Source organism: Notechis scutatus, chromosome 2, assembly GCF_049901735.1.
Source record: "Notechis scutatus isolate UNSWTSFEM ecotype Mainland chromosome 2, rNotScu1.2, whole genome shotgun sequence".
Lineage (NCBI taxonomy): Eukaryota > Metazoa > Chordata > Lepidosauria > Squamata > Elapidae > Notechis > Notechis scutatus.
Window position 1 is genome coordinate 82,499,780 of NC_142010.1, and position 72,089 is coordinate 82,571,868.

The 72,089-nt window shown below is 37.6% G+C and overlaps 2 protein-coding genes across 3 annotated transcripts in view; both read left to right on the top strand.

The window, feature by feature from the left end:
* The first annotated feature begins 30,721 nt into the window (after positions 1-30,721).
* On the top strand, positions 30,722-58,752 carry VDAC1 (voltage dependent anion channel 1). Of its 2 annotated transcripts, XM_087955291.1 has the most exons (10): positions 30,722-30,966; positions 42,313-42,382; positions 46,958-47,007; positions 47,424-47,576; positions 47,673-47,725; positions 50,099-50,218; positions 52,646-52,807; positions 55,370-55,520; positions 57,352-57,409; positions 57,829-58,752. In XM_087955291.1, the coding sequence occupies exons 1-10, from the start codon at positions 30,844-30,846 to the stop codon at positions 57,918-57,920; spliced, it is 1,032 nt and encodes a 343-aa protein (XP_087811417.1). In that variant the 5' UTR covers positions 30,722-30,843; the 3' UTR covers positions 57,921-58,752. The 2 variants fall into 2 exon arrangements, with proteins under 2 accessions (XP_087811417.1, XP_087811416.1); XM_087955290.1 differs by lacking the exon at positions 52,646-52,807 and having other exon boundaries at positions 50,099-50,326.
* A 1,444-nt stretch (positions 58,753-60,196) lies between these two features.
* The window catches only part of C2H5orf15 (chromosome 2 C5orf15 homolog), a 13,221-nt gene continuing 1,328 nt past the window's right edge, over positions 60,197-72,089 (top strand). The window contains exons 1-3 of the mRNA XM_026687347.2: positions 60,197-60,520; positions 66,698-67,272; positions 70,803-72,089. The exon at positions 70,803-72,089 is cut by the window's right edge and continues 1,328 nt beyond it. Coding sequence (XP_026543132.2) covers positions 60,376-60,520; positions 66,698-67,272; positions 70,803-70,934 — 852 coding nt within the window. The 5' untranslated portion in view covers positions 60,197-60,375 and the 3' untranslated portion in view covers positions 70,935-72,089. The remainder of the gene's footprint in view (positions 60,521-66,697; positions 67,273-70,802) is intronic.

The window sequence follows — 72,089 nt, forward strand, 5'->3', positions numbered from 1 at the left end:
TCTCTCACTCTAACCTACTTAATTTGAATGTAGGTAGAAAACTATAAACCAAGAAGGAAACTGAACATGCTTTTCAAAGTCTAATAAAAGTGTGCCATAACATATTGCGTTCCCCAGTTTCTCCTCAATATGGGTAATTTCACATCAATATTTTTGTAACAATTTAGAACCAGGTATGGATGTGGTTGTTTTGAAAGAACTACAGTATATTCTTTTGTAGATGATTTGATTCATTTTTGACTCTAGCTTAGCTTATCAAAATTGAAATAAGGCTGGTATTTTCCTTGGAATTACTGTGACTCTGCAGACCTCATGGGTGGCCCGTTTTCCTATTGATGGGAAATCTTGTCACAGCCCTCATCTGGATATTTGGCTTCAAGTCAAATGTTGTCTTTATCTCTGAATTTCACTGCCTGTTAAAAGAGCTTGCCTTTCCCTATATGTCTGTTGTTTAGAATTTATTACCTGTTCTTTCAATCCCCGCCTCATAACAGCATGCAATCTTGATTACAGCCATTGGGAAATGCATCTAGATATAACATTTCTGATATACTATAATTGCACAACTCATGGGAACTTCTAAATTCAATAGAAAAATGGTTGCAGGGCAGCCAGGAATTATTTGGAGGTTATATATGTACTGAAAAATGATGGGTAAGTGGGATACCAGCTGATTATTTTATCTATCTGTTTGTTGTATGGAAAAGATTCGTGCTTTGCTGCACCATGAAGAGTAGTATTGCAAGGAAAATAATTTTAATTAGTTGACATTTTTTACAGGTAGACCTTGACTTATGACAACCAGAATTTCTGATTGTTAAGCAAGTTGGTTAAGTAAAGCACATGGTTGTTAAATCTGGCTTCCCCCATTGACTTTCCTTGTCGGAATTCAACTGGGAAGGTTGCAAATGGTAATTGAATAGAATATAATAGAATAATTTATTGGCCAAGTGTGGTTGAACACACAAGGAATTTGTCTTGGTGCAAATACTCTCAGTAAACATAAAAGAAAAGATACATTCATCAAGAATCATAAGGTACAACACTTAGTGATAGTCATAGGGTACAATAAGCAATCAAATCATACTAGGAAACAGTCAATATAAATCATAAGGATGCAAGCGACAAAGTTACAGTCATACAGTCACAAGTGGGAGGGGATGGGTCATGATGAGAAGATTAACAGTAATAGTAGTGCAGACTTTGTAAAAGTTGAACAGTGTTGAGGGAATTATTTGTTTAGCAGAGTGATGGCTTTCGGGGGAAAAACTGTTTTTGTGTATAGTTGTTCTGGTGTGCAGTGCTCTATAGCGTCATTTTGAGGGAAGGAGTTGAAACAGTTTATGTCTGGGAAGTGAGGGGGTCTGTAAATATTTTCACAGCCCTCTTTTTGACTCATGCAGTATACAGGTCCTCGATGGAAGGCAGGTTAGTACCAATTGTTTTTTCTGCAGTCCTAATTATCCTCTGAAGTCTGTGTCTGTCCTGTTGGGTTGCAGAACTAAACCAGACAGTGATAGAGGTGTAGATGATAGACTCAATAATTCCTCTGTAGAACTGTATCAGCAGCTCCTTGGGCAGTTTGAGCTTTCTGAGTTGTCACAGAAAGAACATTCTTTGTTATGCTTTTTTAATGACGTTTTTGATGTTAGATGTCCATTTTAGGTCATGTGATATAACAGAACCTAGAAATTTGAAGGTGCCTACTGTTGATACTGTGTTGTCTAGTATTGTAAGAGGTGGTATGACCCTGAAACACTGCAACCATCTTAAATACATGCTAATTGACAAGCATCCAAATTGATCATGTTACTATGGAGATGTTGCAAGGGTTGTAAATACGAGGATTGGTCATAAGAGAACTGAAGAAGTTTCTTGGATGAGAAGCAAAATGCCTTCCAAGAAAAACAAGAAAGTCCAATTGCCACTTGAAAAAGGGTCTTTTGGACAACCATGATGACTGGGAATGTCCATAGATTGGTCATAAGTAACTTTTTTCAGTACCATGGTGACTTTGTATGGTCACTAAATGAATGATTATAAATAAAGGGCTGTACAGTCTCCTATTAATTTACTTGAGGGAAAGAAGGTAACCATTGATTGCTCATGATGATCTCTGTGTTTTTTGATTGGCAAAAGTGAAGGTAACCACAGGCCTGTTTCAAAATGCTCTGTGACAGATGGGGGTTTGTTTAAACACTAGCAGTGAGGAAGTTCCCTTTTGTAGCTTTTCAGTGACGCTTTTACTTTCTTTTCTGTTTCACCAAAATACATCTGTTGTCAACCATCACTTTCCCACATCCTGCCAAACTCTTATGGGAATAAAGCTGAAAAACCCTAACCCTAAACCTAATCAAACAGCTTTCTCTTACAGGACAAAATAATAATAATGATGATAAGAATTACAACAACAATAACAATAACAACAGCAATAATAGTAAAACTTGTCTCTTCGTGGAGCAGGTTTTTGGACAGGAAGGAATTTATTGAATCTTGAGGTTTAAGAGAACCTCTGAAACGATCTACCAGATCTTAGGAGGATGCTTACTTATTTATTTAAACATCTTCCATACAGCTTCCCATGAACAGGAGTGTCCAAAAATGCTTACAATGACAAAATGCAATTAAAAACATAAGGCTAAAATGATACAATGCAAAATAAGACATTTTAAAAAATACAATAAAAGTGCAAAATCAAAACAAGATTTACACAGTAGCTGCAAATAAAAGCCTGAATAAAGAGCTGCAAATCACAGCAACAGTAACATTGTCAAAGAAGCCTTGGAAAATATAAGTGGCACCACAAAGGGTAGTGTCACCATGCCTCACTGGGAAAAACATTCCAAAGTGGAGAGGCTGCCAACAAAGCAAGGTTGTCAAACTCAAGGCCTGCAGGCTGGAACTGGCCCATGGGATGCTTAGATTGGGCTGCCCTAGAAACAGCGAAGGTCTGACTTGTGGTGCCTCTGCCAGCAAAAACAGAGCTTGTGGAGGCGGCATGTGGCCTGCCTGGGCTCTGTTTTCGGCCACGACGGCCTCTTGCTGCCTCCTGAGTGTGGCCTCCCGAGCTCCATTTTCGCTGGAAGAGGGCTGCAGGAGGCCGTTGTGGCCAGAAACGGAACTCAAGTGTGCTGTGTGTGGCCTCTACGAGCTCTGTTTTCACTGGCAGAGGGCTGCAGGAGGCCATCACAGCCAAATAAGAAGCCTCAGTGAGTGATGTTGAGCTGGCCATGCCCCCTGACCATGCCCCACATATCTCCATGAAGTCAAACATAACCCTGATATGGCCCTCAATGAAATCGAGTTTAAACAATACAGCCAAAAGATGAACAGAGGTAGATGCAAGCATTTCGTATTGACTCATCATTACCTACATTACAATAACATGATTAAAATCAACCTCAATTATAAGATCTAGCAAGAGCTTTAATTAATGAAGCCTATAATGTATGCAAGAAAGCAACCAATGGCAAGCTTTACGCCCACGAGAGGCATAGATTGACATAAAGCCATTTCTGCACACACAAGGGGGGCTCCAAATGGTTAATGGCAACTGCCTCAGTAAATTGCAGGAAGCAAGAGTTCCGGTAGCATAGTAGAACTTTAAATGCAGAGTTCTGATCCACTTGGTGACCCATAGATAGTAAATGTCTCACAATGGCCGAAGAAGACATTTTATGACCATGATTTGCTGTTGTTGGATTACTCAAAGCTGTTTGGAGCCATTTCGAAAGATACTCCTTTATTCTGAAAGCCAAACACCTATCTGTTCTGCTGATGTAATTGCCTCCGCAATTACAAACAAATTGGTAAACACAATGAAATTGATTTGACACCCCTGCTTTAAAGAGCCTACTTACTTATAGCCTCTTTTCACAACCCATCATAGGAAAGATACCAGAGCAAGCTCCTGAAGATGACCTTGGGGGGTCATCTTACACAATACTTGCACAACTTAATTTGCTGCTTCTCCTTACTTTTAGGTGCCAGCCTCCCTTAGCTTGTTGATCTCCCCATATGTTGGAACTTACAACTCCCAGAATCCTGTCATGTCTGAAAAGTCCCTGTCAGGTCCATTTCTTTAGCGGCCCTGGGGAATGTAATAGAGACTCCTAAGCAGGGAAGACATTACAAAGTAAATGAGTACTGGAACTGATCAAAAGATAAGGTGATGTGGAAGCTGTGTGTTATGGCAGAAGTTTCAGGAATTTAGAGAAGAGATTCTAATACAATAGAGGACCAGCAAACCCTCTCTGCAGTTGCCACAGAGCCACATTGATGATGTCACAATCCCATGAGCTCTTCGTAAAGTTTCAGAGTCAAGAATTTAAGGAAAAGTATATTAACTTAAGACTCAGTCTTATAATTGAAATCCATGGTTGTCTGTTAATAACTAAACCATAGTGTTCTCTGATTGTAACTTTCTGGTGGGATTTTAGATTACTGGAAGATATTAAATTAATTTTTTAAAAAACCCATCATGTACTTTAAAAATAATAACATCAAGTTTCAGAATGAAACCCTTGCAGTTTCTCATTCAGCCCAATTAGTTTGATGACTGTAGGAAATGAAGAGCTACCTCATCATTGAGAAATGCCTTTGCTGTTTGGGAAATCAATTCCTGATGTAAAATTTGTTCCATGCTAGTGGGGATGATTTAAATAAACATAGAGCTAATATCAGATTAATCTCGTGCCTGAAAGACAGAGACTTATGTCTGCAGAGAATTTGCTAGTCACAGATTCATTATTTGAAGTGCTTACAAAATAATAAAAGATCTGACAGCCTCCTCTTGTCCAGTTAGCTTGCAGAAAAATTCAATGATAGTGGTAGCTTCTGTGATATGAACTCCATTTGAAATTTTTAATAATTTCTGAATTTTTTAATATATATGAGTTGATCAGGTAAGCTAATCACACATTGAGATGATTTGTTTTTATTTATTTATTTATTTTTATTTGTCAATTGCTTACAAGATAATAGGTATAAGTAAAAAAATAGTTATGAATACATGGATACATATAAGAAAAATTTAAAAAATATAAAAGAAACAATAGGACAGGGACGGTAGGCACGTTGGTGTGCTTATGCACGCCCACTACAGACCTCTTAGGAAAGGGGTGAGGTCAATAGTAGACAGTCTAAGATTAAAGTTTTTGGGGTTTGGGGAAGAAACTACAGAGTCAGGTAGAGTATTCCAGACATTGACCACTCTGTTGCTGAAGTCGTATTTCCTGCAATCAAGTTTGGTGCGATTAACCTTGAGTTTGTATCTATTGTGTGCTCTTGTGTTGTTATGGTTGAAGCTGAAGTATTCATTGACAGGTAGGACATTGTAATATAAAATTTTATATACTATAATTAGATCAAACCGAAGGCGGCATAGTTCTAGGTTGTCTAGGTCTAAAATTTCAAGTCTGGTGGCATAAGGTATTCTGCTACGAGTAGAGGAATGGAGGATTCTTCTCGTAAAATATTTCTGGACTTTCTCAATTGTATTAATATCAGATACATAATGTAGGTATGTCCCTTGCTCCCTCTTTCTCTCTTTTCTTCATTGGAATTGCCAAGAATTTAAGGTGAAATATTTAATGCAATATATACACAACATAGTCTGTATAATAGCTGCAAAATCCAAAGACAAATAAGCTTTATTCTCCGTTTCAACAAGAAACAACACATCAACTCTCACACAGACTACAGATGATTGCTAAAATTGTTCCTGGACTATGCTATTGTTAACTAATTTTTATTTTTTTTAAATTTTATATGTACAATAGGAGCATAATAGACAAAAGGTTCAGATTCTTCAGCAATGTATACATGTGACATACATATGACATTCCACCTAGCATGGTGTGGTATCATATAGGAAAGTTTTGCTAATTGTAGAAACCATATTTCCATTTTGCGCAAATCAAACCAGGCCAATAGTTTTCTCAATCGTTCTCATGACTTTTAAAACCAAATCCTATGATTCTGGATGGTTTCAATATCTATACAAAAAAATTACCAGAAACTGCAGGTGTTTACAGAAATTTCAGATAATAAAACAATAATAACACCAGCATCAAGATAGCTCTCCATGAAGGGTACTAACTGTCAAAAGCCTGCTTTAAAAGGCAGGTTTTTATTATCTTCTTGGATGAGGAACCTAAGTGGAAGTTGCATATTCCATGGGATACAACCTTATCACTTGTCCTAATTATTTTCATCTTGGATATAATCAGCTTGGGTGTCTATGGAGATTCTCAGTCATCCAGGTCATGATTGTTCCAAAGGTGCTTTTTTCAAGAGGCAACTGGACTTTCTGTTTTTTCTTTGAAGACGTTTTGCTTCTCATCTCAGAGCTGAAGAAAGAAAAAAACAGAAAGTCTTGAAAAAAGCATCTTTGGGACAATCAACTTGAATATAATCAGCTACCCACCCAATCATCCAGTGAAAAGAGCAAAGGGTTTTCTGATTTGTTTCATGTCTTTACATTTCAAACTAGATAGATAGAACTTTTATCAATCTGTCCCTGGATGTCTTCATATAATCAATGTAACTATGTCTCTTGAGAAAATTTCTCAATGGAAGCTCAAATAATGGAACTTGGGTATTTTGGACCAATAATATAGAAGCAAGAGTTTTTGGAGAAAAATCTGATGTTTGGAAAAATGGAAGGCAATAAAAAAAGAGGTTGGTAGAAGACCAGATGGCTAACTGCTATTAATGGTATCAGTAGTGTGAGCTTATAAGAACTCAAAGAAATAGTTGCTGTTAGATAGTCCTAGTTACTTTAAACAAATAGTGAAACAGATCAATTTTTGAGAATTATGTCTAGTCTGATTGGCAGACTTCAATCAAAGAGCTTTCCTAATCAATGACTTTGGGTTAGCTGGTTTATCTGAAGCTTAGATTTAGGAAACAAGAGGGCTGGGAGATGTTGTCATTCTGCATTTGAAATAACTGGGTTTTCCCAAGAGAGAAAGCTGGTTTGAAATGTAAGGGCATGAAACAAATAAGAAAACTTTGGACTGGAAAAAAAACTATATAGTGTGTGTTTTTAATTTTTAATGTACATTAGGGGCATTCCATATTTTGCATTACAAAGGCGTGTATCTGACTGATACTGAATGTTCAGTTCCTTGTAATTAAAACATAATAAGGATACTTTGCTATTTAATGAGTCTATTTTCTACCTTATGCCTGATGTCCTTTGCACAACTTTTGTGATGATTGCCAGTTTTATGACCATCTTCTAAGTTATTAACTGTGCTTTCTTGACTTTTTAAAAAATGATGCTAAGGATACTTAATTGGAGTATAAATTCACTGACATGTTTTATGAAATGGATGAAATTTTGTATTTTGCATCACATTATTTATATTCAAAGAATGGAAATTTATTCAAAATTAAACAGCAAAATTGTCTCAAGAAAATTATTTTGTATGTCCTTATATGCTTCTTTATATTTAATGCAATCTAAAGAATTTTTTAAAAAATGCATCGTTTCATGGAATACACTTGCACTTAGTGTTAAGGAGTCATCCTCAATGTTACCAAAAAAAAACACAAAAAAACCCTCTTGGTATACAATTACATCATACTGTCATGCTCAGAGTAAACCCCCTAAATTCACATGTTTTTAAGTAAAGAATGACAAAATAGTTCAGAAAGAGGAATCAGGCAATTGTTTATGACAAGCTGAAAGTTTCAGACCATTGTAAAAAGTGGTCCTAAGAAAGATGTAAAATTTATGTATGTGCAGGTGAGATCTGTGTGAAAATGTAAGCTAGAACAAAACTTAGTGCATACATGCACACACACAAACACATACACAAAGATATGTGTATGTGTGTGTGTGTGTGAGAGAGAGAGAGAGAGAGAGGGAGGGAGGAGAGGGAGAGAGCGAGCAATTTATCTCTGGGCACTCTGGGCAAATTCTGGGCAATTTATAATTCTAAAACTATAAAACAATAAAAACAATTAAAAGCAATGAAACAATAAAAAGAACCCAAAAACAAATATATACAATACCAAACACAATTAACCTACTAACAGTAACATTAATTAGCAAGACCCTTAACACCTTTAGAGTACCAGGCCTGGGTACATAACCATGTTTTGGAAGCCTTGGAGGAGGCCAACAAGATTGGGGCCATTCTAATCTTTGACGGGAGACTATTCCATAAGATACGGAAAGCCTGTCTTCTAGTTCTCGACATTCAACACTCTTTGGCTAAGAGGATCTGCAGCATTCCCTATCTGATGGACAAGTAGAGACTATTGGGGGGAAAAGGGTCAGTTAGATAACCCTTCTTTTCAAACCAGAGACCACCAACTATAACTAGAAATGCACTGGCTTAATTTTTTCCTTTGCTTCTGTCTCTTCAACAGGTTGTTTCCAGCTACTTTTGTTCAACAAGCATCTTATTGATCGATCTGACACAAATAACCAGCCAAAGTAGCCTAACTATACGATATCGTGCAAGACCCACCATTAAAAGACAAGATGTGCTAGATGTGAAATAATTGAAAACACTGACGGGGTGTGTACCATGAACAAATGGGATCTGAAATTAGTAGTCTGTCATTTAATTAGGCTAAAAATTTAAGCATCTATTTGAAAAATAATCTTCTGCTGGGATTGGGTGGATTAATATTATGAAGCCAAGTTAAAAGCCCTAGTTGTGGAAACTTTAGGTTGGTGGTCCATTTTCTTTGTTTTGTCAGTTCCCATTGAACATCTGTTTTGAAGAAAAATTAAGTGCACAAGTGGCTATAAACCAAACTATTTTCATGATGTCATTATTGAACATTTTCTGTTTTCTATATATTAAAGAATTATAAAGCTGTTTTAGGGTGGAAATGCTAACCAATATACAGTAACTAACAGCAACAAAGGACTAAAGATATTCCAGCTGAAGTAGCCAACTTGTCAACAATGTCAAACTTTGTATAAAGGGACTGTTTCAGGAAGAGACCACAGTAAGCAGAACAATACTGAGAAATAGTTTTGAGTGGAAAATCTGTTTAGTCATATATCTGCATGTTGTGGGACAAAGGTTAGACCAGATGCTTCTATATGGCTTACAATTCTAAAACTATAAATTAGTTAAAACAATTAAAAATAATAAAACAACCAAGAATAAATAGTTAACCAGTTAAAAGTAAAGCCAAGAATGGGGCTCTTAACACATATTAAGCCTCAGGCCTAGGTACACAGCCATGACTTTAAAGCCTTGTGAAAAGCATCTTCCTTCTCTTGTCCCTTAAGGTTAACCCTTAGATTCCTTCTCTTGTCCGTTATTTCAAAAGCTTATAAAACATCAATCATATGTGTGCACGCACATGCATGTATACACACCCAGCAATACTTCATGACTTCAATACTTCAGTTCCCAACTCATTTGTAGTAAAGGGTATGGATATCTTCCTAATGCTCTTGAAAGTTGCCGCCAAATATTGTATTCATGTAAAGGAGTTATCTATGGTAATATGATTGATTGTGAACTTACTTGATAATTAGAATGCAAATGCAATAAAAATGTACTTAAATATGATCCCATAAAACTACTGTATCATTTACTTCTAGAGCAAATGCTAGAACTGAGCACTCATGCAAGAACAATCATTTGAATATCTCTTTTCCATCTCAGTCAATCAATCAGAATAGAGCTGGAAGGGACCTTGGAGGTCTTCTAGTCCAGCCCCCTGCTCAAACAAGAGACCCTATACCAGGGCTGTTAAACTCCCAGCCCATGGGCAGGATGTGTCATGTGCTGACCACACCCATGGCTGTTTTAGCAAAGGGGAAAAAAATCCTGACATGTCACATGATGCCGTTGTGATGACGTGAGTTTGACACCCCTGCCCTATAACAGACAAGTGACTGTCCAGTCTCTTCTTAAAAACCTCCAGTGATAAAGTGATCTCCGTCCCATACTTTTTTGCCATTAAATACTACTTCTATTATTACTAATTTGTTAAATTTTTGTGCTGCTCAACTCTCAATGATCCATAAAACATAACATTAAAAAACTCTTAAATAATAAAAAATAAAGGAAAAAATATGGCAAAGGCAATAAAATGAAAGGTCTCATTCTCCCTCACTGAAAACCTGGGTGAACAGCTAGGTCTTCACAGCATTTGTAAATAATAGCACAGTGGAAGATCATCTGGATCTCTGGAAAAACATTATTCCAGAGGGCAGGTGCTGCTTTAGAGAAGATGCACTTCTGGAGTCCTGAAAGAATAAAAATATGTGAGGAACTTCAGTATGTTACCACAAGTCAAAAAAGAGTCTATCACTATAATGACCATCCACTTCATAATGGCAGAGAGCACCGAAAACAAAGAGGACAGCAGCGTGAGGACAATACCACCACCCAAGAAGAATTTTTTTTCCTAAAAAATTCTTATTTCAATTTCACTAGATAAGTAGATTTGTCTGGGAAACATTGTTGGGAACCAATACACCAGAACCAGAATTGGGTATTGTACCTAGAGATAGGCTAAAAACAAAAGTAGGTATTGTCAGGGTAATATCTCTATCATTAATCGTTTATGAAAATGCTGCTGAAGATTCTGAAAGCATTTCTATTTTGTTTTGCAAAAAAACAAACAAACAGTGTGGACCAGCGGTGGGATTCATTTTTCTTTTACTACCAGTTCTGTGGGCGTGGCTTGCTGGGCATGGTGTGGCTTGGTGGGCATGGCTTGGTGGGCGTGGCAGGGGAAGGTTACTGTAAAATCTCCATTCCCACCCCACTCCAGAGGAAGGATACTGTAAAATCTCCATTCCCTCCCCACTCCTGGTGGAAGGTTACTGCAAAATCCCATTCCTTCCCCACCCCACTAACCTGCTTTTCTTGTTTTCTTGTACAGGGCAACAAAAGAAGACCCAGCTGACCAGCTGGGCTCGGGAGGCAGAGAATAGATGGGGGCAGGGCCAGTCAGAGGTGGTATTTGCTGGTTCTCCAAACTACTCAAAATTTCCACTACCGGTTCTCCAGAACTGGTCAGAACCTGCTGAATACCACCTGTGGTGTGGACTAACAGTGAAGGTGTTGAATTAAGGTTGAGAAGACCCAGATTCAAGTATGCCCTCATTCACTGAAATTCACTGCATGACTTTTGTGCCAGATGCTCCCTTTCAGCCCTATCTATCTCATAATGATGTTGTTGTGGGGATGACATGAAGAGAGATCTCCAGCTGAATCTCACAGAGTTTGTGGAATAAAAATGGGATATCAATCTAACTACTACCACCTACATGTGATTAAAGTCTTGTAATACCTTGGACTCTGAAGCAACAAGGTGCTTCAGAGCCAGCTGGGTTTAACTTTGGGGGAGGAGAGCTATTACAACAAGAGTCTCAGGTTCAGATTATGGAGTATGCTACATGAGGATTGGTTCATTGGCTGATGATGACAGAGCTGAAGACTTTTTATAAGTTAATACAAAAGGTGATATGTTGATTCGCTAGTTGAAAATGAAGAATAGCCCAATTAAAATTAAATATTTATTTTATTTGTTATTTATTTATTTTGGTTTGTCAATTGCTTACAAGATAAACATAGTTATGAATACATGGATACATATAAGAAAAATAAAAGAAACAATAGGACAGGGATGGTAGGCACATTGGTGCGCTTATGCACGCCCCCTACAGACCTCTTAGGAAAGGGGTGAGGTCAATAGTAGAAAGTCTAAGGTTAAAGTTTTTGGGGTTTGGGGAAGAAACCACAGAGTCAGGTAGAGTATTCCAGACATTGACCACTCTGTTGCTGAAGCTGTATTTCCTGCAATCAAGTTTGGTGAGATTAACCTTGAGTTTGTATCTATTGTTTGCTCTTGTATTGTTATGGTTGAAGCTGAAGTATTCATTGACAGGTAGGACATTGCAATGTATGATTTTATATACTATACTTAGACAGAGCTACTTGAAATTCAAAGCTGCAATATATATAACCTTTGCATTTCAGCCACTTAGTTGGCAAGGTTTTTCATTAAGTAAAATACCAATATGCTTTACTGAGTTGATATATAATATTTTTTCCATGATCAGCACCTATAAAGTATTGTTGTGGGCTGCAGAAAATGACTTGGAGGGGCCATGAACTAAAGGCAAAAACTGAAAACCCTTTCTGTGGCTATACATCTCCATCATCATAATGATCAACCACTTGAACTTATTTAGAAGAGGATTAAGTGCCTCTTAGCACACCAGAAACTCAAAGCACTAATTTTCAGGGAAAAAATGAGAGGGGGAGGGGGAAGAACTGTCTTGTTTCCTAAATCTGAAGTAGTATTACTCTTTTAAGCTTCTACTTACACTGAGACTTAGCTTTCAAAACCATTTTTTAAAAAATGTCGTAAACTTCTGAACAGAGTATTTTCTATTTGCAGAAAAAATTATTTTGTACTTTTTATTTTATTGATGATAATAATTCCAAACATCACTAATTTCTTTTTAAAATTTTTTTTTCTAAATCTTGACAAATGAAATTTCTTTGTGGCTTTCACTTCTTATTTTTAATAAAAAAAATTAATTACATCTACTAGGTGTCTTCTTAGTATTTTTACAAAAACCTCAACAACAACAACAAAACAACAAAACAAAACAAAAACCTGTAATAGCAGGAAGATGTGGATGCAAGGGTGGAGTTCAGAAAGCATTTTACAAAAACAAACTAACCACATCTGAAATACATAATTTTCACCCAGGTAGGTGAAATAAACAGAATGGTTTCTGGCCAATTAATAGTGGCTTATATTGAGCTGATAAACAAACTGCTCCCTTGATGAAGTTTCTCTACAAGCCATGTGCAGAAAATAAAACACTTTTGGGGAAACCACTTCTGAGTTTGGTGGAGACATTCTGAATTTATACTGAAAGAGAAATGATTTGTAAAACTGTTTGCATTTCCTAGAAAGGTCTTCCTGGAATGGATAGTGTGCCAGCTGCTGTTTTCTTGTTGCTTCTTTAACTATATTTCTATACTCACCCATACTGTGCTTGGAATATCTGCAGAGAAAAAGAGATTGACTGAATTCGTATTGCACTAAGCTGAAATCAAACCACATTATGACTTACCAGGATGTACATACCCAGCCACAGGCCTTCAGGCCAGAAGGCATATAATACATACACTCATACACATTCACTACTTTATTTTATTCATTTAATATCTGTGTCGGTATTCATATATGCCTTGTCTTTATAGATTTTGTTAGTACAGGAACAGATATGTAGCTCATACTGACTGAGCTGAAAACAGCATGGAACTGTTTGCAGTATATTCTCCAGTTTAGCTCTTATGATACCTGGGGTGAACAGTACCAAATCCCTAAGGCTAAAACTACATAGGGGTGTATTTCTGTCTTAAAGAGGAGAAGAACTTAATCTTAATTTTATAGCCAAGGCACTTGTTGTCATCTTTTTTTTCTTGCAATAATGTTGTCGTTGCCGAGATAAGGGTATCCGCAACTCTGAATTTGAGAAATCCCCTACAAAGAATGATTTTGTGTGTGTATATCTATAGTACTTCTACTATTCTGCAAGGATGCAGCCATAATGTCCAGTAAATCTCATGTCTTATACTGAAGAGAAAAGTGATAGGTACATAATTGATGCCACTAGCAACACCTTCCCTTCCCTTCCCTTCCCAATATTTGAATACCTATCTTAAAAGCCAAATCAGAACTAAACATTTATTATAAATATTTGAGTTTTTTTTATATCAACATTATAAATTAATTTCTGAACATATATATTTTAATCACTAAATCTATGGACCTGAGTAAAAACTTTATAAAAACTTGCTTTGGTTGTTTCTGTTTTTACTCTTGACATACTGAGACATGTCAGCCAGAAATAAGAATGAATAAGAATTTTTAAGATATTCTCCTTGTAAATGGCAATGATTCTGAACTCCCAAACGCTGGGTAATTCTATGGTTTTAAGAACTTACTCGATTTTTCTCATACAAAGACCAATTAATTTGATCAAACATGATATACAGTAATTCTAGCACTAGGGAGACACTGACAAAAAGCAACCCTCCCAAAAAGATGTTTTAGGTTGGAGTGTTGACTCCTGGCTACTGCCTGGAGAAGGCCCTGCAATTTTCTTGGTAAGATTTTAGAAGAGGTTTACAGTTCCCTCCTTCCTAGGACTGAGAGAGAGTGACTGGCCCAAAGTCACCCAGCTGGATATGTGCCCAAAGTGGGACTGGAACTCATGGTTTCTGATTTTCTGTCCTACTGTCTTAATCACTATGCCAAGGCTGGCTCTCCTAAAATACAGGTAGTCCTTGATTTATGACCACAGCTAAGTCCAAAATTGCTGTTGCTAAGCAATGCAGTTGTGAAGTGAGTTTTGTAAGTGTGAAAAATGGTCATAAATCTTTTTTTTTTTTTGCTGTCATTGCAACTTGAAATGTTCACTAAACAAATTGTAAGCTGACAAGTATCTAATAAAGTTATTGCCTCTTTCAAGGCAGCAGCATGGTCACGTGAATTTTACCACCTGGCAACTGACACATATTTATGATGGTTGCAATGTCCCATGGTCATGTGATCACCTTTTGGGACCTTCTGAAAAGCTAAGTCAGTGGGGAATCCAGATTCACATAACAACTGAGTTACTAATTTAACAGCTGAAGTGATTCATCTAACAGATGTGGCAAGAAAGGTTGTAAAATGGGGCAAAACTCATTTAACAACTGTCTTGCTTAGCAAGAGAAAATTTGGGCTCGATTGTGGTTGTAAGTCAAGGACTACCTGAATTAATACAACTGGGTAAGGGAGCAAACCTATATCTTCCCATCAAAAATAGAGAAAACCAAAGCCAGCAACAAGGATTCAGTGCAATACTAAAGCTGCTGAGAAAACATCTTAGAAATGTGGTCAGAATAGAATATAATAGATGAGAATACTTAGAATATTAGAATAACTAGGATAGTATAAGACAATAAAATAGAACTCTAAATACTGCAAGAGTTTTGTACAACCATCTTGAATGGACATAAACTGGGAAAACTCTAATTTACAGCTCAGATATTACGTTACAGTACAGTGGGAAAAATTATTCTTATTCTAAGCTGATGAAATATATTTGAAATGTTCAGTTGGTTATGTGCAATACAAATTTGGGAAAGATTTCTTACAATCAACTTCATATCTCCAGTTCACACATTTAGTTCTGTAGGCAGTTTAAAAACTCCTGAATTATACTTTTCAAATGTAAATCATTAATAGATAATTTTTGAATCATGCCATACAGGGAAATTCAAATAATAATAATTTTAAAAAACTGCCAGAATTTGAGGGGAAAGTATGAAAAGAAAAAGAAAAAGGTCTTGAGGCTGGGGTAGTGATAAATAGCACCCAAATGCTGAAACATCTTTGAAAAATAATTGCTGCTGTTGAGAGTTGTTTTGTAGTTTTTTCCTCCCAAAATTATTATTTTTTGCAGCCAATATGATTTCAAACAAATTCAGGGATTGTGTAGCTTGGTGTCACTTGACCATGTCACCACACGTCATCATGTGGTCAGAACTGGCAAAGAGAGGACTTTTTTGGGGGGGGCAAACAATGATTTTGTAGTGATCCAACTCATGTAATATTTTTAAGCTAGTCGAAGACTTTGCATGAAAGTCTTGCATAACTTTGCACATATAGCAACTTCTTCCTTCCAGGGGGTGAAAAATATTGTCTCTCAAAACTTGACACAGAATTAAAGTGAACTTGACATGAAGTAGGAAGGACATGATAGATTGTCTTGACATTTTTTTTCTTTGGAAGCTGCTGCCTGGACTGCAAATTTGACTGGGGAAGTGGTCCTGAGTGTTTAGTAGTTCTCCTTTCTCACACAAGCAAAATTGTGGCTTCTCTCTGAGATTTCTCTTCTATGGGTCTCTATTCCGTGTGGGGCTAACAACAGCTGGGGACAATTGAGTTTGAAGAAATGACATGGAAAAAAAATAATACGACTCCTCTGGCACTGTACTACTTCCCCCATCAAATTAACCCTCTCCCACAGTTGCTTTGAAGAAAAACAAAACATCTGTTTTGCCTTCAGGAGTAATAAAATTTTATAAAGTAGCACCATTATGTATGCATGCATGAAAAAGTGATCTTCAGAAGATGGTATCAGCAAATAGACGTAAAGGGATATGGAGCAGAGTAATGAAACCTAATCCCAATGTAAATATAATTACCAGTAGAACAATATAAAAGTATTTATCCAAGTTATTATGCCCATTGGAAGATAAAAAGGATGTTGAATTTCAGGAAGGATGGTTGTTCTCTTTTATCTAGAAAAAGGAGCTTGAGGCTTTGAGGGTTGCATTCAAAGATCTGAAAAACTCCCAAGAGAGTCCACAATTTTTTTTTTTTTTACACAATGGGTCTATAATACCCACAATCATTCATGAGATTCAGGAAAAAATATTAGCAAATGTTTAAAACAATCAGTTTACATAAAAATATGGGACACTATTTGTATATTGACATAGATTTCAGGAAAGTATTCTGAATCCTATATTGTTTCCACTATAGAAGGATATAGTGTATTGCTCTATAGTGGGAACAATATAGGGTTCAGAATACTTTATTTCTTTATTTCTTTTTTTAAAAGATAACTTTACTAGATCTTTTAAATAAATAGATCTTTCTGGGACAAGCAAGAAAACAAAGATTTGCAAGCTCTGGCTGTGTTTCTCTCTCTCTACCACCTCTTCTTAGTGTTTAGGCACATATTTGATTGTCTTCCAATTGCAGAGACCACTGTAAGGCCTCAATATAAGAGTTTCTTGCCACCTTCTCTACATAACACCTGGGAGGAGTCTAACCTATATTCTTTCCATTTCTTCCTCATCTATCTTGCTCTCTCCCCATCTTACTTTCTTACTAGGAATTCCATCTTTAATAGTTTCTCTATGTTCTTCTCTCTTGATACATTCCTCTCTAGCATATTGAGAGGACACACTTCTTTCTTGATGTGTACATTGATTGGAATTCAATCAATGGTGGGATTCAGCCAGTTCTCACGAACCCTTTGTTAATTGCTTATGCAGTTCGGAGAACTGGTTAAAAATAAAGTACAAGAGAGGTTTTTCTCTCTCTCTCTCTCTCTCTCTTCAGTTAATAGCTCCGGGCAGACAGCCAAGAACCACTTAACATTTGCAGCTGGAATGCAGTTGACACATGCTGAATCAAGTCAATAAACAACAGAAACTGACAGGATTAGGGCAGGGAAACCCATCAATCACCCATCTAGGGATGAGATTAACCTCTTCCCTTCAGGAAGGACAAGATTACAAACATTTTCATTATAAAGAGTATTACGTAACATTTCTGTGATCAGTTGATACTCCTTGGAGTTCCCCAAGATCTTTTATAGCTGCTGCAGTTTTGGCTACTTCCTGTTTCTTCCTGGGGGAAAAGATACAGGAGGGGACAATGATGTAGCTTGATCATACAAGCCGTGAATTTAATGCATGTGTGGTCCAGCCAGCTGTACTGCTTCTGCTGTGAAGCACCCAATTTAGAACATAGAATAATAGATTTGGAAGGGTTAATGGCTTTTGGCAGCATGCCCAGACTTTCAATTAGTCTTAGCAGCTGCTCTTAGTTTCCCTCTCAGCTGCTGTTGGCTGTTGGCTTTGGGATTGGCTTTTTTTTTAAAAAAAGGGGGGAATGGCTGTTTTAAGTTTTTTGCATTGTTTTAGTGGTTCCTGGCACTGTCCTTTTGGGATGTACTTCCCTCACTCTTTTTGAAAGCCTCTAGTGATGGAGAACTCACAACTTCAGAAGACAAGCTATTCCATTGGTTGATTGGTCTCACCCTTAGGAAATTTCTCCTTGGTCCTAGATTGCTTCTCTTTTTAGTTAGTTTCCATCCATTGTTTCTTACTGTGCCTTTTGGTGCTTTGGAAAATAGACTGACTCCCTCATTTTTGTAGTAGCCCCTCAAATTTCTTGATAGAACAATTAATCAGTGGAACAAGTTGCCTCCAGAAGTTGTAAATGCTCCAACATTGGAAGTTTTTGAGAAGAGATTGGAAGCGGTGTAGGGTTTCCTGCCTAAGCAGGGGGTTGGACTAGAAGACCTCCAAAGTCCTTTCCAACTCTGTTGTTCTATTCTAAATATTGGCACAGTGCTATTTTATTGTGCTATTTTATTGTGAGTTGGACTAAGGAGAAATTTCCTAAGGGTCAGACCAATCAAGTTATCACATCCACCAAGTAACATGACCGCCCAGCCATGCCTACCCAGTCATTAGGGCAGAGAACCGGTTGTAAAATTATTTGAATCCCACCACTGAATTCAATGTAATGCAAACATAAGGAACAGAACATAATCCAACCATTTTTTTAAACTTTAAAAGAGCTGATTTTAACAAACTCAGAGAATGCCTAGGAAAGATTCCATGGATAAAAATCCTAAAGGGGAAAACAATTCAAGAAGCATAGTTAATTCTGAAAAATGTGATCATAAAAGCCTAGTCCAACACAATACCACTGAAAAAGAAAAACAAGAAATTCAAGAAGAAACCAGCATGGTTGCACAAAGATCTCTCTGATAAACTGAAAGACAAAAAGGGCAAGTACAAAACATGGAAAGAGGGACACATAACTAAGGCAGAATATCAGCAGATAGCAAGAACCTGCAAAGATGAAGTCAGGAAAGCAAAGGCTCAGAACAAACAAAGACTTGCAACAAAAGCCAAAGATGATAAAAAAAAAGTTTATTTCAACATAGTAATAACAAGAAAAAAAGTCAAGGAAACAGTTGATTCACTAAGAGAGAAGATGGCAAAGAAATAACAGGCAATAGTGAGAAAGCAGAGCTGCTTAACTCATGCATCAGTCTTCATGAAAAAAGAAACTGTAGCCCAACCTACCCCCCCCAACAAAAAAAACCCTACCATAAAAGACAGACTAGAAATAAAAATTAAAATAAGGAAGAAAATGGTAAGATAACACCTATCTGATCTTGATGAATATAAATCACTGGGACCTGACAGATTATCATATATTGAGCTGTGGTGGTGCAGTGGTTAGAGTGCAATATTACAGGTTACTTCTGCTGCCTGCTGGCTGCCTGCAGTTTAGCAGTTCAAATCTCAACAGGCTCAAGGTTGACTCAGCCTTCCATCCTTCTGAGGCGGGTAAAATGAGGATCCAAATTGTTGGGGGCAATATGCTGACTCTCGCCACCACTTAGAGAGGGCTGTAAAGCACTGTAAAGCGGTGTATAAGTCTAAGTGCTATTGCTGTATTCCAGAGTTCTAAAGGAGCTGGCAAATGTTATCTCAGGACCATTATACCATATCTTTCAAAAATCCCAAGGACCAAATTTCTCTCTTCAAAATTCATTATTTGCTGCTTCTGCTTTTCCATTGACCAGTACTTTAATTCCTTTAGGAAGTGCAAAAATCAATTAGCACTGTATTATCAAAGTAAAATAATAAAAACATCAATTTGGTTTTTCAAAAAATCACCTTTATAAGTGGGAACATGTGAGAATTTTAGCAAGATTGTCATAGTGCAAAAATATGGAGCTAATATACTTGTATGAGATTCCTGCAGGTTTCCAAGCAACTTCTAAAAGAGAAGAAGTCAAAATAAACCTTTAACACATAGTCTCATAGTTTGACTTCTGAGAAGCTATTCTCTTATTCTTCAATATGATACTGTCCATGTAAGCTGGGATCACAATTCCCAGAACCCCTGACTAAAACACCTTCTAATATATGTTTCCATACACCTGTGAGAAGTTGTAAGTACCAGTAATTTTCCCTGGAAAAGTATAGGAGGGGATATGGCAGCTCACAACAAGTGTTGGAGAATAACTGCTCCATTATTTATTTCATAGAATAATTAATAGCATAATCAGTATATTATTCCAAAAGAAAATGATTGGAGGTAATCTATGCTGATCTGAGTGCTGGTTACTGGTGAAGAGGTGCTGGAGTCTTTTTCTCTTTGGGACTGGACTAGATGTCCAACAACATGGTTGTCAAATTTGCAATGTCACGTTGTTGTCACATGACATTTTGTGATTTCCCCCGCTTCGCTAAACTGGGGGTGGCTAGTGTGTGATGCATCCGGCCCACGGCCTGCAAGTTTAACACCCTGACTTACAAGGTCCCTTCCACCTCTGTTAATCTGTTAAGGGACTGGTTGATTGTCTCTTTTGTATCGTCTATAGATGTTGTTAATGTCTATGTGTCTATTGATGGCTGATTTGTCAGAGTGCGAGGCTTCTAGAAGTTCCCTGGCATTTTGGACTTGGCCTGGTCTGGGATTATCACATTTTCCCAACTGAAACTATGGTTAAATCTATCTATATGTTGTTAAATTTTTGTCATGCCTTCTGATTGCCAGTTGGTGTTCAGGGATACCAGTCTTCTGCCTGTTTGTCCTACATAGTGGTTGTTGCAGTTCTTATGTTGTATGTTAGGTGACTCCTGTTTTTTCTTCTGGGGTCTTTTGGTTTGCTTAGGATGTTTTGAAGGGCTTTTTGAAGGATGTTTTAAAGAGTTTTACTGCCATCTTCTGGTAGATAAGTATAACAACCAAATCATGTTTTTATTTTCTACTAGACATTTCTTCTTTATATGTATGCACAGAGTTGTCCACAAAATGTATAACAGTCTTCATTTTTAGTGGCCAGGTATGACCCCAGATATTGAAGGATGGCCTGCTTCAAATTAATCTAGGCCATTTCCTATAAAACCCTGAAACATTAGGGTCAGATCAAATTGCATCTCTGGATCATAGAAAACTATTTCCTAAGGACTTTACAGAAATGAATTTACAGAAATTAAAATAATAAAATAAAACAACATTTTTTTCACTGAAATAATGCCTCCAAGATTAGTCACATGGAAGCCCCTTTACTACAGCAACTAACGATCTGTAATAGCTAACTATAGAAGCACTGTATCTGAAAGCTGCTTTACCCACAGTCTCAGCCCTCAGAAAGAAAGTGGCACCAGATAATATAGTACTTAAGGGCATAAAATAAAATCTTAAAGCAACTAACAAAATAAGAATTGGGTTGTAGTACTAGTTAAGGCATCGGATTAGAAACTGGGACATGGAGACCATGAGTTCTAGTCACACTTTAGATTCAAAGCTCGATGACCTCAAGCAATAGGATCCTACCTGATCCACTACCAGTTTGGTGATCCTGCATGCGTGCATGCACACCTAATACACGCAGATCTAATGCTCACATGCAGCTTTTCCCACACCAGCTGAGGCTTGCAGCGCCAATCAGCTGAGACGAGAAAGAAGATAAAAGCGCAGGGACAGGTGAGAGGGCTAATTCTGTGCTTTTCTCTTCCGTCTCCTCTCAGCTGATCATTGGAGGCTTTTTTTAAACTACCGGTTCAGTCGAACCGGTCCAAACTGGTAGCATACCACCACTGGTGATCTCGGGCCAGTTACTGTCTCTTAGCCATAGGAAGAAAGCAATGGCAAAACTGTTCTATATTAGCATACTTCAAACCCTGAATCCTGATTGGTCCACATGGACCGCAACCTGATTGGCCAACTAAGCGGCTGTGATTGGCACGCTAAGTATCAACCGCGATCGGCCGAGCCGATCGCGGGAGATTCAAAGCCCTGTCATTGGCCGCTGAGCCGCGAACAATTCCTATATGAAGGGTTGCTGCGGCTCCAAGATCTTGTACTGGTCTATATACCAAATAAAGAGCTGAATGAACACTTTTGGTCTCGCGTCTCTGTGGAAACCGATCTACCCGATCTAACAAAAACCACTTCTGAAATCTTGCAAGCAAAACTGCTGAGACTGACTTGAAGCTTTCCCCCAGCTCCCAAACTGCAACCTTAACAAACCAGTGGTAAATCAGACAGTAAAAGAAAGAAGCTACCAAAGAGAACTCAAGCAGCACAATATGAGTATGTGAGATTGTTACATGGAATGGCATGGGCTGTTTGTTTTTATTATTTACAGATCATCAGATCTATAAGGACTCCCAGTTCTTTACACTGTATTCATAAAATCATAAAATAGACAAAGACATAAAAATGTCAGCTCTGCCTCAGCGTTCAAGTCCCAGCAGCTTTGTAGACTAAGCTTTAGAACATAATTCTGTTTTCATTACTGAACTTTCCTAAGACTGTCAGGAAGGGAGTTATAAGGATCTCCAGTAGTAAGTTATCAAACTGTTCCCCAGGTATGCGGGTGGGACTGAAAAACATTGTCTCTTCCTTTGCTAAATCTCAAATGGGGGAGAGGGGGGAGAGATCCTCAGTGTCCCAATTTGGGACTCAGACACCAAATGGGTTGACAGGCTTGAATCAGATAACTGGCAGGTTCTTAGACCCAAAACCAGGTAAGACTTGGTAGATAACAACAAGCACTTTGCACTGTATAACCAGTGAGTTTGTGATCCTGCCAGCTCTCATCCACCAATCGACAGACTTTTGCATTCTGTTCTCATCTTACTTTCTTTCCTAGGCCAGTAAATGCAAAGTGAATGCCAGGGCAAATGTAAGATGGACAGTGGTATGATTTGCCTATATCATTGGCTGGGAACTGGGGGGAGTAATTGGCCAGAAAGTGCTTGAGACCTGCCTTGAAAGTTGAGGGAGTCATGAACAATCAGCAGGAGAAAGCAGAGGTAGAGATATGGATATTTCTTGTAACACTCCATTTTTTCCTAGTGTCAAAGAATTCCATAAACTGCTTCTGATAGATTGCGAGGAGTTTGTGAGGAACAGAAATGCATAACCAGAGTTAGTTAGCTCTAATAGCTGGATAAGGGCCTCAGGGCTCCTCTTATCTATAGTCTCAGATACTACTGTTCTTTCCTCTCACAGAGATGAGTTGCTCACCTTTGTGTTGCTGCTGGCATGCTCTTGGGCTAGGCCCTCTTTATCTGAACCAGCCCCCATCTGCAGAAGCTCATTATCTCCAAGAGCTGCCTCAGGAGTTTGGTTGCCTGCCAGGTCTTCAGGCTGACAATTTGGAAGGTCTGCCTTCTTTAGCCTCTGACTCAGAGGAGTCTGCAACACTTCTGTGTAGTCTTCGGGAATTTCTTCTGCTCGGCTGTTCTAGCATCCAAAGAAAGTAACATGAAAAAAAAATGCTATTAAGTTATTGTCCATCAAGAATGGAACACACCAATGATAGCATCTAAGCTGACCTTGTTTGATTTTGAGAAAATTAAGCAGTGTTGAACTTACTTATAATCTGAATAAGAGATCAGGCTGTAACTGGAACATTAAAAAAATCTTATTACAAGGCAATGGAAATCTATTTCCATACTATTGCCAGATACTGTATATCAATGGGGCTACAAGGAATAAATCCTGACTCAAGAGAAAATTGGCATTGCATATTTGATGCGGTGCCATGTGCTGAATTGCACTGTTTGCACAGCCACATTATTTAATCTGATGACATCAATGAAACTATTGAGTCTGAGAAGGAACATTACCTCTACACAGAAATAATCAGAGACCATTACTCTCAAAGTAATAGATTATTGGAGACCATTAACTTCTCAAAGTAATAGATTATTGGCCTATAATGCAAATGGCCTGGGGAAAAGAAATTCAAAAGCTCCAAAGTTGAACATACTAATAAAAGAAGGCTGCCTTAGTTGTCACAAGTCTGGGCTCCCATCCTTAATTCTTGGCATTAAAACTCATTAAAAAGACCCTGTGAACTTTGCTTCCTTGATTGTGCTCTATGGTTATGGATTTTGAAGGTACTGAGGTGTTATAATCAAGCCTCAGAGATAATATTGTATGAATATGAATATAATGTGCATAACTGAAAGATAGCAATAATTGTAATTGGCCATGACAATGTTACCAGTTCTCCATCATCTGAGAGCAGCAAGTTGGTTTAGGCAGCTCAAGGCAGGTTAAATTGTAATTCCTGCCCTAATCACTTCTAGGATAACTCCCATGAATTGACATATCTAGTGGGAGTTTGCTGGGGCCACTTGGAAGGAGGAAAGTGTGCCCCCATTGTATCTTTTATGGATAGCAACCTGATTGTTAGTTGGTCTGGCATAGTCCTAGCAGCGTTTTTTTTGTTTCTGGCACCAACATGACACTTTCCCAATTATGGTTTGCAACATCATCTAGACACTGCTTTGCAATGTCATTTAGTGGCGACATTTAGTGGTTTTTCTGAGAATTCAGTGTGACGAATCAATCTGTCCCAAGGGGAGAAGGCAGAATGCCACAATGTTTCATGGCCTTTGGATTAAGAAGCTGTACAGAATTCTGCAAATGACTCAGAACACACTATCTGGTTCTCTCTTTTGGAGGAACTGGAAGGTTGTGACCAGCTGAGCTTTGAGGGTCAGTCATAGCAGAAAGCAGGTGCCTCAGGACTGTTATGTATCACCTGTAGCAAAAGCTGTTTTGTTTCTGGCTTTCAAGAGAAGGGAAAACTAGATTGCCATTGGAGATCAATGAAACTCGAATTTGACTGAACATGGGTAAGAGCTAACATTAAGGTTTATCTTATTGTGGTAAGAACAGCGGTGAGAATACATCTCTGCTCTTATTGTATCTACAGATTTTCATTCAGAGGTCCATTACTCTCAGGTGTCCTGATCTTTCTGGGCAAAGGCAACCCAGAAAATACTTGAAGGGCTGTCACAGGGAAGGAGGAGGGTCAATTCAGGGAGATAGGACTTAGGATAGGACAAGAAGCAATGAAGGGAAGCTCGTCAGAGGCAGATCCAACCTGGAATTAAGGAGAAATTTTCTGATAGTGAGAACAATTAGTCAATATAACAGCTTGCCTCCCAAAGTTGTGTGACATTCATCACTGGAGGTTTTCAAGAAAAGTCTGGACAGCCATTTATTCAGGATATAATAAGAACTTCTGCCCTGGACTGGAGGTTGGACTAGCTGTCCAAGGTCTCTTCCAGCCTTATGATTCTGTGATTCATCTGCAAGGTTGAACAGAAGAATTTTCAGAGCATCTGTTGGACAAAACCACTCCAATTTGTTCCCAGTTGAAGGCCAGCCTTAGTATAGATCCAGTGGGGTACTGTTCTTACCCTGTTGGGTTTGAAGAATTGGATAAGATCATTAGGACCATGAGCGTAGCTATATGCTCCTTATATCCATGCTCCTGCAAGATGACTAAGGCTGGATCCCATAATCCTGGACAATCTCCCTTTTCCAGGGAAGGTTGTGTGGGAAATGATCATGCAGCAGCTTCAGCGGATCCTGGAGGAAGCAGATTATCTGGACTAATTTCTGCCAGGATTCAGGCTTGGCTTGGAATGAAAATGCTATTGATCATGTTTTTGGATGATCTCTGGTGGGTGTGAGATAAGGTACGCATCCATCCTGACTCTTCTTGACTTCTCAGTGACTTTTAGTACCATTGGCCCTGCATTGTCCTGGTTCTCTTCTTTCTTCGGAGCCCAATACTAGTTGGCATTGATTGGGAATGAGACCCTACCCTCAGCCCCTACTAGGTAATTGAGTGGCTTTAGGTTTTAGGGCCTTCCGGACTACCATCTTCAATACTAAATGAAGTGGCGCTACCCCATTCTGGACATCCTTCTGGACTCACAACTCCTGCTTGAGGAGCAGCTGCCAGTAGTGGGCCAGGGGACCTTTGCATAACTCTGTTTTGTCTGCGGGGTTCCATTTATGATGAAATTCCATCTGATGGAGCTTAGGAGGTGGCCTTTTCTGCTGTGGCACCAGCCCTCTGGAACATGTGCCCTCCTGTGGTGAGGTTGGCACCAATTCTCATGGCTCTCCAGAAAGCTTAAAAATGCATTTTTTTCTTCTTCCTATAAGCCTAGGAATCACTTCATAATGGCTTTATGATATGTAATATTCTCCTGCTTGTGGTTTTGGTTTTTATCTTTACTTAGTTTAATAAAAAAAAACCTATTTTAATTAGTTATAATAGGATGACAGTCATATGTAAATGTCACAAATAAATAAATAAATAAATGAGAATATTTGTAGCTCAGGGTTGAATAGAGGTGTCCTTGGTGCTAAGCTTGGCTGCTTTCTTGCAGACATTTCACTATCCAAATGAGGAAATGCTTTTTGCTTTATACCAGTATTATATGTGATTTAATGTTTTATGACTTCAAATGCCCACATTGTGATCTTGATAATTGTAACCTGAAGAAGAGTTGCAACATATTTCTAAATTCCAGCAAAGTATTACTCCACAGTTTCACCATAAAAATATTTCTTTAAAAACACAAATCAAAGTAAAAGGGAAGAAAGAGGCAGAAAATAAAGAGTTCTAGAATAGCCACAGGAATTGACATATAAATAAGAATTTGTTCTATGGAAATGAGTATCTGTTTTAAGGTTTTATTCACACACACACACACACACACACACACAACACACACACACACACACACACATATATATGATATTCAGCTTTGTTCGGGTATTTTCCCACGTCATAATAGTTGTGCTTTTAAAGTTGTAGCAATGTTTCGGCAGAATCTCATCTGCCATCATCAGGCTTGTGTATTGTGTTCGTCTGTGAGTCAGGCTTTCACAGCCATTTCTGTTTTAAATTTGGGGCTAGCCTACTGCTGTGCCAGAATGGTTTTTTCTTCATCCTGATTGGTTGGGAGTCTTGGACTGTGTTTATTGGTCCTGGAGTTTGCTGTGTTCTGCTTGATTGGTGTTTCTAATATCTTCTGTCTATTTTGTGGCTTTTTTTTGTCTTGATTGGCTGGCAACATTGTGTTCCTGTATTGGAGGCTTTTACTGCGGCTTGGCTCCGAGTAAATGGACGGCTATCATTTAATAGGAAGCTAGGTTTCATCTGGGTGCTTGGTTGGGGTGTGTTTGAGCTGGAGGTATCGGGGGGGTCTGTTTGTGCCCAGGTGTTTGCCTGGCTTGTGGTGTGGAGATTTTTTTGTTTGTGAGTGCAGGCTTCCAGATAATTGACACTCTGGTGCAGTCATCTCTTCTATTCATGCTTTCAATTTTTTTCAATCTCTATGGCTTCTCTGATAATTCTGTAGCTGGGGTTGAAACCTAGCTTCCTAATAAATGATAGCCATCCGTTTACTCAGAGCCAAACCGCAATAAAAGCCTCCAATACAGGAAATACAATGTTGCCAGCCAATCAAGACAAAAAAAAGCTACAAAACAGACAGAAGATATTAGAAACACCAATCAAGCAGAACACAGCAAACTCCAAGACCAATAAACACAGTCCAAGACTCCCAACCAATCAGGATGAAGGAAAAACCATTCTGGCACAGCAGTAGGCTAGCACCAAATTTAAAACAGAAACGGCTGTGAAAGTCTGACTCACAGACAAACACAATACAGAAGCCTGATGATGGCAGATGAGATTCTGCTGAAACGTTGCTACAACTTTAAAAGCACAATTATAATGATGTGGGAAAATACCCGAACAAAGCTGCTCAAAAAAAAATAAAGGGAACACAAAAATAAGACATCCTAGATCTGAATGAATGAAATAGTCTTATTAAATACTTTGTTCATTACATAGTTGAATGTGCTGACAACAAAGTCACACAAAAATTATCAATGGAAATCAAATTTAGCAACCCATGGAGGTCTGGATTTGGAGTTACACTCAAAATTAAAGTGGAAAAAAACACTACTGGCTGATCCATCTTTGATGTAATGTCCTTAAAACAAGTCAAATGAGGCTTAGTAGTGTGTGTGGCCTCCACGTGCCCATACAGGCATGCTCCTGATGAGGTGGTGGATGGTCTCCTAAGGGATCTCCTCCCACACCTGGACTAAAGCATCCCCCAACTCCTGGACTGTCTGTGGTGCACCGTGGCGTTGGTGGATGGAGCGAGACATGATGTCCTAGATGTGCTCAATTGGATTCAGGTCTGGGGAACGGGCGGGCCAGTCCATAGCATCAATGCCTTCGTCTTGCAGGAACTGCTGACACACTCCAGCCACATGAGGTCTAGCATTGTCTTGCATTAGGAGGAACCCAGGGCCAACCGCACCAGCATATGGTCTCACAAGGGGTCTGAGGAGCTCATCTTGGTACCTAATGGCAGTCAGGCTACCTCTGGCAAGCACAAGGAGGGCTGTGCAGCCCCCTAAAGAAATGCCACCCCACACCATTACTGACCCACTGCCAAACCGGTCATGTTGGAGGATGTTGCAGGCAGCAGAACATTCTCCACAGCATCTCCAGACCCTGTCACGTCTGTCACATGTGCTCAGTGTGAACCTGCTTTCATCTGTGAAGAGCACAGGGCGCCAGTGGCGAATTTGCCAATCTTGGTGTTCTCTGGCAAATGTCCTGCATGGTGTTGGGCTGTAAGCACAACCCCCATCTGTGGATGTCGGGCCCTCATACCACCCCCATGGAGTCTGTTTCTGACCATTTGAGCAGCCACATGCACATTTGTGGTCCACTGGAGGTCATTTTGCAGGGCTCTGGCAGTTTTCCTCCTGTCCCTCCTTGCACAAAGGCAGAGGTAGTGGTCCTGATGCTGGGTTGTTGCCCTCCTACGGCCTCCTCCACGTCTCCTGATGTACTGGCCTGTCTCCTGGTAGCGCCTCCATGCTCTGGACACTACGCTGACAGACACAACAAACCTTCTTGCCACAGCTCGCATTGATGTGCCATCCTGGATGAGCTGCACTACCTGAGCCACTTGTGTGGGTTGTAGACTCCGTTTCATGCTACCACTAGAGTGAAAGCACCACCAGCATTCAAAAGTGACTAAACCATCAGCCAGAAAGCATAGGAACTGAGAAGTGGTCTGTGGTCACAAAAGTATGCCTTGAAAAATATGTATATATTCCATATTGTTTTCACATAATGCTCAATGCAAACCAATGGATCATCAAACAAATCAAACCAGAGTTCTTACTTGAGACATTAAGGATCGGGCTCAAATTATCCTACTTTGGACAAATTATGCAAAGACTAAGGCTCCCTAGAAAAGGATCTAAGGTTGGGAAAGGTTGAAGGAAAGAGAAGGACCAGCAACATAGTGGATAGATTTAGTTACAGGGGCAATGAATACACTGTTGGAAGAGCTGAAATACCAGGTTAAGGACAAATTAACATGGAGAAAATTTATTAATATTATCACTAAGAGTCCACAAATAATTGATGGCACACAATCAATCAATCAATCAATCAATCAGTCAGTCAGTCAACCATAACTCAATAAGGAGATTTTACATTTTTCCTGCAACATTGGTACTTGCAATTAAAGATATTTGGAAATGGAATGTAGGGAGATTAGCAGTGTAAGCTGAACTGAAGTTTTTGAAAGAATACAAACAGGTACCTACAGTGATATCAAATTGAGAAAAAAAGTCTGTAAAATTTGTCATATAGTCATATAAATAGTCATATAAAAGTAATATTACTTTTAGGAATTCAGAGTCAAAGAATGTAACTCAAATTCATTTGCATGACTTCAAAAGTTATTTTTGAGCAGGAAGCTGTCCCTCATATGGCTTAGCTTTATTTGAGAACATAAGCCATAAACACGGTTAAAGCAAACAATGAGTGCATCTGGACTTGTCCATCACATTATGCCACAATTCAAACAGGAAGGCTTAGTAAGCGAATCCATGTATTTATTTGTTTATTTATTTATTTATTTGATTTGCCAATTGTTTACAAGATAATAAGTATAAGTGTATACATAGTTGTGAATACATGAAATGGGTACATATAAGAAAAATAAAAGAATAAGAGAAACAATAGGACAGGGACGGTAGGCACGTTGGTGCGCTTATGCTGCACGCCCCTACAGACCTCTTAGGAAAGGGATGAGGTCAATAGTAGACAGTCTAAGGTTAAAGTTTTTGGGGTTTGGGGAAGAAACTACAGAGTCGGGTAGAGTATTCCAGACATTGACCACTCTGTTGCTGAAGTCGTATTTCCTGCAATCGAGTTTGGTGCGGTTAACTTTGAGTTTGTATCTATTGTGTGCTCTTGTGTTGTTATGGTTGAAGCTGAAGTATTCATTGACAGGTAGGACATTGCAATGTATGATTTTATATACCATGCTTAAATCAGACCGAAGACGGCGTAATTCAAGGTTTTCTAGTTCTAGAATTTCAAGTCTGGTGGCATAAGGTATTCTACAACGAGTAGAGGAGTGGAGAACTCTTCTTGTGAAATATTTCTGGACTTGAACTCTTCTTGTGAAATATTTCGTACATTTGGAATCACATGTATTGTGATTCCAAATGTACGCTGCTTGAATCCGGCCTATTGTGTCTTCTTCAGTAAACCATGGTTAAATAAATGCTGGCTTAGGGCACGAACCAATAGCATCTCATTGCTAGCTCCCATCTCTTTCCCGTTCAACTTGCTTAATGGCCTTTGCTCACTTCTTCATGGAGCTAAACCAACAGGACCAAAGAGAAGAATTCACTGCTCATCCTAATTCAGTTCATCTCCTCCCCCAAGATGTTGACCTGCACGGATTTGGGTGAGGGCTAACAACAAGGCGCTTTTCCCCTTCTTTTCACCACCTCTATATTTTCAGCACCAAAGGCAACGACGGATCCAGCGCCTTACAGCCAACAGCACCCGCCCCCCACAACCGCCGGACATCTGGCATCTTGGCGCACTCCCGGATGCGTAAAAGACGCAAGAGACGACGCCCTTGGATTGGTGGATTCGCTGCCTTGGCACGGAAAGTCCTGCCTCGCTTTTCGCTTGCCTCTTCAGCCCTCAGCCTATCCGCAGCCTGGGGGCAGGCGAGCGTGTGAGACGCCGGGACAGGCACGTCCTTCTGCGAGCCGGGTGTTTCCATCTGTTCGCTTGCCAGAGCCGCTACTCCCAATCTTGTGCCGGGTTTCCTCGTTTTAGCTATGCTGGGCTCAGCGCAGGGGAGGCCCGCCCCGTTCCATTCCTCCTCCGTCGCCGTTTCTGTCTCGCCAGCTGTCTCGCCTCCGAAGCCTTGCTGCAGTCACGAAAAAGACCGGGAGCACGCGGTAAGGCCGGCAGGCAGGCAAGGGCGCCTAGGCTTTGGGTATACGACGTCATGGTGGACCAAGCCGCGGGAATCGGGAGGAAGAAACGGGACAGAGGGGACTCGAGGGGACTCGCTGGAAGCGGGAGACGACCTAACGCGGCTTTGCTTCTGCCGCCATTCGACGCCTGCAGCGGCAGAAAAGATGCCGGGGGAAGGAGGAGGGCGGGGGGGGAAGGCTCCCGAGTCACGACGGGCCTTCGGAGACCGTCCTTCGGAATGGTCGGGGACAACTTCCTCGCCTTCCAGCGGCGATCCATGGTTGCCCAACCTACAGCATTTCAAGGCCGCGCACGCTGGCCGAGGGCGCGGCCCGAAGCCCCGTTTCTCACGTCGGTTTCTTGGCGCTTTGGAGAGGAAAAGGGCATCCGTTCCTAAACCCCATAAGGCTAAATTCGGGCACGGCTGCTTTGGCAAGTTTTGCAATTCCGTTCCCGCCAACCTCTCTCTCTCTCTCTCTCTTTTCCTCGCCCGTCGTTTCTGTTTCCTCCCACCCACCTCCGGTCGTTCTTCCCTTCCCAGAAGCGTCTTTTTGCCTGCCATTTGGCTCCTATTAAGCAGCGAAGAAGGATGCGTTTGCCTGCCTGGCTTTGAGCCTACCAGCTCTGGAAACGATGAGGAGGGAGATGTCGGGGGGGGCGGGCGGGGGGAGAGTCGCTTTTCTCCGCTCTTATTGCGCGTGTGACGAGTTTCTGGGTGACCTTCCCGAAGGGTTTCCTTTGCTTCGCCGCTCGTCATTTGACTCCATGTGCGCGCCTTCTCTCTCGGGCGCTCTGGAGGCCTCGGGCGGAATGCGAACTGCGCTCGTTGGAAAAAAGCGGCGGACAGTGCTGGGAGGAGGCGAGCAAGGTCGGGCAGCCATGTCGTTGCCCACAGGCAGCAGCTCCTTCGCAAGGGAGGCCTGCTTGGTTCCAGGGGATCCCTTTCTTAGCAGTCCTTTCTAGCTACTTTTCAGCCTCAGATCTTCTCTTTCCTCCGGCCAGCTCCCTTCTCTTCAGCGCCTCCGTGCCCTCCAAGTGCCCTTCGTGTCCTTGCCTGCCCTTACCCCAGTAGGAAGAAGGCGAATGGTGATGAAGTGCATTGCCGAGGTTTTGTTTAAGGAACTTATTTGTCTTTTGGACTGTTTCCCAAGGATTTCTAACCCTTTTTCACTGCAATGACAAATGTTTCACACAAGACAAATTCCTTGTGTGTCCAATCACACTTGGCCAATAAAGAATTATATTCAATGGAAGGCATAGAATGGCATGTCTTCAAAATGGAAGCAGAGAGCAACCGGATTTTCAAATAATATCTATATTTTTTACTTATTCTGATTTTATCTTCCCTGCCCCCCAAGAAAGCCAAACCGAACCAGATGCTTAAAAATAATTTCATTGGCTACAGTACTGTAATTCAACCACATTTTGCTTTTCCAGTGAATACCAATTTAATACATAAAAAGGATTACATCTGAAGCCCCTTAATGAATTACGTCTAGATTTCTGGAACACCACCAGAGTTGCAGTTGTAATAATTGATAGATAACATTTATGGCTTGGATCGGTATCACTGAATGGTAGGTCCTCAGAGACCTTGAATGGGCTCTAAAACTAATCTGGTAAAGCCTCCTTGATTCTTGGATGGGAGAAATATCAGGAAAAATTAGAGCTTGGCATTAGGTATGCCTTCATTTCCAAAAATTCCTATGAATCCCATACGCTTCTTTAGAACATCAACATAATTGGTGCTTTCTTTTGCAGTATGTTCACCTGCCTAGGAGGAGTGCCCTCTGTGGGAGAGAGATCAGAGTATGCCTCCTTAGCACAACTGAACCTCTTAGCAAAATTTATAACAGTATTCAACATATGTATGGTATCTTTCCAAAGCCTTGCCTTATTCAGTCAAACAGGTGTTCCTTTTATGTTTGTTTACAAATAAAGGCAAAAGATTCTGATTCAGTACTTTATTTAACAGATATGTTAAATAAAAATGCAGATATGGCTAGTAAATTGCCCAAAACTACATTCACATCACAGCTATTACTTTTGACAGAGTATATATTTTAAGAATGCATGCTTTATTTATTTGCTAAATAAGTTGCAGAAATCTGCCCATTGTTTATTGGATAAATAACATTTTAATGATTTCTATCCCTTTCATATCTCCATCTTCTTTGAAACTTGGCACTGTGCTTACAATCTTTCATCCAGGGTTTGTCAATAAGTATCAGTATGATAGATGAAATGCGTAACCTACATTTCTTTGTTTTATCAACTACAGAAAAGTGCAAATTGATCTATATGGTTGATCTATATGGTTGAATGTTGGACGAGAGTCAAGCATAATTAAACGCAATAAAATGCAACAATATCTTTGGCAAAAGGTTTTTCTAGTCTCTTTCCTCATACAAAGTAGCAATATAATTCATGCAATTGTGTAACCTCTATAGGTTAGTTGTGCAGAAATGCAAGTATTTATGATGCAGGAAATCAGGACAAAAGTTAGTCTCCTGGCTTCCCCAGTTTCAAAAGTAGACCTGTGCAATTTGACATGCAGACTGACCACATAACTAGGTGTGCTATAATACTAATTTCCATAGCCTTCTGTATCTCTTCAAAGAGTATAACAGGGCAGAATAAGGCATGTGTTGCACCATGGGACATTTTCTAATAAAAACTTGAAATAAAGTTAATAACAGCATTGGTGTTGCTTTGTGAGAGTATAACTTTTGATTGAGAGTTACGATGACCCTGTTCTACACTGTCATAAAATTACAGAAGCAGGGTGTTTATTTTTGCTGCACTGATAAGGAATAACAACAACAGCAAAAATCTAGAGGGATTTTTTTTGGGGGGGGGGAGGACAAGGGGTTTATCATTTTGCTTGCTCATATCTTAATATAATGAAATAGCTCAGGAAGAAATTCCTTCCTTCCTTCCTTCCTTCCTTCCTTCCTCCCTCCCTCCCTCCCTATCTCCCCTTCCTGTATTCTTCAAACAGTCTTCAGAAAGCACAAAATGTTGCACTTAAAAATAAAAGATAAAAAAGACCTTAAAAGACCCATCTTTTAAGGCTACTTTTAAAAAAGAAGGAAAAGGGCCAGTTTGCACTTCTTTCCAACACTGAATTTCTCTTGTCATTCTTTATTTTTCTAGGGCTGTTTCTTTTGACCTTTCCTACGTCTATGGCTAAAAATAATTTCTACAGTCAGGGCACTGCTTGTGGCAGCTGCAATTCATTACATTCTCTCTGCTCTTTACCAAAAGAAAAGCTAAACTCTGTATTGTAAAAATCTAACAGGATTTAGCAAACATCCTCATGAGAACCTGCAATGCAAATTTGTTGCCTTCACAGCATTTTGCTTGCCATATTTTGTCTTTCTCTATTTAGATCGCCTGGGCAACATCAATATCTCACGATCTGCTCTTTTATTTTGTGGATGCTGGTTAGCTAGAATTCTTAGCTATCAGACACTGAAAAAAACAACCTTATGTCACTTAAGCTTTTCATTGTGTATAATGTAGAGTTGGGGTGAGGAAACTCCTTCATTACTGAGATAACTTTTCTGGCTACTGTGTTGCCCTTCCTTATTCTCAGAAGCAACTCTCTGTGGAAAAGCTTTTGCTTTTGCTTTTCCACTTTATCTTTTGTGAAAACATGGAAAAGTAGGGAAGGGATACAGTGATTTCCTTGGAGAAGGAACAATGCAGTCCTGCAGCACTCTACATTTTGCCCATTGTTGGAAATAGCTTTGACCATCATTTAGTCTGGATCTGTTTGTAATTCTCCATAATTTATTCTCCATCAATTTAATGGATATTTCCCATGGGAAATGACTCTTTATGCGGAAAAAATGTTTGTGATATATTATTCTTCTCATCTTGTTACATGTGTGACAATTTTATACATATTCTGTCTGAAGAAAGTGGAAGAATTAATGTCTACTAGTGTTTCAGTCCTTGCCATTTTATAAGCTAAGTAAAAACATCAGAAAATATTTAAATTGTGAAAGGTTGCTGTATGCTCACAAGGATCAAAAGTGAAACTTTTTTTAAAAGGGGGGCAAAACTTTCCCCCCGCCCTGAACTCATTTGCCCTTCATTATTCTGAAATGAAGATTAAGGTACACAAGCATTTCGGGAATTTCAACTTTAACTTTTCATTTGTCAGTGCCAAGATAGGTAAGAATGGACTGTGATTGAGTAAGCTCTGAGCCAATCCTTCTATAATTTATGAAGCAAGCAGTGGAATAAAATGGTTGTTCAGGTGGTGGAAAACAATAGGTACCAACATTTATCTGGATGTAGGATTGTTAAGAGCTGAATTCTAGTAAAAGCAAAGACTTGAAGTTCCTGAGTTTTAGTTGGAACTGCTAATAAAATATTTTATATATTCAGATTTGGCACTTGCTTTCATACATTGTGTTATATTTTGCTATGGTTTTTGGTTTGGTTTTGGCTTAGCCAAAGAGTGAACTGAGTTTTGATGGTTTAGGATGACAGGAATTTTGATGTTTGAAAGATTTAAAGGAGAACTCACTCTGGTAGTTTTACTCATAGTTTAAACCAGGGGTTTCCAAACTTGGACAACTCCCAGAATTGTTCAACTAGCCATGAATTCTGGGGAGTGAAGTCCACAAGTTTTAAAGTTGTCAAGTTTGGAGGCCACCTGCTTTAAACTATTCTTTTTTTTTTTTTCAAACAAGAAGAGTCTCCTGAGATAATCAAGACTATTTTTCATATATTAGGTGGCTTCAAACCTAGGTTCCACATCAATTGTAGACTCTGATGAAATTTAAGGAACCTATAATAAACTGCAATGTAGGAAGACGCTGCATGCAGATGTCACTTTAGTGACAATGGCAAAGCATTAATTTATACTGTGTAGGAGAAGGCAGTGGTAAATCACTTCTGTATTTTTACCAGGAAAACTCTATTGATTGAAAATATAAAATGATTGATGATATTGCTCTGAATAATGGACCTGTCAGGTTGAATGGCACTCAACATACTACTGAGAGAAAGTGAGAATCCTTCCAAATACTAATCAAATTTAAGACATGGTTAGATTAAAGTCTTCGTCTAGTTGCTAATGTTGTCATATAGGTGAAAAATAACTGTACCTTGAAGGACAGAATTGCACTAGGAACATGAAGATGGGAAAGCTTAACACAGTGAAATATGAAATGAAACGGCTACAAATTGACATCTTAGACAAAATGAGATAGACGGATTGGACATTCTCAGTCATAACATCACAGTTTTTGTTACTCATGAGATGAAAAACAAAAGAAGGAATGGTTCTACTTTTATAGTTATGAAAGATATAGCAAGACTGCTGTAGTGTAGTCAATGACTGAATAATATTATTTGGACAATCCTTTAAATATGATGATAATCTGAGTTTATGCTTTGCTTAACTACTGCTGCAGAAGAAGAGGAAGTTAGTTTTATGATCACGTTCTATTTGAAATCAACAGATTTCAAGCAAATGTAGTCAGACTTATGGCTTAGGAAACCGGAGACTGATTATAGGTAATCCTCAGCTTACAACAGTTTATTTAGTGACTGTTCAAAGTTACAACAGCATTGAAAAAAGTAACTTATGATTGTTTTTCACTCTTAAAACTTTTCCAGCACTGGTGACATGATAAAAATGCAGATCCTTGGCAACTGGCTCATATTTATGATGCTAGCAGTATCCTTGGGTCATGTGATCAGCTTTTGCAACCTTCTGACAAGCAAAGTCAGTGGGGAAGCCAGGTTCACTTAACAGGCATGTTATTAACTTAACAAATGCAATGATTCACTTAACAACCATGGCAACAAAAGTTGTAAAATGGGGCAAACTCACTTAACAAATTTTTCACTTAGCAACATAAATGTGGTTGTAACTTGAGGACTACCTGTAATCAATTCCTGCCATTCCAATAATTTCATAGGAGGTGGAGGAACTCAATTACAGCATCAAAGACATTGCCATTCTGGAACAGATCATGAACTCTGATGTGTAAGTTTCAAGTTATGTTAAAGAAGAAGAAAGCCAATCAGTTTCAATTATATGATCTCCATCATTTCAAGCTGAATGGCAGGAATCACACTGAAGCTCTGAACTCCATTGATAGAGAACCAGAGGAACTTAAGTAAGACATTAAAGATCAATATGAAAAGAGAGTGCCAAAGATGAAGAAATAGAAGAAAGCAAACTGTCAGAATGAACCAGGGAAATTGCCAAGAAAAAAGAAAAGTCAAAACTAAAAAAGTTTAAAATCTCAGAAAGCAACCTATAAAAGACAAGAATTACAAAAACATCTGTGAAGACATTGAAGATGGAAATAGACATGGAAAAACAAGGAAAATCTTTAAAAAAAAACACCTGAATTCAGAAGAAAGTTCCAACTTCAAATTGATATGCTAAAGGATACCAGTGGACATAAGGTAACTGAGAAGTAGCTGATTTAAAGGAGATTGAACAAAGATAGATAACAGATAATCAGAGTTGGAAGGGACCTTGTAGGTCATCTAGTCCAACCCCCCGCCCAAGCGGGAGACCCTACACCATTTCTGCCAAATGGCAAATCTTGAAAATCTCAAGTGATTGTGCTCCCACAACTTCCGAGGGCAAGCTCTTCCATTGGTTGAGTGTTCTCACTGTCAGAAAGTTTCTCCTTATTTCCAGGTTAAATCTTTCCTTGTTCAGTTTCCATCCCTTATTCCTTGTCTGGCCTACAGGCGCTTTAGAAAATAGCTTGACCCCTTCCTCCCTGTGGCAGCCCCTCAAATATTGGAAGACTGCTATCATGTATCCCCTAGTCCTTCTCTTGACTAGACTAGCCAAGCCCAGTTCCTGCAACCGTTCATTGTATGTTTTAGCCTCCAGTCCCCTAATCATCCTGGCTACTCTTCTCTGTGCTTTTTCTAGTCTCAACATCTTTTTTATAATGTGGTGACCAAAACTGGATTCAGTACTAGGTGTGGTCTTACTAAGGCTTTATAGAGTGGTATAAGTACTTCCCTTGATCTTGATTGTATCCCTCTGTTAATACAATTTAGGATTGTACTAGCTTTTATAGTATACTGAAATATTGTACAGTAGGGACTCAACATCCAAGAGAGCTGAGAAGATACTCTGACCTACAAGAATCACTAACACTAGAAGATGTAGTTAGATCAGCACTCTAGTCATTACCAAGTTGGAAGGCTACAGGAACTGTTAGTATAACCACTGAAATATGGCAAACAGCAACAGAAAAAAATAGTAAAATATAATAAAGTTTACTATAATAATAGTAAAAAAATAGTCTAATCTCCTTGATTAGTTTCCATCCATTGCTTCGTCCTGCCCTCAGGTGCTTTGGAGAATAGCTTGACTCCCTCTTCTTTGTGGCAATCCCTGAGATATTGAAACATGTCACCCCTAGTCCTTCTTTTCATTAAACTAAATATACCCAATATAAAGTATTTTATAGCACTTATATTAATGACTCTTTTAGTATAATTTGTGGGGATGTGAAGGCTAATGATGTTTAGTAGATAAATGGCAGATTGGAAAACAGATTAAATGTTTAGAATTCATTTCATTATATTATATATATTATTTACCAAAATGGCTGAGCTTTACAGCATGCTGCCAATCATAGAATGATTCAACTTGTTACATTTCCAAATATTTTTTTTAAAAAAATGAATGATTAGATTTAGCAATCAGTATTGGAGTAATATATTATTGGAAAATATTTATCAAAGATAGATACTGTGCATCTCACTATCAAAGTGACTCTGAGAGGTTTACAGATACAAATGATAAAATATAGAAAAGACAAACATAGAATTAGAAACGGAGTTAAGAATGCCAACTTTCTCACTGTAAATTTCATGATTTTCTTCCATTGAAATTTCTAATGCTCTATGCCAATTATCTTGTAAATTTTACATCCATTTGATCAATCAATCTTAATTCGTTTAGTCGCTGAGTCATATTTCACACAAAATGTGTAAATATAGTAATTCTCAGTTTACAAGAGGGGTGTCAAATTTGTGGCCTACAGGCTGGATGCATGGCCATGCCCACCCCCATTTTAGCGAAGGAGGGAAAAGTCACGATATGTTACCCCTGGTTTACAAAGACAATTGGGACAGGAATTACCATCACTAAGTGGCATAGCTGGCTGGAGAATTCTGGCAGTTGAAGTCCACAAATCTTAAAGTTGCCAAGTTTGGGGACCCCTGCTTTAAGAGAATGGATGTTAGTGGTTTTCTGTTACCTAATGATACTGTTTGGGAGAGAAAACAATTGTTCTACAGATGCCTCTCCTTAAATGTTCTTAATAGTAAATATGCACATACTTTGTAACCGAGGAAGATTGGGACTTGGCCTTAGTGTATGCCAGTGTAAAGTATCCTCGTATATTTTACATAAAAGATTTGGATGGCCCTGACCATGTTAATTTTTCCCCAAGACACTGAACAGCTGGCTGTTTCCTCAGTAGGTTGGATCAGCTTTGCTTTGTAGGTTGGATCAGCTTTGCTTTTGATGATGTGCTTTCTTTTTCTTTAGTACCAGGGTTAAATGTAATGGGTATTTTTCCATTTTTTATAACATTCTATACCTTCTCTGTGAGGTGTATAGGCATATCAATCAATCAATTTCAGCAACTTCCATTGTTTTGTAGACACAGGTTAGATTTCCCCCCCTACTTTCTCTTACATGTTTATATGAATCTGAATTTTGAATGAATATGCCCTGATACTAACTTCTTGGTGAAGATGAGAGACTATGCAGCTGAAAGCATCATTTGTCAACTCTCTCCAAACTTCCCTCTATTTATTTGAGTGATATCCACGCTAGGTTTACTTGAAGAAGGGGAGAAGATGGGAAGAACATCAATGGGACCTGGAAGATGTGCTCCCAAAATAGAGCTACTAGATATCCAAAAAGGCAAAGGAGGACACAACCAATTGAAAAGAAATTGGGTGGGGGAGTGAAGGACACACTAAGTGTTTAGCTTTCTTGCAGCAACAAAAATTACAAAAAAAGCATTTAGGCCTACATGTATATATTGCTCTATCAGGAAGACCCTTTCTTTGTGGCAGAAATGTACGAAACTGAGTTAGGAGGCAAAATTCTTTAGCTTATAACTGATTTAAGGTCTTGTCAATTTCAGGCAGCAGCTGCAAGAGGAGGGAGAGTACTAATTAGCTAATTCACAGAGTCACAGAGATGAGCTTGTTAACTTGCAGTTAGCACTAATTAGGAAAGTGCTATTCAGGAAGATGTAGCTTGTTAGATCCTCAAAAAGACAGACAATATTTGATTTCAAAGCTATGCCTGCTAGATAGAGGATATGAGGACAAAAAAAAAGAGGACGTCTTTTTGCCTCAACATTTGGTAACCCCACCCAAAGTAATCATTTGCTCCTTTATTTAGGTAATATAATTTGAGAACCTTGACTATGTTGGTAGCTCCACTAGGCATCTTTATAACAAACCTCCTAGATTGGGGTAGTAATTCCATTGAGCTCAAATTGGGAAAGAAAATTTCTTATCTAGCAATAATATTTAGTTCTGGCACTTAATGCTTCATGTTGGAAGTAGCTATTAAAATACGTAGGAAGCATCACTGCATTTGTAATACCCTTTTAACATAAATTGGTTTTCCCAGAGAGCCAAAATGAGCAATAAGTCAAACCCCAATGTTTCTAACTAAGTGAGTTAGGGACCTTTGCCAATCCAGAATGCTTACCATCTATATCTACTGCACATTCCTATTTTTAATTTATTTTCTGCTTGAACAAAATTAAGATAATGCAAACATCTTTGCCAAACAGTAGGCTTCTTTAGCTGCTTGTGTTCAGAGGCAAAGAAGTAGTGGTGAGTGCAAAATATATTAAGCGGTGCAGTTTAAAGAGTCCTGTATCTGCTGCTTCATTAAAGAACTGAGAGTGAAACATTTAATATTTGCAGTGAACAATTTTACATTATGCATAAGTGAGATAACATTCTTTTTCACAGATAAGCTAAATCACCAGGGCCTCATGTATTGAATCCTTCTTGGCTATGCTACCCAAGCTTATATTACGGCTATTCTGCTTCTATAAGGGGAAGATCAAACAACTTAAATTAGACTGTGTTTTTATTTGGTGGGGATATTTGAAAAAAAAAAAAGGTAACGTGAAATATGAACTTTAATTGGAAGAAGAGAGATACTGTTACATTACAATGGAATGTGTGAATGATTTGAGGAGAAAAGATGCTGCCTAAGAAACAATCAGACAGCAAGAGAGGCAAGAACCTCCAGTTGCATAACATCCTTCTTCTTCTTGTGCCATATTAGTCATCAAGCATTGGCGATCATGATGGCAATCCTATTTTTATCAACAGCTGCACGAAAAAGTGCTGTTGGGTTTTGTCCAAACCAGTCTCTTAGATTTTGAAGCCATGATGTTCTTCTGCCTGGATCTAGTTTGCCTTCAGTCTTTCCTTGGCTTAACATCCAGGGAAATAAATTTAGAAAGGACCTGTCCTAATGAATCAAGTCATTAAAAGTGGTGATGGAAAGTTTGTACCTTTAGATTTGCAAGATTCTGATAATGTAGCCTGACAGTAAAGTGGATCTAGTGATGTTTCCTGTCTGGTTTACCTGAGAGGGCTGGCAAGTATGCAGAACATTTTCTGGGTAATAAACTAAGCTAGAGTTTGTGTTGTCTGAACCAAGTTTTGCAGATTAGCAAAATTACTGTGAGTTACTCAAAAAAATTTAGTTTGTTTTACCTCTGTTTTTAGTGGCTTTTGTCTTGTACTTCCATGGATTGGTTAGGAGCTTGGGCAGGACCCGGGTACAACTGAAGAACCAGGAAACTATAAATCATGGTTTTTCAATGCTGGCTGGGGAATTTGGGGAGTTCACATTTTAAAGTTGCCAAGTTTGCCACTGTTATAAATCGACCATGCATTTCCACCAACTCACCATGATTTCAAAGTTTGAGTATGAACCAGCCATAGGGAATTGTTACATTAGGACATATGGACTCAAAGTTTAGTTTTTGGTAGCACCTGGTGCAAAGAACCTTACATGAATCAAAATAGATAAAGCAATTGAATATTTAATCTTGTTTTAATTTTTTTATAACAATGGTTTCAGTTTGATCACAAAACTGATCAAATGTGTTGAAGACCTCTGAATTCCCCACAGAGCTAAAATCTGGAATTTGGGATTGCTATAGGTAACTTCAGTTTGCTTCTTGGTATACTATATTTTAGAATCATAATTACAGTGCAGATCTTTGGGCTGATACAGAAACATAATTGTGGCATCTTTATTTTAACAGAAAATGGCAGTGCCTCCTCCATATACTGATTTAGGAAAATCTGCTCGAGATATCTTCACCAAGGGATATGGTAAATATTGCCAGTAACTTTCTATCATTTTCATCCAAATGAAATTTCTAGCAGTAGAGGATGTAAAAGGGCTTTATAACTGGTATCAAAATCCTTCTGCAATTTGCCCTGTAATCGTTTTTGAGAAGCAAGATGTTGTACATGAAGACACTCTACAATTATTAGTTTTGTATATAATTTACTGGAATGTTCTTATTTTTTTGGAATGAAATCTATATAAATTTCTTTATTTACAAATGGCTGATCTCAAGAGGCACGGTGGCACAGTAGTTAGAATGCAATACTGCAGGCTACTTCTGGTGCCTGCCGGCTGCCTGCAGTTTAGCAGTTCAAATCTCACTAGACTCAAAGTTGACTCAGCCTTCCATCCTTATGAGGTCGGTAAAATGAGGAACCAGATTGTTGGGGGCAATATGCTGACTCTGTAAACTGCGTAGAGAGACCTGTAAAGCATTGTGAAGTGGTATATAAATTAAGTCATATAAGTTAAGTCATTGTAAGGTGTTGATCATTATGCTTCTTTTAGAATGGGAACATTGCTTAATCTGTCAATAGTCATTTGCAAGTACATTACAACATTTTAATATTTTCTACTTGTAATTGGCACACAATATGGGGAATCACATTTACTATATCATATGGCATTCTTGTGGTCAATGTTAGGCTCAGAGAAGAATTTATGTTGCACTGTTATTGTGAAACTAATTAATCTGCTGAGCCATGGCTAGTTTTATAAACTACCGTATTTGCCGGCGTATAAGACGACTGGGCGTATAAGACGACCCCCCAACATTTCCACTCAAAATATAGAGTTTGTTATATACTTGCCGTATAAGACTACCCCCTCTTCCACACACCTTCCACTTTTGCACTTTTTTTTTTTTGACGCACTTTTCTGCTTTGGACAATTTTGAAATGAGCTAATCCAATTTTGAACCAAGAATATGCAAATAGCTATGGAGTTTAGAAATGAGTTTTAAAAATATTTTTCATTGCTTACCATTAAGCGTAAAATATGTTGTAAATAAAATGAGAACACAGGAAACGTTCTCTTCTCAATACAGCTGATCTCTCTCTCTCTCTCTCTCTCTCTCTCTCTCACACACACACACACACACACACACACACACCAAAAACCCGGACACTGAAAAGGCTGCCAAGGAACAGTATATTCAATGCCTTCTCTTTAATCAAGAAACAAGGAATTCCTTAGAATCTTTTTTTTTTCCCCAAGTGGCCCTCTTTAAAAAAAAAAATGGAGGTAACACTTTCATTCAAAAAGTCTTCCAGTATCTGGAGTCGCTCAGACATATTGAAGTGAGGCAGGAGAGTAAGTGAAATTTGAAATGATCCAGCTACCGTTTTCTTCCCCCCCCGCCTGAAGGCCATTATCTCCACGTCAAAACGCGAACGAGGGGAGGCAAAGAAGCCAAACACGCTAAAAAGGATCTCTTTATTTTCCTACACAAGGTCACACCTACTTTTCCGCATTCAAAGGACAACCTCTCCTCACCACCACCACCACACACACACACACCCCAATACCCGCAAACAATGTTCTGGGCATTAATCACCATTGCTACATTAACCTGGTAAATTTATACCCTGCCTCCCCCAGTGTTGCTTTGACGGCAGGATTTCACACAGCGGGCGCTCGCTCGCTCTCTTCTCCGCTCTCCCACCGTTCGCACATGTTGGAAGCACAGTAAAACCTGATAACCCACCCGGGCTCCCCATCCTTAACCTACAGCCGCCCGCATGCAAAACCTGCGTGCAAAAGAAAAAAAAGAAAAAGAAAAGTACGCCGCACGTGAGGATCTTGAATCCTCTCCTCCCCATACCGCTAAGGAAGGAAGAGGGGGAAAGGTTGCGCAGCGCGTGGCGAGTGACACCCGCCACACACACACACACACACACACACACACCCCCCCCCCAGCCTCCTCCCGGCTGCTACTCAAGCTCGAAGTGGGAGTCGGAGTCCTCCCGGTGTATAAGACGACCCCCCCACTTGGAGGCATGTTTTTCAGGGCAAAAAAGTCGTCTTATACGCCGGCAAATACGGTATATATCTTGGTGTATTAATTAAAACCAAGTGAATCACAATATGGCTTAGTCCAATGTATTAATTCACACTGCTGTTATATTATGTATTTTAAATTTAGTTTTAATGTTATTTTGTTAAACTTTAATATATTATATTGTATGTAGTGAATTAACTTCTCTATGGCTTCTTTAGCTATAGGGAAGTTATATAACAATAAGATTTATGGATAAATAATAAATGAATGTAATTCAAATATTCTTTTGTATATACTCTATTGCTTTCAATCTGTTTTCAGTCTGAACTTGTATTATTAGTTAGCAAATCAATGTATTGTATTTCTCATTTTTTTACCCAGGTTTAATGGCTTGTTTGACAGCATGTAATCATTCATGTGCTTCTTATTTGAGATCTAGCAAAATTTGACTTTTGAGTATGAGAGTTTTATTTGGGTTTATTCTAGAAAGTGCCAGTACCTAGTTGTCTTTATATAATTCTGGAATAAAACTATATAGGGCTGGGTTTGGTTAGTACTTAGATGGGAGAAAACAAAAAATCCCAGGGATGTGGCTTAGAAAAGCATCCCCGAAGGCTATGGCAACTTTGTTGTCAAGGCAACAACATGGACTTGTCTGTGTAATTGCCATGAACTGAGCTCATGATATTTTCCTTAGCAATGCATTCCTTACTCTTATCAATGTATAAATATAGGCTAGGCTATTTGAACTCAATTGCATTATTGATCCAGAATCCAGTTGTTATTGATAGATGTCCAGTAACTTAACCTAGTTATGTATTTATTATGCAATCGGAATATGTAATGCATGTACTTTAAATGCATTGCTTTCATTCTCTAAAAAAATAAATAGAAAATTACAAATCTTAACTGTTAAAGGAAAAGCTTGTGGAACAAACTTAAGGACATGGTCCCTTGAAGTAATTTAACAATTTCTGTAATATGATAGGTTTCCAGCCTTCTTTTCTCTTTCCTCTTCTGATTTTCTTAGTTCAAGCAATGGCTTATTCCCTTTATAAAGAATGGCTACTATCATTTTTAGAAGTTCAAGTCATACAGCACTAAAACCTAGTTTTTCATTGAAGAGTCTTTGGAACCTTAGTATTGAAAAATCCAATTCACTTAACGATTAAGAAAAAACTGAAGAAAAGACCTATGTCTTTTCTGCTATACCACAAGTTTGGAACTTTTCTGTTCCATTTTAGACTGAGCACACACATATGCCAGCTTGATTTACAAATGGTAACTGATGAATTACAAGGAGTTAAATGCAAAGGTAGACAGTGCATGTGTCTAGCAAGTACACAAATTATATATAGCAGAACAGGATGTTGTTTTAGAACCAGGCCAGTTAGTTTAGTCTAAAACTGAATCCTGATGTAGAGCCACAAGTTTAGTCCAAGACAGTCCAAGGATCCAAATGCCAAATAGTTAAGTCAACTGATCTAGGTCAAAGAGCCGATCATTCAATTTTTCCCAGCCAAGAGGCCAGTCCCTGGTGGTTTCTCTGAAATAGATACAGGCATGACTCAATTATGGGTATTCGAGCCTTTGTTTCTAAAATAACTAAGCACAACAGTTCTGCATGTTCCTGAAAAGTTACCGAGGGCATCCTTAGACTTGGTACTCTGCCAGCCTCAGGATTGCTTGTTTCCCGAGTCCCCTGCCCACCCATTGGATCAGCCTTTAGCACCCCTGAGACCTGAACAGAGCCTCAGGGACTGTTCTGCAAAGGCTATAGTTTGAATGACTTTGCCTAAGCTGTCCTATGGTAGTTTACAACCATTTTTTTGTGACCATTTGAAATTACAACAGCACTGAAAAAAATGGCTTATAAGCATTTTTCACACTTAAGATCATTGCAATATCCCCATGATCACAGGAACAAAATTTGGGTGCTTGGCAACTGACTCATATTGATAACCTTTGCAGTGTTCTGGGGTCATGTGATCTCCTTCTGCAACCTTCTCTGACAAGCAAAGTCAATGGGGAAGCCAGATTCACTTTACAAACATGTTACTAACTTAACAACTGATTCATTGAATGTGGCAAGAAAGGTTGTAAAATGGGACAAAATTCACACGTCTGTCTTAGCAAGATACAGGAAGAAATTTTGGGTTCAGTTGTGGTCGTAAGTCGAGGACTATCTATGCTTTAGTTTACTTTTCAGCACTGCAAAAAGTGTGTGTTTGGGGGGAGGTGCTGAAACTCCCAAAGCATGGTTTAACCGTTTTTTCTTCTTCTTTTGAAACAGCTTTATGTGAAAAAAAAAATATTGAAAAATAATGGGAAAATAAGTTCCAAAGAGCAGATGCAGTGCCAGCAAAATTCCATAAATAAGGCTGGCTAGATTGCAAAGCATCATTTGGAAACAGTCACATTCAGTGTGACTAAAAGAAGCCTGATTTCTTAAATGCTCTTCTTCCTGCATAGGAAGCTCAACTTTTATAATGAACTATACTGTGTATTTTGTCTTGACCTGCGTGTTACTAATACTAGCCTACTTTTATTTGTTTAGGATTTGGTTTAATAAAATTGGATTTGAAAACAAAATCTGAAAATGGACTGGTGAGTAGGAAAAACTGAGCATGAATTTTGTTATTTAAATATAAGCTTGAATTTTATCTCTTGATCATTTTGGATGTTAACTTGCATTTCACCTTGTTATAACATTTTTTGTTTTTTGTTTTGTAAATATCCAATTTCCATAGAAACATGAATCAGGGTAATTCAAGATTATGCCCTTCATGTCATTACTGTACATGTTACAGTACATGGGCTTGATAGGTGAGGGATATTGGTCATTACTTAACTTCAAATGACAAATGCTTATCATTTCTAGTGGTGTCAGAATTAGCACAACTGACATATAAAAATAAAAATGAGATTTTTTTTCATATAGAATATAACATTTTCATAGTACAGGATATGGATATCCGATCTAAGGTATCATTGTGAATAAAAATATTCTATTTTGACCTCAGGAATTTACAAGTTCAGGTTCTGCAAATACAGAAACAAGCAAAGTTACTGGAAGTTTGGAAACTAAGTACAGATGGAAAGAATATGGCTTGACGTTTATAGAGAAGTGGAACACGGACAATACATTAGGAACAGAAATAACTTTAGAAGACCAGGTGAGTGACCATTCATTTACAAAATTACCTTAATTGATCAAATATTTAATCAAACTGCTTTCAAACTATATATTCAACTACTGGATTTCTTTTCAGCTGACACATGGACTGAAATTGACTTTTGACTCCTCATTCTCACCTAATACTGGGTAAGTACACTTCAACAATAGAATAATATCATTTAATATTGATCACCTAGTTTGTGAAAATCTGGATTACCACATCTGTGTGTGTGTTTGCCTTCAAGTCAATGGGGACTCCAGGCAACTGCCTGAACAAATCCCTGAATTTTTCTTGGGAATATTTCAGAAGTGGTTTGCAATTGCTTCCTTAGAGCTGAGAGATTGTGACATACCAAGGGTCATCCACCTGGCTTTGTGCCTAAGCCAGAACTAGAATTCACAAACTCCCGGTTTCTGGCCTGTGTCTTAACCATAACTGCAAACTGGTCCATATGTTTACCTGTTGTTCTTTTATTAAATATTATAAACATTGTTTAGAAGTGAGCCAGGCCCATTGCTAGTAATACAAAATTTTATGAGCTGTACAAAGTCTTATTCCAGAATTCTTCAGCAGGAAGTTTTGCAAAATGACCAGTTTTGACCAGGAAACCTGATAAAGTTTGGAAGTTAGAAAATGTTAGAAAAGCATTTCTGCAAGCTTGACACATTCCCAAAATTCTTAGTATTTTGTATTTGAGGTGGGATGTTTCATGAAGTTTAGTGCTCAAAGCTTGAATGAAATGTTTTGCATACCCACAGTAGCTATATATAGCTATAATAAGCAGATTAGAATCATATAGGATGAACACATGGGAATGGGTGGTATATAAATAAATGTCTTTTATAAAGTATTTCAGACAAGAACTGACTCCTTCCATCTTCTAACACATTACATATATTGATTCAATCTCTGTTTAAAAATATTTAATATTTGAGCTTATTGCCCTAATTATTGCTAATTTCTGTTTATAATAAATAGATTTGTCAGAAGTTGGCAGTGCAAGATTTCATTAGTGCTATTGAACTGTTAGCCTTCTCCTTTCTGTACTATCAGCCATACTATTTTGGAGGCTTATTTTCTTCAGGCTGGATTTTTAAAGCAAATCCTTAGAGATTGTACAATGTATGGGGGAAATAGTTATATTTTCTGATTGTTTCTGCCTTTTAAAAGAAAGCTTATGCTTTTCATAAAGCTTGTTAGTCAAACAAGCTTCTGTCGGACTGCTGATTGGTTTTTTGTTTTTTTTTGGTTGGAAATTTCTGTCACATCTTTTGTGTGTGTGTGTGTGTGTGTTTGGACGTCTATTAAGAGTTTGGAAGTGGGAAGAATGGATTAGAAAGGGCACAGAGAAGCGACCAAATAGCTAGTAGCAGAAATGGGAGGGAGGAGAAGAGTGGCAAGTAGCTGTCCTTAACCTTTCCTCTCTCTACCAGTACAATATCATTCTGCTTTTAGAGAAGGAAGAGTCTCTCAGTGATACACCATTGCATGCAAAGGGTATACCATCCCCGCTTCTGCCCAATACTCTGAAGGAATATCCAGAAGTCACAGTACCTCAAGGACAAGAGCCTGTTGTTTTGGATCATCAAATCAAATCAAATCAACCTTTATTGTCAGAGTACAACATGTGTACAATGAGATTGACGGAGTCTCCCTTCATGCACCCTCCTAACACAATTCACAGTGAAGACAAAAAAAATAAATCTCATAACTCAGTGAATCCTACTAACAGACACACTATATTATTGCACCATGTGACCTCCCTCTATACAGTTCTGATGGCATCCTCTCTCAACCTGCTGTTTTTTCCTCATTCTTCTGCCTTACCAATTCATCTGCTCTGCTCAATTGTCAGGTTCATCTATTGCTTGCCCCCTTGGTTTCTTTTCTTCCACTTTTTTCTTAATTTCTATCCATGATTACACAATGCTTTGTTCTATGCTAAACTGTTTAAAGATCCACTTTTTTCAGACCCTTCCCAAACCATCCCAGACTCAGGTTAACCACTACTCTGCCTTCTTACTCTTTGTGGTCCATTAGTATAGCTGTTTCATCTAAATTAGAGTAATAAGTCAATTGGTTTACACAATAATATTTTAATATTATATTTTATTGTAGTTGCATATACTGTATATTCAACCACTGCAATAAAATATTATTGTGTAACCCAAGGGCACTGACTGAAACCTTGGTAGAGTTAAATAAAGATGTTGTAGCTTGACCATTCATATCTTGTCTTACTAAGCCAAAATATGCAAAACGTGAAAGCCAAGAATGGCTTATAAAAAATACTCTGATATTATGGAAAGCAAACTCTGTCAATCAAGTGAACTTTGTAGTAGGTTGATGCCAGCTGGTAAGTAGACTACTATACATTTTTAATTGGTTTATTTCATATGTTCTTTGCTATGTTCTCGAGATCAGAGTCAAAATGTGTATCTCATCCTCCTTTGCCACTAATAAGAGATACCCTGAACATTTTAAAAAATAGCAATATAAAACTTTGTTTTCCCATTTAGAAAGAAGAATGCTAAAATCAAGTCTGGATACAAGCGGGAACATATCAATGTGGGCTGTGATATGGATTTTGATATTGCGGGTCCTTCAGTACGTGGTGCCTTTGTCTGTGGCTATGAAGGCTGGCTGGCTGGCTACCAAATGACTTTTGAGACAGCTAAAAGCAGAATAACTCAGAGTAACTTTGCTGTTGGCTATAAGACTGATGAGTTTCAGCTTCACACTAATGTGTAAGTACTGATAATATTGTTCTGGATGAAAATTTATAACCAAAAGAAAAACCTTGGTGAAAACAAACTATTTTCAGTGTTTCCGTTTTAAAAAAAAATCTGAGAGAAAGATAAACATATTTTGGGTACCCTAAATACAAGGTTTGAAAGATGAAAGGATGAATTTTGCATGTGTGTGTGTACCTGTATAATTTTCCTTATGAGGAGTCCATTTTGGAGACAGGGATGGGGAATCTTTCCCCCCAAGCAATATTGCTGAATTATAACTTCCATAGTTCCACACTATTGCCTTGGTAGAACTAATGGTATTTGAACTTCAGGTAACAATAGAGGGTCACATTTTGCCCAACCCTGCTTTATGATCTTACTTTGCCTTTTTGAACTAGTACTAGTTCTTTCTTAGTACATCGTAATGATATATACAATAATATCTGTATATGATAGACAAGGAATAAACAATATGTGGTCCTTTGCCACTGGATATATGCCTGCTGGATTTTATAGAAAATGAAATCTAAAAGATTTGGGGGGTGTACTTTAGGCTTCTGTCTTAAGCAATAAAGGAACAGTTCTGAAACATTTTGTGGTTGAAGGTAACCTGAACATCGTTTTGAGTCTCCGTAAGAAATTGAATTAAGAAACTGTTTTTGATTCAATGTTAACATTCTTAACAAAGCGAGTACCATGTTGTGAAAATCATTATCCAAAGATAGGGTCTTGCTGACATAATTAGTAGTCTGAGAATTGATTTCTATTGTCAGGTAAAGCACAGATAATTTTTTGCTGTCTCACAGCCTTCTATCAGAGTGAAGCTGTACTATATGAATAAAGTCGTACTACAGCACAGATGGAAGGAGAAGATCTAAAAATAAAGCTCATTGGCAATGAGTGTTGTATTGTTGTTCTAATCTTTCACTTTAGCAGCAAGAATCTGACTACCATAAAATAATGTATGAGTAACCATTAAAAAGTACCTGACCACTGCAGCTGATACGTGAGATGGGTGCTTCATGAAGGGATAACAATACATACATTTTGTATTCATCTGTATTAAGATTTTTTTTAATCCCTAAAATCATCTGGAATTCATAGGCTGGAACTGTAAGCTGATCAGCTGTTTTGTTTTTAAAAATAATAGCTCAAATGATTTTCTCCTTTAAGAAGCTTTCAGGTATTATGTAAGGATTTTCAATAGTTTTACTGAATTTTGATGATTTTACAAATTGTTTGTTGCCTTATTGTCCAACTATTGTTAAAGTAAGCAGAGTCAGGCCATTTAGTATTTTATTAAGAAATCCTATGGTTTTAATGTTCATACGGGAAGTCAACAGAATGTCTGGAAAAAAGGCAAGTAGTTGCCAAGAAAACATGGACATAATCCTATGAAATCACCAGGAATCAAGCTAACTGATGATTGAGAAATTATTAAGCTAAAAGTACAGTTTTTCTGTTTATGGTTTTACCTAAACATGTATTACATTTTGAAAGTAGAATATACTTTTTAGAATAAATTTGAAAACCAAATAATTAAACAAAAGGGAATAGAATTAAGTTTAGGTCATGATTCATTTGAATTGTTCTGTAAGGACACTGCCAGCAATCCCTGGAAAGGTACAAAAATAAATAATCTTAGGAGATATCATCCTACTAACAGACACACTATATTATTGCACCATGTGACCTCCCTCTATACAGTTCTGATGGCATCCTCTCTCAACCTGCTGTTTTTCCTCATTCTTCTGCCTTACCAATTCATCTGCTCTGCTCAATTGTCAGGTTCATCTATTGCTTGCCCCCTGTTATCAGATTTTAATACTTTTTACACAATAATATTTTAATATTATATTTTATTGTAGTTGCATATACTGTATATTCAACCACTGCAATAAAATATTATTGTGTAACAAGGGCACTGACTGAAACCTTGGTAGAGTTAAATAAAGATGTTGTAGCTTGACCATTCATATCTTGTCTTACTAAGCCAAAATATGCAAAGCGTGAAAGCCAAGAATGGCTTATAAAAATACTCTGATATTATGGAAAGCAAACTCTGTCAATCAAGTGAACTTTGTAGTAGGTTGATGCCAGCTGGTAAGTAGACTACTATACATTTTTAATTGGTTTATTTCATATGTTCTTTGCTATGTTCTCGAGATCAGAGTCAAAATGTGTATCTCATCCTCCTTTGCCACTAATAAGAGATACCCTGAACATTTTAAAAATAGCAATATAAAACTTTGTTTTCCCATTTAGAAAGAAGAATGCTAAAATCAAGTCTGGATACAAGCGGGAACATATCAATGTGGGCTGTGATATGGATTTTGATATTGCGGGTCCTTCAGTACGTGGTGCCTTTGTCTGTGGCTATGAAGGCTGGCTGGCTGGCTACCAAATGACTTTTGAGACAGCTAAAAGCAGAATAACTCAGAGTAACTTTGCTGTTGGCTATAAGACTGATGAGTTTCAGCTTCACACTAATGTGTAAGTACTGATAATATTGTTCTGGATAAAAATTTATAACCAAAAGAAAAACCTTGGTGAAAACAAACTATTTTCAGTGTTTCCGTTTTAAAAAAAAATCTGAGAGAAAGATAAACATATTTTGGGTACCCTAAATACAAGGTTTGAAAGATGAAAGGATGAATTTTGCATGTGTGTGTGTACCTGTATAATTTTCCTTATGAGGAGTCCATTTTGGAGACAGGGATGGGGAATCTTTCCCCCAAGCAATATTGCTGAATTATAACTTCCATAGTTCCACACTATTGCCTTGGTAGAACTAATGGTATTTGAACTTCAGGTAACAATAGAGGGTCACATTTTGCCCAACCCTGCTTTATGATCTTACTTTGCCTTTTTTGAACTAGTACTAGTTCTTTCTTAGTACATCGTAATGATATATACAATAATATCTGTATATGATAGACAAGGAATAAACAATATGTGGTCCTTTGCCACTGGATATATGCCTGCTGGATTTTATAGAAAATGAAATCTAAAAGATTTGGGGGTGTACTTTAGGCTTCTGTCTTAAGCAATAAAGGAACAGTTCTGAAACATTTTGTGGTTGAAGGTAACCTGAACATCGTTTTGAGTCTCCGTAAGAAATTGAATTAAGAAACTGTTTTTGATTCAATGTTAACATTCTTAACAAAGCGAGTACCATGTTGTGAAAATCATTATCCAAAGATAGGGTCTTGCTGACATAATTAGTAGTCTGAGAATTGATTTCTATTGTCAGGTAAAGCACAGATAATTTTTGCTGTCTCACAGCCTTCTATCAGAGTGAAGCTGTACTATATGAATAAAGTCGTACTACAGCACAGATGGAAGGAGAAGATCTAAAAATAAAGCTCATTGGCAATGAGTGTTGTATTGTTGTTCTAATCTTTCACTTTAGCAGCAAGAATCTGACTACCATAAAATAATGTATGAGTAACCATTAAAAAGTACCTGACCACTGCAGCTGATACGTGAGATGGGTGCTTCATGAAGGGATAACAATACATACATTTTGTATTCATCTGTATTAAGATTTTTTTAATCCCTAAAATCATCTGGAATTCATAGGCTGGAACTGTAAGCTGATCAGCTGTTTTGTTTTTAAAAATAATAGCTCAAATGATTTTCTCCTTTAAGAAGCTTTCAGGTATTATGTAAGGATTTTCAATAGTTTTACTGAATTTTGATGATTTTACAAATTGTTTGTTGCCTTATTGTCCAACTATTGTTAAAGTAAGCAGAGTCAGGCCATTTAGTATTTTATTAAGAAATCCTATGGTTTTAATGTTCATACGGGAAGTCAACAGAATGTCTGGAAAAAGGCAAGTAGTTGCCAAGAAAACATGGACATAATCCTATGAAATCACCAGGAATCAAGCTAACTGATGATTGAGAAATTATTAAGCTAAAAGTACAGTTTTTCTGTTTATGGTTTTACCTAAACATGTATTACATTTTGAAAGTAGAATATACTTTTTAGAATAAATTTGAAAACCAAATAATTAAACAAAAGGGAATAGAATTAAGTTTAGGTCATGATTCATTTGAATTGTTCTGTAAGGACACTGCCAGCAATCCCTGGAAAGGTACAAAAATAAATAATCTTAGGAGATCATCCTATGTTATCAGATTTTTACTTTCTTATCCATATCTTGCAGAATCCTAAAATTTTGGTAATCGATTAAATGAATTTCATTTGATGTTTGACGCTTGGTATGGAATCTGCAGGCAATTATGTGCCATATGTGGTAATTGTAAAAAATTTGGTGCCTGCATAAGCAAAACGGTTGAAAAAGAATTGATAGAAAAGCAGGATGAATGATATCCAAGGAGATTTAGTTTTACATCGTATTTCTGTACTGAGATCACTTTTATTTCTGGAGTTAGCGCCCTAAATGTACTTAAAAAATATGAAAGCCATTGAAGAACCATGAATATGTTCCATTCTAATAGAAAGTCAATAGATTCCAAAATACACAAGCAAAGGAATTAATTCAAATAATATTACTCTTGCTTTACAAGTAGTTCTCGACTTAGTACCACAATTGAGCACAAAATTTCTGTTGCTAAGCAAGACAGTTAATTGATTTTTGCCCCATTTTACAACGGTTCTTGCCACAGCTGTTAAATGAACCACTGTAGTTCTTAAGTGAATTTGGCCTTCCCCACTGACTTTGCTTGTCAAAAGGTCGCAAGAGGTGATCACATGACCCTGAGAGACCACAATGGTCATAAATACATGCCAGTTGCCAAGCCTCTGAATTTTGATCATGAGACCATGGGAATGTTGCAACAGTCATGTGTGAAAAACGATCATAAATCACATTTTTCAGTGCCGTTGTAACTTCAAATGGTCACTAAACATATGGTTGTAAGTCGAGGACTACCTGTACTAGTATTGAAGCTCTCATCTATTTTTTACTCACATGTTTGCATTAGCTATACACATGCAGAAAAAAGTGTTTTAAAATATATTTCAAAACTAATCTATATTTTCATGAATAAGATTCTCACGACATGTAACATTTGAATGTATTATAGAAATGATGGTACGGAATTTGGAGGCTCCATTTATCAAAAGGTGAATGATAAATTAGAAACTGCTGTTAATCTTGCTTGGACAGCAGGAAACAGCAACACCCGCTTTGGAATAGCAGCCAAATATCAGATTGATTCAGATGCATCTTTTTCTGTAAGTAAAATTTGATTCCATGACAATAATGGACTAGAGCAGGGGTCTGCAACCATAAACACTCAAAGAGCCATTTGGATCCGTTTCCTACCGGGAGGCAAATTTAACAACTGGTGTGACTGGGTAGGCATGGCCAACTCGACATCACTCACTTCCACCCAGTCACCTCCTGCTCTGGAATATGGAGTGAGTCTCCATCCCCCACCATCACCCCTACCTTCTCAGGCCAGGCAAGGAGTGACAGGGAGGGGAGGGGCCAGCCAGTGATGGGATCAGCCAACAGGGAGCCACAGCAGAGGGCCACATATGGCTCCAGAGCCGCAGGTTGCAAAACCCTGGACTAGAGAGCCTTCAATTTCAAAGGCAGTTATTGTTTGATCAGATGATTTTACTAAAATATTTAGTCAATGCTCCTTTTTCTTGTTTCACAGAATTGTTTCTTTATCAAATGAGGTACAAGCAAATAAAGAAGCATTGGGAGAAAAGAGAAACTTGTACCATATGCTTTGTCATAAATACAGGTTCTTAAAATGCTGCTTTCCACTCAGTGGCATGGTCTTAAAATCGTTTTACTTTCTTCTAGTTCCTTTAGATAAGTTTGGTGTATGCAACTTATCTCTCACTGAATTTTCCATATCAGTATTTTAACATTGCCTGGTTGTGTATTGTGAGTAACTGGCACTTCTGGATTATCACATGCACCCTGATAATAATCGGGTGGAGGTGTGTATGGAACTACCATATTTTTGTTCTGAGTTAACAATAAGCCACATGCAAATTTTTATTAGTCTTTTTCTAAATCCCAAGATTACAATAGATAGGAAAGTATTAACTTAAAGAAAATTAAGTCAGATTTAGTGAACAGAAAAAGAAACCTTTCTTCTAGTAAATAAAGTAACTTAATTTGTGTCATTTGAAAGACAAGGGAATATTCCACTTAGATAATTTTTTTTGTTTAGCATTCAAATCAATTTGTCAAAACTTTATCACAAATATTGACACCAATTTTTTGAGGGTGGATGCTGGAGAGATAAGAGTCAATAGCTTACAGCAGATGGAACCTTTCTGCAAATATGTAGTATATGTCTCCATTATTGGCTGAGAAGAGTGCCTGAAGGTCTTGCTGTGAAAAAGGAGGGAGGAAAAAGGCCTCAGATTTAGACCCTGAGCTTTCCTTCCTCCCTTCAAGTTAAAAGGTACAAATATTATAAAGGGCTGTAGGGAGCTATGTACATCTGCTCTGAAAGAAAGGCTGTGTTTAAAGTTTACATGTGCGCTCTCATACACATAGATACAATTTTCACTACTAAATTGTTCAAACTCTGCTTTAAATCTATACTTATGTGCTCTTTTGAATTAAATGACTTTGAATGCAAAGAAAAAAAATCAGTTTTGTAGTGGTAATAAATATGATAACCAAACTCCCTGCGCACTGTTATTCATTTCTATGAAATTGAATAACTTAACTACAAATTTCATCCCACTCTTATTAAAACAAAAAATGTTATAGAGGTTTCTGTTTCCCCCCCGCATCCTAAAATAGAGGCAATATACAATGAAATTTTAGACAGATGTAGGTATCAAATCATAACTGAACTATTTTCAGAGTGACTAAATTGAACGACTTCAATCTAAAATATGACCTCTGCACATCTCTAGTTGTTATAAGGTTTACACATGAACTTAGGTGCACTTTCACTGAACATTTAGTAAAACGTTGAAAAGTTATTTGACATACTCACTTTCTTGTATCTGACCTGATGAATTGTTTATGAACTATGCAGCAAACACTTTGAAATAATACTGTTACATGATTGACTTTGTTTTGCAGGCTAAAGTGAATAATTCCAGTCTGATTGGTTTAGGATATACTCAGATTCTGAAGCCAGGTATGTAGAGATGAAATGTGTTTGATATAACTGACATTTTTAAAAAAATTAAATATTTTTTGCCAATAATTAAATTGTTGTGTGCCATTTATATAAAACCTGTAATGAAAACGAATTAGTTACTTCAGGCTCTGAATTTTCATTTAATTAAAGAAATATTATCTGTTACTACCTTTGCCAAAGGGTGAAAGTCAGCAAACTAAATCTAAATAGATAGGAATTATAGATATTCAGATCAATCCTTAATTTTATAAATATTGCAGCAATTGAGTTGGATTCATTGCATATCAGGAAAGGTAAATGTGTCTCCATAAGTTCCTTTTTATAGAACTTCCAACATTTTTCCTAACCAGGTTCTTTAAAATCCTTGCAACGCTTACAAATCAATGCTAATAACTTTTCTCTTATTTCCTGCCTAGGTATCAAATTGACATTGTCTGCTTTACTGGATGGGAAGAATATTAATGCAGGTGGCCACAAGCTGGGTCTAGGACTGGAATTTGAAGCATAAAAGAAGGGATTTTACCATTGCTAATTCTGAAACACTATACAGCATAGCTACCTTCTGGATTTAGTGTATTTTTCAATGTTTTATGTCTGGGATGCAATTATTGCTGTGTGTCAGTCATATTAAATCTGGTTAAAGGCTAAACCTCAAAGCATGTATTTTCAGGGAAAGATGGAATTACTTTCTCTAGTTCTGGGCATTTGGGGCATTGTTAGTTGGAGCTACATGCTTATCAACTCTTGTATGAAGGAATTACCTTTTATAAAACTGATGATGATTATAGTGGAAGACATCTGAAATTCATGCTATGAAAATGCTGATTCATTACAGGGTGCAGAAAACACAATTTTCTGCTAAGTCACCAGGCTTTCATTCTCGAATGGAGCGTTCACATTTATTCAAGAGGCTGTCAAGGCAGGTGCATCACACCCATTTAAGTCTCACTTTCCCCTCCTACAGCTCTCTTACACCCAACAGCTTTAGAGTGCTTTAGAATGTTCACGTTGTACTATTTTGGTGTGTAGGAAGTTCGATGTAAATCAGCCAATCTGATTTAAAATTTCCCATCCTTTCTCTTGCACTGATTATTAAGAAGCTTGTACAACGGAGCAATGAACCGAAACAACCTGTTGTTATTGTAATCCCTTAGTGGCACTGCATTAAACAAAATGGACTTTTGTTTTATCATTTTTTAAAAGCAGTTTAATGGATGCATCTTCAGTCTTCCATTTGTGTGTGTGTGGAATTAGACCTTAATGTACTGGACACCACTTAAAATTAAAGATAAACAAAGTAAATCTTCCTTCCAACATAAATAAAACATCTTCATCTCTAACTGTGTCTGTCTTATTAAATAGTTTTAACATTCCTATCTGGGAGTATATGAAACACTCTAGTTTTCTGTTAATAACTAGTGAAATAGCTAGCATTATGACTTCTGTGAAACAGTTCTGCTCATTATGATAGAAAAAAGAGTTCTGCTTATTTTGATAAAACGTCTTTTCAAAAACCATTGCCTTTCCATGTGCATTTCAACATCCTTATTTGGCAATGAAATTGTACAAAAAAGCAATATGTAAAGATATAAGATTATACATACATACATCAGTGTGAGGATATAGTATGAAGTGCAAACAGTTTTTTGGGTGATTTTGGTCAGATCATTACACAATCCACAAGAATTGTCTCGGTGAATATGAAGTAACATCATATTCTTGACCTTGCCTTGATCTCTAAATATATTTTAGAGATTTTTCTACAAAATTTAGACTGCTATAAATCTTTCTAATCCTTCCAAACAGTGAGCCCCTAGTTCTAATATGTGAGGTATGGCACTAGGTATTTTTCTCAAACGAGTTGAGCAAAATGGGCTTACCTGGCCCTTTGTAACATTCTGTGAATAATGCAAGGTAGAGAATTATGGAGTAAAGGATTTGAATGTTGGAATTTAAATTTTTTAGCATAATAAAAGAAAGTTTTGAGGCCAGTTAAACAGTCATTGTCAAGTCAAAGATATCATTTGGGTTTGTCAATATAATTAAGAAATGTGCTTATAGAGACAATTACTTCAGTTATTCTGAACATAGGATAACATCCATGAATCAATTAAATGCTAAGTTATAGCTATACCTTTGGATATTTCCTGCAAGAATGTAACTTGTGCATATATGCAAAAGGAAAAACTATCAGTGCATGTTAAAAGTACTATCCACCTTGCTAGTAGAAAATGGATTTTCTTTTTGAGCACTATAGATATTAGATTGTGCTACAGAATAAAGGTGAATTCTAGTCCTGCCTTAGCCAGGCTGAGTGACTTTGGACTAGTCACTCTCACAGGGTGGCTGTTGTGGGAAAAATATGAGACAGGATTACATTAATCCTCGCTTAACAACTATTATGGCAGATTTAAAGAAAACTAGTTAAGCCACAGTAAACAAACCCCCCAAAACAAAAAAATACTAAGACCACTTGACAAGGCAATCCAATTGCATATAAAACTGAGCAAACCCCATTCCCTACTAGCACTGGTGATACCTAGTTTGGTAATGAAGCAAGAATACAAGCTCAGAGAAGCCCACATTTTATTTTCCAATGCAAATTACGTAAGAGTTCGTACAGTATTTTACCATCTAAAACCCGCCAAAAATGCCTGGCCCCTTAGGATTTTTACCAGACTAAGTGATGGAAACGTGTAGAGTGACATACACCGGGCTTCCTTTTCCAACAGGTTTGTGTGTCGTCGTCGTCGTCCCCCCCGCCAGGAAACCCGGAAGTGCCGTATTCAGACGAGGCGCCGCTTTACAAACGACATCGCACGTATACTTTTCGTAGGAAGTTAAGGTTGGGCGATAGGGGAGGAGACGCTCGTTTCGTCAGAGGCTTCCCCTCCTTGCCGAACGCAGTTGCCTAGCAGCGCGGGTGGGCGGGACTGGACGAAGCCACCTCCCCCGGCGACGGTATGGCCACAGCCATGGCGGACCCCGAGCAGAGAGTGAAGTGTACCGAGATGGGGGAGACGCTGTCGCTGTCGTTGTCGTCTTTGGCGAGAACGTCGCTCTTTCTTTTGCTCCTGGCCTTGCCGCTTCGGGGCCAGCTTCTAGACGGTGAGGCGGGAAACGGCGTGCGCCGAGTGCCAACGGAGAAAGCGGCGAGTCCGGAGTCGGTTGGGAAGATTAGCTGGAGGAAAGTCACGCAGCCGCCGTCCCATCTGCTTCCCCCCCCCCCGCCTTCTATAAGCTTTGGGCGACCTGTTCCTTTCTGCCCTGTTGAACCTATTGTCCACAGCCCGGCGGAGTGGCCGTTCTGGTTGGGGACGATGGGGCTTGTGCCTCAATACGTCTCTTTTGTTCCTCCTCACCCGGTGAATCTCGGCACTGCCGAGAACGGGAGCTCCTCGGGCATAGGAGGAGGGTTCTGGGGAGGAAAGTGGCGCTTTCTTGCTTTTTGTTGGTTCGGACGGGTCTGTCTGGGTTGCCCGTATACCTGGATCCCGCCGAATTAACAAGTTTTGTATAAATATAACAGAACTGTGTACAACGGCTTTGAAAGAAGGGCAGTTTTTAACATTTCCGTTTTTTCTCAAACACACTACGTAGCTATACACTTTGTGTACGTACGTACGTATGTGGAGAAAGACAAATTCTGCTGCTTCCTCTTGGTTCAACTGCTGTATGTCCCTAGTTGTGTAATCGAGGGAATTGCATGACTTTACCGACCTTCTAACCCAGTGGTCCCCAACCTTTTTGTACCAGGGACCGGTTTCAAGCAGAAACATTTTTTCAAGGGGGGGACGGGGGAGAGAATCCGAGTTTGGTAGTTTGCTTGCAGACGTTTCATTACCTGACTAGGTAACATCTGATGTTGTTACCTAGTCGGGTAATAAAACGTCTGCCAGCAAACCACCAAGTTCAGGGAGCGCCTCGGCCCTGCCTCCCTCAGCCCCATCCCTCAGGTGTCTCCCTCCCTCCCTCCCTCAGGTGTCTGCCTCGTTCTCTCTCAGTCACTCTATCGCTCCTCCAGCAGCCCAAGAAGCCGGGGGTGGGGGTGGGGTGGCTTTTCCTGTCGCCACAGCTTCCCGAGCGCCCGTTTCACCCACCCCGCCCGCCCGCCCGCTCGCAGTTCAATCCACAGTGCTCCGTTCTACCTGCTGCCTGCCTGCCTTCTTCGCTTCGGAGCAGCTTCGGCTGATAAAAAGAGGCGAATAGTTATTATTCTCAGCCGAAGCTGCTCCCAAACAACCAGGCAGGCAGGCAGGCAGAACGGAGCACTGTGGATTGAACCGCGAGCGAGCGGGCGGGCGGGGTGGGGTGAAACGGGCGCTTCGGGAAGCTGCGGCGACAGGAAAAGCCACCCCCGGCTTCTTTGAAGCAGTTTCTTCCTGGGCTGGTGGAGGAGCGAAAGCGACTGAGAGAGCTGAGCCAGAGAGCAGGACAGGCTTCGGTTGCTTCCTCCTCCCCTTCTTTCATTTGTGTCCTTGATCCCCGATCCCAGCAGCATTCACCGAAGGCGAAGAAAGCGGCAATTTTTTTTAATTTTTTTTTTTTTTGCCCGGTAAAGAGTGCTCCACGGCCCGGTACCGGTCCGCGGCCCGGTGGTTGGGGACCCCTGTTCTAACCGACCTTTTGAGGTATGTGTGTGTGCGTGTGTGTGTGTGTTTTTATACATACATACATACACCTAAGTTGTAATACTGTTTAGCATTGAGGCAAGTTAAATGGTTGGGTTTCTGGAAATGAAAAGACCGCGCAAATTCCATGTATTTATTTTTTTTTAAAACAAGTTTTATTAATTTTCAAAACACACAAGTCATCATTATCCATTACATATTTAAACCTTTTTCCATTATAAACTTAACAAGTCAGATAAACTATAATTCTGTTTTAAACCATTTCCATATAAACATACAAAAACCTCTTATCCAATTTCTCTTTATTTCTCTTTACTCTTATTCAATTTTATTATTATTATTTCATCTATTTCTTTCTGACTTAGTTACCATTATTCTCATTCTATATTTCTACAAGGTTTTATTAATTCTCCCCAGAAAAAAAAAAAACATACCCACAACACACAAAACATAAAAAAAATCTTTTTGGAAAGTAACTTGGACCCAGGTATCTCTCTCTTCATGGACTTCAACTGTATTCATGCTCATCTTACATATCATTACTTATTTTATTTACCATTCTAAGTCTTCTATATTAACTTCTCCACATATTTCACTCTTCTTAATTCTATCTTAATTAATCATCTTAATTTGAGTCATTATATTTGTATCTTTTGTCCATTCTTTATTGTACCTTTGTCTCATTCCTTATTAAAAAAAAGAAATTTCTCCTGAAATCACTAATCAGAGTATGATGCCTTTCTATCTCCCCACTAAATTAATCAAGTTAATCTTTAAAATAACACCCAATACCCAATCCGATTTTGCTTGGTACATTCTATCTGAATAATACATCCAAAATAATTAAATACATAGTTAAACAATAAATCTAAATATTAAAAACAAATACTATAATAAAAATTTTATAATGACATCAATACCATAATCTTATTAAACTCTTTAATTAATACTCAATACTAAACCTCCCCTCATATTATTAAATTTTAAAACCAATCATTATTAAACATTTCAACATTTTAATCTCTTATTAACTCTTAAGCCATTTAAGTTTTCTATTTCTAATACAATACTACAATATCATCTTATGTACCTTGCAAAATCTCTTTGAAGAAATTATATTTTATCCTTTATCCCTAAAAAGATTCCTTTTTCCCATTTAATTTCAAAACTTTGTAGCTTTTCTCCACCTTTTCCCTTTCTTTCTTCTCCCAACAAACCTTTCTACCCCCCCTTCTTCTAGCCTCTGCCTTACTGGCTTCCCTTCTCTGTCGTATTCCTTTTCCCTTTTGTTTACTATCATTATATTGATTTTGCATCTTATTTTTCCCTTTCTTCAATGTTTTTTTAAATCTTAAGTCCTTTATTTCTCTTCCTTCCCCTCTTCCTTCTTTCTTGGTCAAGTTCTGAGATTTATTAAAGATGGCTGCCTCTCCTTCTTCTGCTGTCTTCATCTGTTGTAATGTTTGTTGATAGTTAATAAGCGCCATTTCTAAAAAAGGAAGGCTTCTTTCAAACCAGCTTTACCATTTTTTTTGCTTGTTCATAATCTTTTCTCAGTTCCTCAATAGAAAGAGCCATTATAAATCTTTTCTTTTCTTTTCCCCTTCTTTCTTCTTACAGCAACCAAAATATTCCAAAGGAAAGATAAAACAGTCCCAAAGTTATCAATCAGTCCAAACCAAGGCAGAGTTCTCACTTTCACCTCCTAGGGTAGTGTCAATCAGAAAAAAAGAAAGTCCAAATCTGTTTCTTAAAATCTTATTGCAATATATTTTAGTCTTTCAATCCTTAAAGCATCTCCTCCAACAAAGTCTTAGCATACAGATATTTTTTTTTTAATCCTCCCTCTTCCCACTCATCGCTTAAAGCCAGTTTTCACCTAAAAAAATAGGTTTCTTAATATTCACTTTTTATTCCATAGGAAAAGAGGGTAAGCTTTCCTTTCAGCACCATCAAACTGCCGCTTTTTCCTCTTTTAGAAGGTATCATTCAGAAAGTCATACTTTTCAGGAATTTTGTTAAATATGTCTTAGAGTCCTAGGAACCAAGAAAAACTTTCTCCTTCCAAACACTTTCTCCACTTCCTCCTGCGCATTCTTACCCGGCTGCCAGCTTCTTTGTGGCGGCCATTACGGACCGCCGCTGCACCGTCCTGGGAAAAGGGGTTCTGCCGGCCGGGGAGGGGTCTGCAACACCCCCAAACCCCTCTCCGGATCCCCCTACCTTCAGCTGCCCCTGCAGGGCAGCTAGCTCCATATCCGTCCGGATCGGAGCCCCAAAACGGCTAGCGGCAGGGATCGCACAGCTTCGCGAATCCCTACCGCTCGCGAAGCCGACAAACCGGAAGTTCCGCAAATTCCATGTATTTATGTATTATTCTTGCTACTTAAGCATAGAGTAAAGGGTAATTCATAGAAAAATTACACAATTTATGAACAGTTCTTGGGTTGATATTACCTATATCTGGCCATTGGGAGCTTGGTTATAGTGAACCCATTTCAAAAAGAAAGGGTAGCTTGGCAATGCTGTTTGATAACTTCATTCAATTCTTTGCTCCCTTTCAAGAAGAATAGGGTAACATACAGAAACATAATATTATTAAATATAATTGTAGATAAGAACAGATTCCAGTACAATTTAAGTGCCCATTAAGAAAGAAAAAAATGTTTAAACTACAAATCTGAAAATAGAACAGCTAATTTATAAAAGCAGCTATATGATTCTTATAAATAATTCAAGGCAGTGAGTGTACCTAATACTATACTTCCTCTTCCTATTTTTCCCAAAACATCAACTTTGATATGAGTTGGTCTGAGAGTGAATGACTGGCTCAAAGTCATGCAGCTGGTTTTCATGCCTGAGACAGGACTAGAACTCTCAGTCTCCTGGCTTCTAGCCTGATGCTTTAACCACTAGACAAGTTAATATTAACTTATTAAAAATTATTAAATTAAATTCCAGTTTGCATTCTATCATTGATGTAAAAACCATATTCAAACATCTGTTCAAGACTTTCACACTCTCTCCGATGTTAGTACATTAAAAATATTTGTATATATTTGAGATGCTACATACTTGACATGGGGCATGGAACAGAATGAAACTTGCAAAACAAAGATCAGAACACAAAAATAAGAATCTCTCAGCTCTACATAAAATTGGATGGATAATATAATCCTGTCCATAAAATCAATCCAGTCTAATGGATGCATATTAACAATCGGTAGAGATCCAGGAAAATTAAGAGAGGCATTGTTTCTCTTTTTCATTCCACAATTTGTGTCATGAAGGCATACAGTGATTAAGGCAACCACACCTTAATTGAAGTTCCCATTTAAAATGATAAGACTCTGAATTGCTGGTGTGTGTCTGCCTGCCTGCCTGCCTGCCTGCCTGCCTGCCTGCCTGCCTTTGTCCTTTTCCTGAATATCAAAGACTCCAAGCTTAGCAGTCTCTGCTCTCTGGGAGAGAAAAATTGAATTAATTTTCTGATGAAATTACTGTGTTTGATTGTGTAATTAGTGCTTAGTTACTTATAACAATAAAATACACAAGGCAGATCAGACCTGTTCATTAATCCTCTTGTAGTGTGCATTTGTATTTTAACAAAATTTAACAAAAACATCCCCCTGAAATTATTTAATTTATATTGATGTAGCCCAACATTGTGTGAGAGAACACTCATTTTTAATATACTGTATTATGCATGTTTTGGTTAGTAACCTATAGGCGCAGTTTTTCTATTGTTTCCATATGTGCCATTTAAATGCCTTCTTTTCTGATTCTAATACTTATCTCAGTTCGTAACTGGAATCTTCTAGTATGTAGAGAAATAAAATGCTAGGGGTTCACCAAGACTCACAACCTGAACATTTCATGGTAAATGGGAAGCAAGTTCATTGGCTTTCGAGCTTATTTCTTAATTTCCTTTTCACAAAGCTTTTCTTTTTAGATGACTATGTGGAATGAAGAAAAGATGGTCTTTTGCTTCCCATTTACCATAAAATGTATGCAAATAAATTTGTTCATTTTAATTCAGTACGAATCAACTAGCTTCTCTTTGAACTGAAGAAAATCATGAAGCCAGAAACTGATCCCACTGATTTCTGTGGTTCTATTTTAAATGCAGCTCTGAATCTAATTCATTATCTGATTGACACATAAATCATAATAGGTGGGGTCATATACCAAGCTAAGCAAAAAACAAACCACCAATGAATTATGTGTGGATCAGGGTATAATCAATTTAACTAGAAGCAATGTTAATAGTAATATAGATATAACCTATATCATATGAGTCATAGTGTTGATATGGAAAAATGTCTTGTGCAGCTGTATCTTGTTTTCACAAATTTCTATGTTGCTTGATTATATATGTATGATTTATTGCTGCTTAAAATAGGCACAACTCTTGCTAAAGGCTTCAATACTGTAACTATTTTAAGCATATTTCCATTGTAGCCTATCAATGTTTTTATTTTGATATGCTAGTACTAGTTTTTACTCTTCCGTGTTTTATTTGCTATAAATTTTGGATACATGTTTCTTAGCTGAGATACAGTTAATCCTCAAACCATATCAATTTTTGCATCCTTGTACATTGTAAAATTATTTGTTAAAGATTTCAAATTACTCTTATCTTTCCCTCTTCAAGATGCTGTACCTAATACAGAAATACCTCAGAACTTTAAGTCAATTCATAAAGATGAAAAAGAGAATTTATCCTCAATTATGTCTGCAACCAGTGAGAACAGTCTGAAGAATAAAACAAATGAAGATATGATCTCAACTTCTTTGAAAGTCGATGCTTCTGTTGTACAGGCACCCACTCTAGCAGAAAATAAAGTAGTCCAACCTCCTGTGTCACCTTTAGAAACTGTTAGCATTAATCAACAAAATATTGATGTTTCAGAAGATGCAGATAGTAAAGAATATGACATGACGGACAGAAATATATTTACTAGTTCCTTACCAACAGCAAAAGAACCTAAAGATTATGTCATCTATGATCTAGCTTCTAACTCTCAGAATAATCAAGATGACCAAGACGTACCAGAATTTGCAGAAGATTCAAGTATGAGGAACTTCGAGAATAAGAAGTCATTTGCTCATAACATGAAGGACATAAGAGTCTCGGGATTGGAAGATGACAGCCATTTCTTTTTCCACCTTGTTATTTTTGCCTTTTTGGTTGCTGTAGTTTATATCACATATCATAATAAAAGAAAGGTAGGATGGGCTTTTTAACAATTTTCAGTTTGATGTTAATATTAGAATATTGTTATTTTGGCATAAATTTAGAGGCAGTTAATTAGCTTATTGGTAAATTTTATAAACTGAAAATCTAATACTCAGATATCATTTTTTTTTTCTTTCTTCTTTTTAATAAAGTTTTATTTGGGTTTTCACACATACAAAATACAAGTAAAAATCTTTTTTGAAAATAGCATGGTTCCGGGTTGAACTTCTTTATACAGACACAAAACTCAATTTCATGCTCCTTTTTGTATTCTATTCTATATCTTATACTATTCTACATTTTCTATATAGTTTTTCCCCTCTTAATTTTCTCAATTTTATTTTGATTATCTCATCTCAATTCAAATCATTATATTTATACTTTTGTCTGTTTTGTTTCAATTTCATATTATCTTTTCTCATTAAACAAATTTTCTCCTGTGGTTACTACTCGGAGTATGACACCTTTATATCTTTTAATTACATCCATTCAACTCTTATTTAAACTTCATTATATACCTTAAGTTTATGACCTTCAATATAATACATAATACATAACTTCCAATCGAATTCGACTTGGAACATTCTTATAATACACACTATATTCTTTAAAAAAAAGATAAATATATGTAATTATAAACCCTCATTCCATTCCAATTCAGTTCTATCATTAATAATCATTAAAATCTTAACATCTTTAACACTTCTTTTCAATTGAATATCATACTGCCTTAAAGACACATATAATCTCCATAATTAATTTTTCCTTTATTTCTCTTCACATATGTTTTGTAAATAATTAAATATTCATTTTGTTACATTTATTTATTGACAGGCATTCCACTGAATTACGATAGCTATTTTATCAAACATTTTAATCATACATTGTTTCATATTTTCTAAAATTATTTCTCTTTCTAATATAACCATACTATCTTATGTACCTTTGCAGAATCCCTTTTTCCATTAAATTTTCACCCATTATCTCTAAATAGGCCCTGTTTCTCTATATTTTGTTCCCGTCCTTTATAACTTCTTTTCCTTTCTTTCTTCCCTCTCATCTTCTCCCTCCCCCTTTTACCTCCTTGTCTCTCTACTTCTAATTCTCTCTTCTGCATTTCCCTCTTCTGTTGCTTTCTGATTTTATACTTATTTTTCACTCTATTTTTTGGGGGGAGTTGTTTTTCCCAATCTTAATCTTTCCATTCTCTTTCCCCACTTTCCTTTTTTCCCCCCACCTAAGATTACTTGTTCATTAAAGATGGCTTCTTCTTTGTCACAGTCTTCTTGTTCTGCAGGCATTTCTTGTTTTTTCTCATAATTCCAAATCTCCATTTCTAATATGAAGCCAAAAGAACCTCTCCCTTCTTATGCATCGTCTTTGTACTTTTTATCTTCCATTTTCAGTTCTTCTAAAAGTGGAGCCATTTTAAACAGTTTTAAACAACCACCCAATTGATTTTAGTCATTCAAATACAATAACCAAAAATCCAGAAATCATCAAGTAATCCAAATAGTCCCAAGTTATTTCTTCTTATTTCTTTTTCCACGTTCTCTTCCTGGGGTTTTTGTTGCGATATTTCAGTTAAAATGTATCTTTTGGAAGTCTTGTTGAGATTTTGCTATAAGTTCTTTTTAATTCCAGGCAGTCTCCTCCCTTCCAGATCCTGCCCTTTTATTCTTTTTCTCTCCTTTCCTGTTTTCAAAAGCTTTTGATTATCCAGAAATCTTTATTATCCCTTTGACTTTTTATTTTCAGCATTAAATGCCTATTAATGTCAAAGTGGATTTTTTCCCCCAATTTCTTGCTTAAGTCTCTTAGCTGTCAGTATAGGAAAAGGAGAAAAAAAAAACAAAATCTTTTCCCTTTTCTCTCCTTTGCAGCTTAAAAATTTTCTTAGGGAACAATGTTATTGTTTTTTTTTAATAGTTTCAATTCCAGGGTACCTTATTTGTTGCTTTTGCTGTTTGACCTGGTCAACCAAAACTTTCTCTTCTTATCTTCCTCCTGCACATTCTTTTCCGGTCGAGTGCTTCTTTGTGGTGGCCATTTCTGACCACCGCTACAACCGCCTTCGGGAAAGGGAGTAATGGCCAGCTGGGGAGGAGAGATGCGGCTCTCCTCAACCCTGCAGGCAGTCTCCCCCTTCTTCACCACCTCTACGGGATGGCTTAGCCCCGAAACCAACCAGCTCGGGGCATTCCAGCGGCGAGTACGGATCGAAGCCTCGCAGAGACGAGGTTTCGGTCTGTCACCGAAGAAGCTCAAACCGGAAGTCAATTTTTTTTATTTCCTTTATTCTGGAAAATTAGGGCTAAGAAAAGTTGAACAGTATAAATTGTAAAATGCAAAATTGCAAACTTCAGAAATTTTCAGATTAAATAGGTTTTTCTAAAGCAGAATAGTGAAATAATTCAACACCTGGAATTTACAAGTGGTTGTTAATCTGTTTGAAATTAATCTTTTTACACAGCATTTCTAATAATTTTGCAAAAATAATAACAATACAAATCTAAGCAAGTCAGGAAAAATAAATATTAGGCAGAAAGTTCCTCGTAAATGTTCAAGCATGTTATGAATTAATTTGCAGATTAACAGATACCTTAAAGTGTGAAATATAAATTTTAAATCTCTTTTTCTGAGACATGTAAATTTACTTAAGTATCATTGGTATTCATGGCTTCCTTTTATTTATTGTGGACTTATAATCTGACATGATGAATTGATGACAAAATTACTTATTCAAGATGGCAGAGTGGACTTTGTCCATAAAGCAAAAATCAGAGATTTGTCTTCCTCTGTCAGTGGTTATATTTTCTACAATATCTGCACTGATATAGAAAGCTTCTTTGTTACAAGTTTTTAAAGATAGTACAGTTTTCCATTGAAGCTTTTTTTATTTTAATTAGAAACATGGATTTTTATAGCTTAAGGACTTGCTATTGGTAATGTATTTTAATTGAGTTTTAGATTCACAGATCCAACCTAGACTAGGGCAAATTAAAAAAAATACAACATCCATGGAAGTAAAAATCTGTTCTCCCAACTCTTCACTCAGTTTCAGTAATAGGACATTGGGTTTTCTATTGCAGTTTATCCATTCTTATACAGTGTAACTGGGGTCTTGTTGAATGGCATAAGGATATGTATCAGGGTTTATCATTCATTTCAGCTGTTTCTTTAATTGCAGCATGTCAGGTTTGTCCTAGTATAAAGCTGGCATCAATTTATAAGAAAAATGTTTGATAATAAATACTTTTTGGCTCAGTCATAAACAGACAAAATCAACCAAAATATATTTTATGTACCAGTAATTATGCTACAAAACTTATCTGTCAAGGATAAGGTAAGCAGTTTGCATATTAATACAAATAACCTTGTTATTACAAACCTAAAAAATTTAATGTGAATATGAAGATTTCATGAAACATATAAAATTTGCAAAGAATAATCTGAAAATATTGTTATAAATCTTTTTAAACATGCAGATGTTTAACATGATCTAATTATTTCTTTTCAGATAATTTTGTTGGTTCAGAATAGAAGATGGCGAGATGGCTTGTGTTCCAGAACAGTTGGATATCAACGTTTAGATCAAAATGTGAATGAGGCTATGCCTTCCTTAAAAATTACCAATGAATATATTTTTTAAAAGTAGCATGACCCAAATTTGCAGAATTAGGACTTTTCATTGCCTCTCAAAATATAATATGAATGATTGCCATAAGCAGTGATGTGTGTGCTCTCTTTTACTTTGAAGGTTTTGCCTTATATGAGGGTATGCAAAGTAAATGTTTATTTTGGTGAAAGTTGGACTTCATTATTTTTGTACATATAGCTTATTGTTTATTAGTTGATTTATTTTTCATTCATTATCTGCCTGGAGCAGTTAATAGTCCTAACTACAACTTTTCCAGTTGATCAATATTCAGCATATTAAAGAATGTACCAGATTTCCTATTTGGATAATTGACCTTGTTTCTCTCTTAATTCAAACTTCTTAATACTACATAGAGTGTATTCATATAATTCTAGCCAAATGATTTCTTAAAAGATCATGCTAATATTTCTTCTCTGGAACATTTACATGAAGACATATTTTAAAAGAATATGATTTCTTTTTCGCAAATTTCCTATTCATTGATCTTACACAATTTAGAAATAGGATGTCTGATGATTCTGATCTAGTTTTTCTTAGCAAGAAAAATTCTGTGTAACAGAAGAAGGCACCATTCAGAATGAAGACAATTTTTTTCTGGCTAGAAAGTACCAAAAATGGTTTACTTGTTTGCTTTTACCATGTTAAATAAGGTTTCTGAAGGCATATCTTTGTAGTAGGTAAATCTGAACGTTGAAGTGAGGTAAATCTGAAAAACAAAGATTGCATCCAACGGTGTCATTCTGCCAACAAGTGCAAGATGAACATAGATGGCAGAACAGATTCCTTTTTCCTCTTTATTCCCTCTCTATGCCTCCCCTAAGTTCTGGAGAAAATTTAACATAGTGCAAGGTACGGATATAAAAAGAATGGAAAATTCCACTGTATTAGTTGACTATTATGGATGTTGATTTGAATAATTTAAATTGCTTAGGTATAAATGCAGCATAGTAATTAGTTGCATGTAGTAAACAAACACCAGGATTTGAAGCCGGGATTTGATACCCATCTTTGGAGAATACTGCACTATGTTCTTTAACTTTGAACATTTCTTCTACTTGAAATGAATGACAAATTATGATTGCAAATTTTTGAATGCATATTTTGCTATTTATATTGATTGACATAAATTATAAAATATTTGTTAGC

Coding starts and splice junctions, on each gene's coding strand:
- VDAC1 (XM_087955291.1), top strand. CDS start 30,844: ATGCTGGGCTCAGCGCAGGGGAGGCCCGCCCCGTTCCATTCCTCCTCC. Junction 50,219..52,645: donor TTTGTCTGTGGCTATGAAGG/CTGGCTGGCTGG, acceptor CTGTGATATGGA/TTTTGATATTGCGGGTCCTT. Junction 57,410..57,828: donor TACTCAGATTCTGAAGCCAG/GTATGTAGAGAT, acceptor TTTCCTGCCTAG/GTATCAAATTGACATTGTCT.